At 46.2% G+C, this 71607-nt stretch overlaps 1 protein-coding gene across 2 annotated transcripts; it reads left to right on the top strand.

Annotated features, from left to right (window-relative positions):
- Positions 1-16961: 16961 nt before the first annotated feature.
- Positions 16962-58509, top strand: Stk35 (serine/threonine kinase 35). Of its 2 annotated transcripts, XR_003585280.3 has the most exons (5): positions 16974-17291; positions 17884-18484; positions 31776-32525; positions 54054-56975; positions 58316-58509. XR_003585280.3 is itself a non-coding variant. In XM_027954359.3 (4 exons), exons 1-3 carry the CDS (start codon positions 16986-16988, stop codon positions 32486-32488), a joined length of 1620 nt encoding a protein of 539 aa, XP_027810160.1. In that variant the 5' UTR covers positions 16962-16985; the 3' UTR covers positions 32489-32525; positions 54054-58509. The 2 variants fall into 2 exon arrangements, 1 of the variants encoding a protein (XP_027810160.1); XM_027954359.3 differs by having other exon boundaries at positions 16962-17291; positions 54054-58509.
- The last annotated feature ends 13098 nt before the right edge of the window (positions 58510-71607 follow it).

Below are 71607 nucleotides of genomic sequence, written 5' to 3'. Positions count from 1 at the left end.
TGGTACTGGTACCAAAACAGGCGGATGGACCAATGGTACAGAATAGAGGACAAATCCACAAAATTACAATTACAATGGTACAGAATAGAGGACAATCCACAAAATTACAACTATCTTATATTCAACAAAGGGGCTAAAAGCATGCAATGGAGGAAGGATAGCATCTTCAACAAATGGTGCTGGGAAAACTAGAAATCCATATGCAACAAAATGAAACTGAATCCCTTTCTCTCACCATGCACAAAAGTTAACTCAAAATGGATCAAAGAGCTTGATATCAAATCAGAGACTCTGCGTCTGATAGAAGAAAAAGTTGGCTCCAATCTACATATTGTGGGGTCGGGATCCAAATTCCTTAATAGGACACCCATAGCACAAGAGTTCAAAACAAGAATCAACAAATGGGACTTACTCAAACTAAAAAGTTTTTTCTCAGCAAGAGAAATAATAAGAGAGGTAAATAGGGAGCCTACATCCTGGGAACAAATCTTTACTCCTCACACTTCAGATAGAGCCCTAATATCCAGAGTATACAAAGAACTCAAAAAATTAAACAATAAGAAAACAAATAACCCAATCAACAAATGGGCCAAGGACCTGAACAGACACTTCTCAGAGGAGGACATACAATCAATCAACAAGTACGTGAAAAAATGCTTACCATCTCTAGCAGTCAGAGAAATGCAAATCAAAACCACCCTAAGATACCATCTCACTCCAGTAAGACTGGCAGCCATTATGAAGTCAAACAACAACAAGTGCTGGCGAGGATGTGGGGAAAAGGGTACACTTGTACATTGCTGGTGGGACTGCAAATTGGTACGGCCAATTTGGAAAGCAGTATGGAGATTCCTGGGAAAGCTGGGCATGGAACCACCATTTGACCCAGCTATTGCCCTTCTCGGACATATTCCCTGAAGACCTTAAAAGAGCATACTATAGGGATACTGCTACATCCATGTTCCTAGCAGCAATTCACAATTCACAATAGCTAGACTGTGGAACCAACCTAGATGCCCTTCAATAGATGAATGGATAAAAAAAAAATGTGGCATTTATACACAATGGAGTATTACTCAGCACTAAAAAATGACAAAAATCATGGCATTTGCAGGGAAATGGATGGCATTAGAGCAGATTATGCTAAGTGAAGCTAGCCAATCCCTAAAAAACAAATGCCAAATGTCTTCTTTGATATAAGGAGAGCAACTAAGAACAGAGCAGGGAGGAAGAGCATGAGGAAAAGATAAACATTAAACAGAGACGAGAGGTGGGAGGGAAAGGGAGAGAGAAGGGAAATTGCATGGAAATGGAAGGAGACCCTCATTGTTATACAAAATTACATATAAGAGGATGTGAGGGGAAAGGGAAAAAAAGGGAGAGAAATGAATTACAGTAGATGGAGTAGAGAGAGAAGATGGGAGGAGAGGGGAGGGGAGGGGGGATAGTAGAGGATAGGAAAGGTAGCAGAATACAACAGTCACTAGTATGGCAATATGTAAAAACGTGAGTTCATAACCCACTTGAATCAAATATATGAAATATGATATGTCAAGAGCTTTGTAATGTTTTGAACAACCAATAAAAAAAATTCTCAATAGTAAGAAAATTCAATCCCTGAATTTGTAGAGAAAAAAAGACAATGGGGAGGAGCAAGCAACTAGTTTGTAGTCAGGGCAGGGCACAGACCCAGTCTCAAGTTAGGAAACTGATTCTGACAAACTGCCTCAACCACAGGCTTACCCTTGCATCACTGATCTGTAAAAGGAGATGATAATGGTACTTTTCTTCTGGTTATAGGTTAAATGAGAAGCTATGGGTTGTTATTCAGTATATATTTGAAAATATTTTGCATAGGGAATCATTTTCTCCATTTCAAGGACTCAAGGAAATGATTAAGGGTCATATGTAGATGAGAAGTTACTTAAAGTTTTGGCATTTTCTAAAGTGAATCTAACTTGCGCACTCTGTCTACTTGGAGAATTACAAATAGTTTTTTTTTCTCATTAGACATATTAAAGTGAATTTCCCTGCATTCATAATTCTTTTAAAGCTGTTAGATTTTCAGTGCTAAACATTGGCTCTTCAGTTTTATTTGGTCTTAAAGTTTCTAATGATGTGTTCAGTAAACAATATATGAATAAATATTATTAACTCTTGTTAAAAAAAAAAAAGAGTGTGGGACAGAGAAAACTGTTCCCTTAAGGACCTCTTGTGAGGCTCACCTCTCAAAGGTTTCACTGCCTCCCAACAGCACCACCCTGGAGTTCAAGCCTTTAGCACAATGGACATTATTATAATTTCCACCTTGAATGTGGAAATTATAATAATGTCCATTGTTTGTACTGGCAAGAGACAGGAAACAACCTAAATGTCATCCACATAGGCTGGTTAAATAAATCATGGTACATCCAAAGTGGAATAATGGGCAGTCCTTAAAAATAAATTAGATTTAGCCAGACATGATGGCACATGCCTGTAATCCCAGTGGCTTGGGAGGCTGAGGCAGGAGGATCGCAAGTTCAAAGGCAGCCTCAGTAACTTAGCAAGGCCCTAAGCAACTTAGCAAGACCCTGTTGCAAAATAAAAAATGAAAAGGGCTGGGATGCGCCTCGGTGGTTAAGTGTCCCTGGGTTAAATCCCTCGTACCAAAATTTTAAAAATAAAATAAAATAATTAGCTGTATATGCTCTCATTTAGAATAATCTCTGAGATTTTATATATATACATATTCATCCCTGAGACAATAAAATCCATGATATATATATGTGTGTGTGTGTGTGTATATATATATATATATATATATATATATATATATATATATATATATATAAAATTCCTGAGGTTACATATGCATATATAAATAAATATATATCCTTATAATTATATATGCTGTGAATAGTGTAATATGTAATAGCATCTTACACACACATATATATACCCGCACAGAGAAGACCACTGTTTAAATGGTTTATTTACCATTTAAAATATGTAAATATGTACATACATATGCTTATATATGTAAGATACATCTCTGGAAGGATTTAGAGAAAGAGTTTGCCTCTCGGGACCATAAATGGGATGGAGGTCCAGGTTAAGAAGGAAGTTTACTGTTCACAAGAACCCTTGATTTGTAGGGTTGCCAATTTCTAGGGTGTAAATACTCCCATTGTGGCTGTTCAGGCTGCAAGAATGATGTTGCTGTGCAGAGCTGGAAAGAGATGTGCATCATCAGCTCTCACGAGCAGAGAGGGTCTAGCTCCAGTACTCCATTGAAAGGGACCTTGTACTTCTAAGGACAGCACCACTGACTCTTTCCACTTCATGCCTTAAAGAGTTCTTTTTCAGGGCTGTGGCTGGGGCTCAGTGGTGGAGCACTTGCCTAGCACATGTGAGGCACTGGGTTCGATCCTCAGCACCACATAAAAAAATAAATAAATAAACAAGCCAGGTGTGGTGAGCAGGCCTGTAATCCCAGCGCTGGGGAGGCTGAAGCAGGAGGATCACGAGTTCAAAGCCAGCTTCAGCAATTTAGCAATGCGCGAAGCATCTCAGTGAGACCCTGTCTCTAAATAAAATACAAAATAGGGCTGGAGATGTGGCTCAGTATTCGAATCCCCCTGAGTTCAATTCCTAGTACCTCCTCCAAATAAATAAATAAATAAGCAAATAAAATAAAGGTATTGTGTCCATCTATAACTAAAAAAAAATTTTTTTTAAAGAATTAATTTTCAAGAACAAAACAAGCATGAACAAACACACCTTTTCAGGACTTAAGAGCAGCTTCCAGGAATCTTTATAGATCTCACGCTGGGAGTTCATTCCAGTGTTATTTGTGGTTTTCCAATGAATTTAAAACAGAAACCCCAAAATTAAAATTAAGCGTTTGCTTTTTATATTTGCAAATTGTTTTGCCATTTTTTTTATGAAATATTGCATACAGCTATGCAACCATAAGGCAATAAAAGAATAACAAATTAATCAGAGTTAGAGTTCTGTCAACACGGCCCCTCATTCTTTTTTCTTGGTAGGGGGGGTACTGGGGATTGAAGTCAAGGGCACTCGACCACTGAGCCCCATCTCCAGCCCTATTTAGTATTTCATTTAGAGACAGGGTCTCCTGAGTTGCTTAGGGCCTTGCTTTTGCTGAGGCTGGCTTTAAACTCTTTATCCTTCTGCCTCAGCCTCCCGAGCCCCTGAAATTACAGGTGTGCGCCACCACACAGGGCTTCAGCCTCTCATTCTTAAGGAGGGCCAGCCATCTGAACTAGGGAGGTGGCTGAGAGACTTTTCCAGGGCATTCATCAGAGACATGGAGGGAAAAGAATCAGATAGACTTGGATTTAAGTTATGCCCCAGCTCTGGCACTTGCTAGGGACCCTGGTTAAGTCACTTCCCTTCTAAGTCTCAACTGACTGGCATGTTAAATGGGGAGAGTGCCCAACATGCAGATCTGCCTCAGGCTTGCTGTGTTTAATACATGAGGTTAACATGCGACAGACACCTGCATAGAAGGCAGAGGGTTTGCCCCTCCAAAATGACTTAAGTTCTTACAAAGACTCGCAGCATCTTACATATTCCCTAAAGTCTATTACCTTATTTTAAAAGACGAAGCATTGTTTGGGAAGACCAATAGATGGAAGTCACCTGGAAAAAGTGTTTAAAAAATAAAAGTGAACAACTTTGACACAGATGTTAAGTCATTACCCTGGGGGTTGGCCTTATGACCAAGTGTTATGGAAGTCTTTTGCAAGTTTTATGAAAGAGGATTTTAAAAACAAGTACATTAAGGAAAAAAAAAAAGAGCAACACATTAAATGTTAAGATCATAAATACAGCCGGGTGAGGTGATCCACATCTATAATCCCAGTAGCTCAGGAGGCTGAGGCAGGAGGATCATGAGTTCAAAGCCAGCCTCAGCAAAAGCAAGATGCTAAGCAACTCAGTGAGATCCTGTCTCTAAATGAAATATAAAATAGGGCTGGGGATGTGACTCAGTGGTCCAGTGCTCCTGAGTCCAATCTCTGGTACCAAAAAAAAAAAAAAAGAAGAAGAAGAAGAAGAGAAGGATCATAAACACAAACTTATAGGAGAAATGGAAAGACAATCTTTCCTGAGCTTAAGGACACGTAGGATGAAATATTTTAGTATCAGTGTCATTAAAGTGCAGGATCACAACGTAAACAAGAGGGGAAATTATATGACTTTGAAAGTGATCTGAGTGATGCAGAAACCATCTCCATAGTTAAGATACTGAGATCCCAGGGTCTCAGCAAAAGATTGAAGAAAATTATTTTTGATATTTGACTATTTCATCTATATCTTAAGAATTTATACATTCCACTTGACCCCACCCCATCCCCAATTTTCTTTTTTTTTTTTTTTTGCAATCTTCTTACTGTGAGAAATGGGAGTGTGAAAATACTCTACCTTATATCCAGGTATGACCCATCCAATAACCTGATTTTTAAACCTCTACCAGCACAGATCTCCACAGTGGCCACTACCCCTTTGAACATGTGAGTCAGAGAAGATGTAGAAAACCTCAATTTGGGGACCACCCAATGCAAAGACATGTCTAGTACATGAAAGTACTTTAAATCCCACAGAGCTGTGTCATCTGCAACAGTTGCGTGATTTGTGATAGTTGTTAACAGTATTGTGATGACAACTGTTCTACCACAAGCCAGGCTCTTTGATGGTGCTCTCTGAAGCACTTTCCTGGATTGTAATCCCAGGCCACTCTCTTCCTAGCTGTGTGATCTTAGGCAAGCTGCCTAATCTCTCTGGGGCTCAGTTGTTTCATCTGTAATATGGATACAATAAGAATAATAATACTTCACAGGGTTAATTATTCAATAAATTAGTATATATAAGAAGTGTTTGAAACAGTGCCTTTTCTTTTGCAGTTCTGGGGATTGAACCTGTGGCCTTGAATATGGTAAGGACTTCTTTTTTTATTTTTTGAAATTTTTTTAATCATAGATGAACACAATACCTTTACTTTATTTATTTATTTTTTTTTAAAGAGAGAGTGAGAGACAGAGAGAGAGAGAGAGAGAATTTTTTTTTTTAATATTTATTTTTTAGTTTTCGGAGGACACAACATCTTTGTTTGTATGTGGTGCTGAGGATCGAACCCGGGCCGCATGCATGCCAGGCAAGCGCGCTACCGCTTGAGCCACATCCCCAGCCTATTTATTTATTTTTATGTGGTGCTGAGGATCAGACCCGGTGCTAGACAAACACTCGACCACTGAGCCACAATCCCAGCCCAGCACTTCTTAAATGTTAGTTATTATAATTATTAGCACCAAGGAAAATATTTTTACCATTATGCTTCCATTTTGGCTGGGAATGTAACTCAGTGGTACAGCACATGCTTAGTATGTGTGAAACCCTGTGTTCAAACCCCAGCACTAATAAATAAACAAATAATATATTTTTATTTTTAATTGACACACATTAATTATACATACAAATGGGGTAGAGTGTAATGTTTCAATATATGTATACAATGTGTAATGATCAAATCAGAGTGATTGGCACACAGCCCCTTAGACAATTATCATTTTTTGTGGGGGAGGACATTCAAAATCCTCTCTATACTAGCTATTTTTAAATATTCAATTAATTGTTGTCAACTGTAGTTATCCTACTGTGGTATAGAACATTAGAAGAAATTTTTAACTATTTGTAAGTACATCTGTTCTCCCCACCATACGGTGAGCTTTTATCAGCAGGGAACTTTATCAGCCAGGATCCCCAGTTCACATGCCTAAACCCAGTACTGTAAATGTTTGTTGAACCAATGATAACTTCTGTAGAGAGAGTATAGCATTCAGAGCCTGGCACAGGCCTGGGTTCCATTGGGTGAAAGAAGTGGGTTGGGAGTCTTGTTCAGTGATAGAGCACTTACCTACCATGGGGGAGGCCCTGGGTTCAATCCCCAACCCTAAGAGAGAAGAAAGAAAAAGAGGGAGGGAGGGAGAGAGGGAGGGAGGAAGACATTTTGAATGTTGACACCTCTTAGCTCAGCCACATTTCTCACAGCCAACCAAAATCTAAAGCAAATTTCCAGTGTGACAGAGCTAGACAAGACCCTTGACTGGATTTCATAAGTTCCTCCATGACAGGACCTGAGTTCCATTCATCTCAGTCCTCACTCTGGCAAACCACAGGAGATCAATAAGTACTCAACAAAAAAAAGTGATGAAGAGCATTCTACATTACTTGTTTTCTAACCAAACATTATTGTTTGTTCATACCTATAAAAAGTATGTAAAAATGAATACCCATATTAATTTATACACATACAAAGTTTAGGACACACACAATTATATTGAACATGAAATCACCTAGAGAATTTTCCTTGGCTTCCTGAACACTATTCATCCAGATGTTTTTATATATGCAAAATTTGGCATGTCAAAGGCTGTATCATGTGATAGTTCAAGATCATGAGCTCTGGAATTGAATATACCTGAGTTCAAGTCCAATCTTATCACTTTTTAGTGGTAGGCCCTTGAGAAAAATCACTTAATCTCCCTGTGCCTCAGTTTTTATGAAAAGTAGAGATAATAGTAACACCTATCCTAAAACTTATTGGGATGATGAATTGGTGCATATGAGCCCCCCTTAGTAGGACCCCAAATGCAGAGCTATAACTCAACAAAGGTCAGCAATTATGTATGCATATTTAAATAAAACATGAGATCATACCATAGATCCTCATTTGTATTTACTTTCCTGTGCAACAAACTACTGTGAATATTTGTCCCATGGTACATACAGGGCAATTCCTTCCTTTTGATAACTATATTGTATTTGAAGCTATAACTCTATGTCATTAATCCCTGAACGTTAGCACTTGAATATTTCTAATATTTTATTATTACAAATAGCCACAATAAAAAACCTAGTTGCACATATTTTTTTTGCATACTTGAGTAAGTATTTCTAAGGGATAAATTCCTAGAACTAGAATTGTTGAATCAAAGTGTATGAATTTTTAAGTATTTTAATAAACAGTGAGTTATCAAATTGCCTTCCTAAAAGATTGCGTCGCTGTGCACTTTGATCATCGAGGGTACTTGGGTTGTGTATATTTCAACCAGATGCCCCAATAATTTATTTCAAACGCTGCAGTAGTTGCAGAATTAAGTATTTTCTCCTGCTGATTCTGCCTTATAATTCTTAATCTTTCCCAAAATCCATAAACAACTCCTAAGAACTTAACAACCAATTTTCCAAAGCAAATATTCAGATACATTTTCTGACAATGAATTTTTAAGCTATTCTCTCATGGGAGAGGAAGAAATATTGGAATTTCCTGGTCTTTTCAGCAGCCAACAAGAACATTTGAAATTAGAACAGTCCACTAATTTTTGGAGACAGGGTGGCTGTGTCTGGGACCTTCAATTAATAGACAAGAAGCCTTCTCTGTTGGGTCTACTGGAGACCAGGCCTCTAATTCAGTGTTCCCTACGTGTGATAAGGGTACACCTGATAGAGTCCTCCAGATGCAGGTAGGCGATACCAGGATAAGGGTTGGACCTCCTGGCCAGAAGCTGAACAGCGCCACCAAGCTGACAGTTGGCTTCTATGATGGCCAAAGCCATGCACACTTCTATTTTTTTTTTAATTGATTTTATTTTTTTAAATATATGACAGCGGAATGTATTACAATTCTTATTACACCTATAGAGCACAATTTTTCATATCTTTGTATATAAAGTATGTTCACGCCAATTCATGTCTTTATATATGTACTTTGTTTTTTTTTTGCATTACAATTCTTACTACAATATAACCACAATTTTTTATATCTCTGTTTGTATATAAAGTATGTTGACACCCAATTCGTGTCTTCATACATGTACTTTGGATAAGGATGTCCATCACATTCTACTGCTATTCCCCTGCCCCCTCCCTTCCCCTCCCACCCCTCTGCCCTATCTAGAGTTCATCTATTCCTCCCATGCTCCCCCTCCCTATCCCACCATGATCAGCCTCCTTATATCAGAGAAAACATTCGACATTTGTTTTTTTGGGGATTGGCTAACTTCACTTAGCATTATCTCCTCCAAATGTCATCCATTTACCTGCAAATGCTATGATTTTATTCTCTTTTATTGGGGAGTAAAATTCCATTGTGTATATATATATATGCCATATTTTTTTATACATTCATCTACTGAAGGGCATCTAGGTTGGCTCCACAGTTTAGCTATTGTAAATTGTGCTGCTATAAACATTGATGTAATCCAAGTAATTAATAAATATATATATAAATTAATAAATATGTATTTGTTAATTACTTGGAGATATATATATATATATATATATATATATATATATATATATATATATATAATATTTGAGAGTTAGAGACTACTATAAGTTGGATACTACTTCAGAGCTTGTAACCAAAAGGTCCTTTTCCACCCCCCAGACCCATCCCCGAAGCATAACTTTAATTCTATAATTAACTTTTCATACCTGATTATAGTGTCACTTCTTGATTTTAAAATATTAGTCCTTTCCCATCAACTCACAGCCATAAAAGATAAGGAAACAGTGTTTTTTCTCTCTCTCCCTCTCCCTTCATATCTATTTATCTCTCTCTCTCTCTCTCTCTCTCTCTCTCTACACACACACACACACACACACACACACACATGCACACATACATACTCCACCTCTCCAATTTTCCCCAAATAATTATACCATAATTTTTTGTGAAATCGATGTGCTGTTTTACATTATGACAATGTAATATTATTTCCAGCTGAGCACTGTAGTTTATAATGATTACAATGTTTTTCTTATAAATTGTTTTTGTTCCTGGGCTTTAATAATCACCTCATGTCCTATTTGCTTAGTTTCTTATGTAAACAGCTCCAATCCCTCCCCAGAATTTTTGCCAGGACTCAAATCCTCTGCAATTGCCTTAGCTTCATTATGCTCAGTGTAGGGAAGCATATTGGAAGGCAGTCATTCTCAAAGTGTTGTCCCAGGGACCAGCAAATCAACATCAGCATCACTGGGATTTGCTGGAAATGCAAATTATCCATCCTACCCCAGATGTACTGAATGAGCCAAGGGGCAGTTGGGGGGCCCAAAAGTCTGGCTTCAACCAACTCTGCAGGCAATGCCCAAGTTTGAGAAGCATTGATGGAAGAGTTAAGAGTTTGGATCCTCAAATTCAAGGCTACCAGAGTTCAAGTCCCAGTTATTCCATTCATCTGTGATGTAACAACATCCAAGCCTCGGTCTTCCTGTGCAGAAAACAGAGACACACTCTCTCCCACAGTTATTACCAGCAGCATGGTGTTAGGCGTCATGAGAAGTCCCAGCTTTCTCTTGGAGCCCTGCGAAATCCAGCTCCGCTGTGGGAGGAGAGCTCTCCAAGATGGCTCAAGGCATCCTGCCCAGGGCCTTCTCACTTCCCCTCCACTAGGCACCACCTCCAGCTGGTCCTCAGCCCCTTGTACCCCTCCACCATCTGTGCTTCCTTAGCCCTCGCCCACCCTCAGCTCTGCTGCTAGGTCCTCCATCCCTGTGATGCTCAGTTCATGTCATCACCCCAACGCTCCTGCCTCAGTCCCCCAGCCTCTCAGGATGCCCAGCGGGGTCTCAGCACCGGCCCCCCTAGCTTCAATCTCTTCCACCCTCCTCGGTCGGCCTCACCCATTTCTCCCAGGCCCCACCCTTCTCTCCTGGCCCAGAGCCTGCAGCTTGACCCTGGAACCGGCCCATGGCTGCCTGCCTTTAGGTGTCCACAGCCCTGTTCAGCACGTGGATGGAGGGGGAAGAGGGCAGGGCGGGGTTACCAGCTCCACCTTCTGCCTTCTCACTCTGGGGCAGTCCCCCCAAGTCCTTTAAGAAGGACTGCCTTACACTGTGCTGCTCCTAGACTGAAGATAGGAGCTCAGGCAATAGCAGAGGATTTGGGTTCTGGCCAAGAATCTGGGGAGGGATTGAATGGATTGGAGCTGTTGACATAGGGGGTGGGGAGGGGGAAATTGAACAGGAGGCACTTAACCACTGTGCCACTTCCCTGGCCCTTTTTATTTTTTTATTTTGAGACAGGACCTAGCTAAGTTGCATAGAGTATCATTAAATTGTTGGGGTTGGCCTTGAACTTGCAATCCTCCTACCTCAGCCTCCCCAGCCACTGGGATTATAGGCATGTACCACCAAGCCCAGCACAGGCAGTTCTTAAGATAACAATCAATCTGAGCCTCAGCTGTCTCCTCCTTGAAAGGAGTGGCAATGGTGTCCAGCCACATCACCTCCCATGGTATTTGGTAGATGGTGAGTGCTCAGGAAACACCCAGTCCTTATCAGGGCCCCGCCTCATTTGGGGTCCCCACCACATCCCTCTCTCCTCGCTTCCCACTACTCTTGCCCCACTCAGTTCTAGGCCCACTGGCCTCTGTGCACATTCCTTCCCACTCAGGGCCTTTGCATTTGCTTTTGCCTCTGGCATGGAATGTTCTTAAGTAGATATGAATTTGGCACATTCTTTTACTAAAATCAGATCTCTGCTTAAAGAGTTTTTCCCAATCCTTTTTTTTTTTCTTTTCCTTTCTTTTTTCTTTTGGCACAGGGAATTGAATTACCCAGCCCCTTGTTTTATTTTGAGGCAGGGCCTCACTCAGTTGTGAAGGCTGGCCTCAAACTTGTGATCCTTCTGCCTCAGCCTCCTGAGTTACTGGGATTACAGGCATGGGCCGCCACATCCAGCCTCCAAACCATCCATTCTAAAATTGCACCCTCCCCTTTCCTGGTCATCCCTTTGCCAACTTTATTGTCCTTCATAGACAAATATTATGTGGGATTACATAATTCCAGTACTTTATTTTCTTTGTCAACTCAAACACAATCACTGAGTTTGGTCTTGTTCTTCCCCTTATATCAACTCTACAATTGCCTAGCACATAGGAAGGGTTAAAAATAAAGTTAGTTGAACGAATGACTTCTCTTAAATTCGGTATAGCCACTGTCTAATTCGATTTCAGTGATTCCTTTGGTATAAAGAGCACAGCTAACAGCCTGGCGTTCACAAGGGCCCCTGTATACAGCAAACAGGCCCCCAGCACATGGGGGGCTTCCCTTCTGCATCCCAGGCCCACCAGAAGGGCCTAAAACCTTACTGTTTCTCTTCCTTTTTTTCTTGTATTTCTTCAGTCACTAAATACCAGCTCTAGTCAAGAACTTGACACCATTTTTATGGACAGAGAAAAATGTAAAAGAGAGATTGTTATGAATGGTCAGTCTGCTTCCCTCAGGGAGGGGCTGTGGGGGTGGGGAAGGAAAAGCCTGCAGGCCCAGGCCCCACCCCAGCTGAGTAACCTTTTTAAAAATATTTTCCAGTTGTAGTTGGACACAATACCTTTATTTATTTATCTTTATGTGGTGCTGAGGATTGAACCCAGGGCCTCACACATGCTAGGCAAGTACTCTACCACTGAGCCACAACCCCAGCCCCAGCTGAGTAACTTTTACCCTCAGTTTCTTCATCTTTAAAATGTAAGTACTTCTCAGAATTGTCATGAGAATTCTTTGTTAATCCTTGTGGTGGATAGAAAATTTTCACAGGTGTTGGTTATTAATCATAATGGTGAATATAGGTTACATCTGTAATTCAAGCAAACGTAAAATAAGAAAATAACTCTCCTGGAACTTTATATACAATCTGTCAAAATTCCGGTAGAAAAAGTAACCAGAAAGAAAGATCCTGGGTCTGGTTCAACCTGTGGAATGAGGGGTGGCAGGTACAGGGTAAGGCTTCACAATGCAGCCTGTGCCCTTAGGAACCTCTAAGTAGCTGATCATGGTGTTGCATGCCTGTAATCCCAGTGACTCAGGAGGCTGAGGCAGGAGAATCACAAATTCAAGGCCAGCCTCAGCAATTTAGCAAGCCCTGAGAAACTGAACTTAGTGAGATCTTGTCTCAAAATAAAAAGGGATGGGGATCTAGCTCAGTGGTCAAGCACCCCTGGGGGCAATCCCCAGTATGAAAATAAAACAAGGTAAGACACAAGTGTTCACAGCCGAAGTTTTGTTTTGCTTTTTCACCTTTTAAACAAACTTTATTGTGGTACAACTTCAATCAAATTCCATTACCCAGAAAGTCACTTTGTGCCCCTTAGTCATCAATATCTGCCTGAAAGACAACCACTGATATGATTTCTGCCACCGAAGGCCATTGTCACGACTTTATATCAATAGAAACATAGAATATGTTATCTTTTCCTTTCATTTTAAAAATAACTTTATTGATGTGAAGTTGCAAAATCGAAGTACATAAGCTAAACTTAAGGGTACAATTTGGAGCGTTTTAACACACCCTGGAGACTGTCAACAATTAAGATAACAAAACCTGTCCACTGCCCAACAGCCCAATAGCGCTTCAGGCGCTTTTGTTTTCTATCTTTTCCCCTCCCTCCCCACCCCACCCCTCTACTAAACTGCTTTCTGTCACTATAAATTAATTTGCATTTTCAAGAATTGCTTCTAGGGCTGGGCCGGTTGCATGCACCTGTAATCCCAGCAATTTGGGAGGCTGAGGCAGGAGGATCACAAGTTTGCAGACAGCCTTAGCAGTTTAAGAGATCCTGCCTCAAAATAAAACATAAAATGTCTGGGAGGGGCTGGAGTTGTGGCTCAGTGGAGGAGCACTTGCCCAGCATGTGTGAGGCACTGGGTTCGATTCTCAGCACCACATATAAGTAATTAAATAAATAGAGGTCTGTCAATAACTAATAAAAATTAAAAAAAAAATGTCTGGGAGCTGGGCACAGTGGCACATGCATGTAACGCCACAGGCTTCAGAGGTTGAGACCAGAAGGATCACAAGTTCAAAGCCAGCCTCAGCAAAGGCGAGGCACTAAGCAATTCAGAGAGACCCTGTCTCTAAATAAAATACAAAATAGGGCTGGGGATGTGGCTCAGTGGCCCGAGTGCCCCTGAATTCAATCCCTGGCACCCCCTCACACTCCCCCTCAAAAAGGGCTGGGGGATAGCTCAGTGGTAAAGAACCCCTGGGTTCAATCCTCAGTGCCAAACAAACAAAAAAGATTATATATAGAATCATCCATTAGGTACTCTTTTGCTCTTTTTGTTGAGTATCAATGTTTCATTACTTTTTTTTCCTTTATTGTATGAATATAACCACAATTTGTGCATTCATTTACTGATGAACATGGGAGGGGAGTGCCTTCCAGTTTGGGATTCTTATGCTCTTATGCGGAAAGCTGCTATGAATATTCTTAACCACATCTATTTGTGAATGTTAATTTTTCATTTATCTGGGGTAAATATCAAGACATGGAATTGCTGGACTATAGGGTAAATACACATTGCATTGGGCTGGGGATGTGGCTCAAGCGGTAGCACGCTCGCCTGGCATGCGTGCAGCCCAGGTTCGATCCTCAGCACCACATACAAACAAAGATGTTGTGTCCGCCGAGAACTAAAATAAATAAATATTTAAAAAAAAATACACATTGCATGTTGTAAGAAACTGCCAAACTGTTGTTTTTTTTCCCAACTGGTTTACCATCTTACACTCTCACTAGTTGGCTGAAATTTACCATCAAACTTGTTCCTATCTCAGGGCTTTTACACTTGCTGTTCCCGATTCCTGGAAGAAACTTTCACTAGTTTTAGCATGGCTGGCCTCTTGAAATTTAGGTATCAACTCAAATGTCATTCCAAAGGGATGGTTATAAACTGAATTGTGTCCCCCCCCAATAAAATTTATATGTTGAAATTGCAACCCCTAGTACCTATGAAGTGGTCATATTTGAAAATTAGGTCTTTCAAGAAGTGATTACATTAGAATGAAGCTGTTGGTAAAAACATCAGGGTGAGGCTTCTTTCCTCAGAAAGACCACATGGGGACACAGCAAGAATTCAGCCATTTGTAAGGCAAGGAGGAAGGCTCAGGAGAAACCAGATCTGCCCATGAGTACATAAATGTCATTTAAGCCACACAGTCTATGGTATTTTGTTATGGCAAGCCCTAAAAAGCTTATATAAGGTCTCCTGATTACCATTTCACAACCATTTTAACAAGAACTGTTTCAAGCTTTATTTATTTTTTGGATACAATTTCAAATGTCCACATAAAATTTAAGAATAGCAAAAAACTCTCACATACTTTCAACCAAATAATAAAATTTGTTATATTTTGCCACATTTGCACCTTCTCTTATATATATATGTACATGCACATACATATATACATATATGTTATGTATATAATATGTATTTGTCCAAATGAGAATCATCAATTAATGCTAAAACCAGTAGATGAGAATCTAGTGAAGAACAGAATATTTAGTCTCAAAATATATTCCTCTAAAATACTTAATGTTACAAAGAGAAAATGCAAACTTATGGTGGAGAATCTCGGCAGACATAACTTTAACCAATGATCTAGGCTAATATCACCAATATTGGGACAAGCCAATGTCATGTGCTTCTTGATGTGAGGCACTGAGGACATAACCTTCTTTCAGTAAAATTCCTGTTGAAAAGTGCATATTCTGAATCTACTTGTGAGAAAATATCAGACAAATCCAATTTAGTGACACTCTACAAAACAGCCCGCCAGTACTTTCCAAAAATGTCAAGGTCATGAAAGACAAAGGAAGGCTGAGTAGCTAACTGCCTTGCCAGGATTAAAGCAAAGTAAAAGAGTCCTGACAATGGAATTCAAGTGATCCCAGGAAATAGCTATAAAGGGCATTCTTGCCACAATTAGCAAAACTTAAAATATGAGCCGGTGTATTAAATAAAAGAAGGTTCTGGTTAAAATTCCTGATTTTGATCTTTGTACTGAGATTGTATGATAATGCCTTTGCTCTTAGGAAATACAGAAAAACTATAGAGGGATAAAGGAATATAATGTCAGAAACTCTTGGTTTTAAAGAAAAAGGATGTATTATATACAGGATGCAAATATGGCAGACTATAACAACATTCTTCTGGTTGAAAAGTATATGAGAGTTCTTTACTAGTCTTACAATTTATGAATATATTTGAAATTTTATCAAAAAATAAAAGAGCCTTTCAGTGAACACACTATCAGAAGTGGCTTGTCCACAGCTCTGTCACGCTTATTACTGGCCAATATTACATTGTGCGTTTAATACTTAATTTTTATTGTGCGCAAGACCTATCCTGTTCTAGGTGCTTTAAGGGGATAAGCACTTTGAATCGTCCAACTCTTATAGATGAAAAGCAAAGACAGGAGGTTGATTAACTTGCCCCAAATAACCCAAGTGGTTTGTCTCCTCCAGTGGTGAAGAACTTCCATTAAGGCAGAGACTGTCTCTGACCTTTTCTCCGAGATTTAAAATGGTACATAGCACATTCGGTAAATATCTGAAGGTTTCAACTAACAAATACGGGGCACCTACTAGATAATGGGGTACAAAGCAGTGATCAAAATATTTAAAAACCTGTGCCTAAATGGAGCTGCCATCCAGCACTGTTGGCCCACACCCAATTAACCACCACATTTCATTTGGTGGGAAGGCAGGCCCATTTTATTTTGCTGAGGAGGAAACTGAAGTTCAGGGTGGGGCAATGATTTGCTGGAGATCGCTGGGCTGGTAAGTAGGAGTGACAGTGAGCATTCCAACCCAGTTGGTTCCCAGGCCCGAGGTGGGAATCAATCAAACTAACGAATCCAATCATCCAATCAGTATTTATTAGGCACCAACCGCGGGCGGTTAGTCCTCACGCAGTTCTCGAGAGGAGAGGAGAGGCGGTTGCGGTGCGCAGGCGGCTGCGTAGTCCCGGAGGCCGCCGCGAATCGCCGGAATTTGGCGCGTATTTTTTGTAGGTCGGGTGTTCTCGCCCGTGATTGGGCCCGGGCTTAGCGTCCCCGGGTGCGCTGGGTGGCGACGGCTGCGTCGACCTTGCCAAGACCTGGGCAGCGCAGAACTCGGCTGGCCTCCCGGGGGATGGGCCACCAGGAATCTCCACTGACCCGAGCGGCAGCAGGAGGTGCAGCTTATATAAAGAGGTTATGTAAAGGGCTCAGCTGGCGCGAACACGTGGAGAGGCACGAGAACCTGGAAGCCTGGGCCTCCCCCGCGAGCGCCCCTGCCACCACCGGCGCATCAGTGAGATCTGTCGTACGCCTCACTCGGGCCACCGCCTCCCGCGAAACTAGGTCCCGGAGGCAGCTCCGGCCCGGAACGGACCATCCCCAGGCAAGGGCTCCAGGGGGAAAGCGGGCCGCCCGGAAGTGGAACGGTGCCGGCCAGGTAAGGTCGGGCCCGGGGAGTAAAGGCTAGAGCCAGCTCTGGAGCTACCGCCCGCTGCCTTGGTGACTGGGGCGGGAAACGGGGTCTTCGGTTTGTCGCACTCCGAGAGGCCGAACTTTTAGTCCGTTTCCTTTACCCGGTGCCCTGGGGGACTTGGGTCGATCCTTTGGGCTCTGCTAGGTCTTAATTCAATGGACTGTTTACACCCGGGAGCGCACAAGGCAGGAAGCGGGGAGGGGGATCTCAAAGGAGACCAATCAGGGAAGAATATTTGAACAGTCAGAATCCCTCCTTGAAGGCGCTTTTCATACATCGTGGAGGCTGCTGGTTCTTCTTTTTCCTATTCCTACCCGATAACTTAACGGAGAAAGCGGAAAGTTTTTGCTTTTCTTTCCGGTTCACCCTCTGAGCCACTGCTTGGTGGTTCCGTCTTTCCCGCTTTCCCCTCCCCTCCCCCGTTCAATCCCCGGCGGTGGCTTCTGTCTTAAAGGGGCCGCGGCGGCCGGTGGAGGAGGAGGTGGGACGCTCCGCGGCCTGCGCTCCTTGCCTCCCCGCCTCGTCCTAATCGTTTAACTGATTCTTTCGCCCACAGGTCACAATCCAAGGTCCCGCTCCTCCGCGTCCCGGGGCCGGACGGAGGGATGAGGCAGGGGGGTCCCGGGCAGCACCGTTGCTGCTCCCCCCGCCGCCTGCAGCCATGGAAACGGGGGAGGAGGACGGCGCCCGCAGAGGTACACAAAGCCTGGAGCGGAAAAGGCGAAGCCCAGTGCCGCGGGCGCCCAGCGCGAAGCTGAGGCCGGCGGCGGCGGCCCAGGCCATGGATCCGGTGGCGGCCGAGGTCCCGGGCGAGGCCTACCTGGCGAGGCGGCGGCCCGAGGGCGGCGGCGGGTCTGCGCGGCCGCGCTACAGCCTGCTGGCGGAGATCGGGCGCGGCAGCTACGGCGTGGTTTACGAGGCAGTGGCCGGGCGCAGCGGGGCCCGGGTGGCGGTCAAGAAGATCCGCTGCGATGCCCCCGAGAACGTGGAGCTGGCGCTGGCCGAATTCTGGGCCCTGACCAGCCTCAAGCGGCGCCACCAGAATGTCGTGCAGTTTGAGGAGTGCGTCCTGCAGCGCAACGGGCTAGCCCAGCGCATGAGTCACGGCAACAAGAGCTCGCAGCTCTACCTGCGCCTGGTGGAGACCTCGCTCAAAGGTAGGGACACCCCGGGCCCACGCAGGGCCGGGTCGCCTGCCCTCCCTCCGGAGCGCCCGGCCGCACTGTCCCCAGGCCCCCGAGGCCCTGGTCCTGTCACCCTGGGCTCAGACACACCCTCCTTTCCCAGGCCCAGGCATTGGGAGGCCCTCTTATCCGTACTCTAGATCAGCCTCGGGCCCCTTATGGTAGTTGGCATTTTCATAATAAAAGCTCATTTAAACGCTGACCATTATCTTGGTACTTAGTGTGCCCGTTTTATTTTTTAAATGTCTTCTACCTATAAGAGCTGATGGGGAGGGGTAGGGGTCTTGTTCTGAGTTGTTGGCAGAACTGTGTAGGGAGCGCCCTCACCCTCTAGGGTTTTTTTTTCCTTCTAAAGCAAAAAAGACTCTTTTATCCACCCTCTCTCTAGTTCCTGGTTTCTTGACATCCTCCAGCTCTGTCTCCCAAACTCTTGCATTCCTAGTCTGCGTTTTCCTCAGAGACCCCCGCCAGCCCTTCATCCCAGAGTAGTCAGGAAACCGGCTTGATTTTGTGTCTTATTAGTCTGCATGCCCCAGAAGACTTTAACTCCTATAGGGGGACCTAGAACTGTCAGATACAAGCCACCGGCATCTTTCCCGCCTTTTTGCATTCTTAATCTTTTTCCTAACCTCAGAATCTGACTGGGAAGTAATTTTACTTATAAAGAAAATTAGGCTCTGTGGGACCAAGGAGCTTGTAGCCCTCCGGGAACAAGTAACCAGGATCTGTTCATAGAGGAAAAGGAACAGTGGGCTAGAAAAGTGTGAAGAGACTCACTGAGACTGAAGAATCAAGGGGAAGATTAATCTGTCTCAGGGATGGTCTGAGCACTGAGTGATTTTAGGTAATAATGTTTAAAGTAAATTCTGTCCCATTTCTATAAATAGAGAAATTAAGGCTTAGAGGTGAACTTAATTTGATTAAGGTGGACTATAACTCCTTGTTCTTATGTACCTCTCATACTTATGTGGACCCAGCGTGTCTTTCAAGGTCTTGAGTCCTTTCAAAATGAGTAACACTACTTTTCTACCTAAGAACAAACTTTTAAGAGTAAGTAGGATTTGTGGTGGGGTAGGCTGGTTTCCTAAAGTCTTTTTCTTTTTTTCCTTTGGAGCTTTTGCCCAATTTTACTATAGAATCCCATTAGCCTATGCCAAGAGAATTCCTTGTCCTGTTTTCAAGTTAGTTGTTTTGACAATGGATTGGATGTCAAACCATATCACCCGGGGCCCTTTTCCAAAATAGACTTATTTCTTTATGTCAGTCCCTGCCCCTGAAAAGCCCACCTTTTCCCCAGAGTGAATGCTTTTGTTTTGAAAAGACTCTCGGGACATTTCTTCTTTGCCTGTGATCCAGGAGCTCATCGTGTGTGTGTGTGTGTGTGTGTGTGTGTGTGTGTGTGTTGCTAGGGATTGAACCCAGGGCCTTGTGCACATGAGGCAAGCAGTCTACCAGCTGAGCTCTATCCCCAGCCCAGTCACTTATTTTTAAGTCATCCTTTCTCAGGTGTTTTCACCATGGTTAATGAATGTTCTGGATTTCATACTTCAGGACTGTTGTGAGATGTGGGAATTTTGCGTTGCCAAACACTCCCTTACCTTTATTTCACTGATGCCAATTTTAAAACTTTAACCTCAATTTACAGTCCTTGCTTACTCTCCCAAAATATAAATACTTTGAAATTTACCTTACAGCTAGAGTTTTTAAGAATTCCACAGTGATCAGAAGCAGCAGAGAATAGTAGTTAATACCATGGGCTTTGGGGTTGGACTTAATATTCAGTACTGAACTAGTGCACAGGACATGGGACAAGTTATCTAAAACCCGTGAGGAGCATGCCTTTATCCCTAAGGTCATAGAATTGCTGTGTAAACTGGGAATAGCAATAAGTGCTCCAGATAAGGAGAAATTCAAACTAGAGAAATGAAATATTTTGCTTTAGGTCACATACTTGATATATTCCCTTTTACTTATTTAGAGTCTTCAAAATATTTGATTCTCTACAGTGTTCTGGGCTCAGTGAAGAAAATGTATTTGCTCAGCTTGTGAAAATGACAATGTTTTTATATATTTATTTTTTAGGTGTAGATGGACACTACACAATGCCTTTATTTTTATGTGGTGCTGAGGATCGAACCCGGGTCCCGCCTGTGCTAGGCGGATCGCTCTACCTCTGAGCCACAATCCCAGCCCCTAACAATCTTTATTGTCTGTTAATTTTGCAAGTAAACGGGTGATATTAAAAGTGGAGAACAAAGATCCAAATATCTCCAGGTTAATTTTCCTGACTCAAGCTTCCAAGATTTAGTGGTCATGATCTGATACAGAGTCCAGGGTTTACAGCCTGCCGATCCTGTCTAGTAATGTCAGAACTGGAGGGAATCCTAGAGATAACCTAATTTCTACTCTGTTAAACAGAAAAGTCCTTCACAGCCACCCTCTGCTCCATCTCCTGCAATTTAGAATGATTTTTTTTTTTTTTTCAAAGAGAATTTTTTAATATTTATTTTTCAGTTTTCGGCGGACACAACATCTTTGTTTTTGTATGTGGTGCTGAGGATCGAACCCGGGCCGCACGCATGCCAGGCGAGCGCGCTACCGCTTGAGCCACATCCCCAGCCCTAGAATGATTTTGAAATTAGACCAAAGTATGATAATCTGCCTTGAAGTCTCAGTGGAAGCTGGTGCCCATATTTTTTTTACTGGGCCCCTACAGTGGTATTTGAAGGGATAGTACAACCACTACATCACCCCCAAAATAATCTTGCTAACTTATTGTAAAGTCGGAGGACTGTAGAAGACTTGCATGGTGAGCAAGATCACTGGACGAAATGGCAGGTTAGCTCATTAGCTTTGTAGAGATCATTATAGAATTTAGAGATAATTAGGAGTTAGAGGAGAAGGTGGGCTCGAGAAAAGGGACTCAAGGGCTAAGGATAGGCAGAGACCAAGTGCAGTCTAATTTACTGTTGGGCCAATAGATTGGTTATTTTTCCCCCTTGAGCTGCCAAGTGAATGTACCAAAGGCATGTCTATAGTCTCAAGAAATTACTTGAAGTATAAATAACCCAAAACTAAGAAAGAAGGAAATTTTTTTACAGTGTTCTTGGTCTTCTCCCTATCCTGCTTTGGTAAACTCTGTGCTCACATCTTTCCTTTCTGAGTAAGGACAAACCAAGTTCTACCCAGAAGCACTATGTAAAAACAGAAGCTATAGAGTCAGAAGTCTTATGTCTGATCTGGCCTGAGTTTCACAAGGAAGGAAACTGAAGCTCAGAAAGGAACGGGGCTTGCCAAAAATGAGTTAGTGGCAGCACTGAAACCAGCCTTTTAAAGGGGGACTTTTTAAAACTTTTTAAAACAGTCCTATAAATTACTTGGGTGATGAGTTGGTATCTGTGTCTTTGTTTAGCTTTGAAGTACTTTTCACATAAAAGAGGAGTTAAGGCATCACAATTTGCTTTTATTCCCCTGCTTTCTATTGCTACATGACCCTGTCCTGATTGGACCTAAAACAAAGTTCAAGATCACTACCACTTAGAAGACAGCAGGCAAGCCTGGCTGTCTGTCACAAACTCTGAAACTGTCCTTCTAAATCCTTCTGACAAACAGCTCCCTCCCAGACATAAAGTAAAATCAGGACCAACTCTCAAGACTGATAAAACTAGAAGTTTAAAAGAGCTTATCCCCAACTTTAAAAGATCTATTTCTGCTTCACCAGTTGTTTCATGTGTATGACTCAAGTTTCCTTTAGGTAGCTTGATGTAGGAACTTAGGCCGCTGGGAAGTAGCCTTGCTTGCTTACCAACAGAATGGCTGCTGTGGTCTGGGCTGTGATACTAGAAGAGACTGTGTACAGAACTTGCCCCACGAAGCACTCCCATGCCCAGATGGACAGAATGATGCAGGGTCATGAGTGATGACAGCCTGGAAAACAGGTTCTCTCTCGGAGTTAAGTTTGAGGTGTCGGGGAGCAGGGAACACAAGTAGCTGAGCAAAGAACTAGTGTGGGGGAGGCCAGGGTCTTCAAATGGATGGGGTGCCTGCGAGCTCTTTTACACTATTGAGTGTCTGGGGAAACGTGGGGGCTTAGCAGGGCAGGGCCGCCCCCTTGCCCAGGCTCCTGGAAAGCAGTTCTGAATTCTCTACTGTTGCTTAGGCCTTCAGTTTATAGAGAGTCCCCAGGTAAACTGGGCTGGAAGGTCATCTTTGGCTACCCTGACAGATAAAAGTAGTATTGTAAGTTAATGGGATTTATGGAATGCTGAACTTGGAGTCCAGTTTTAGTCCAGATTTCACCCTGTTAATATGAGCTAAAATTTATGCTGATATATGCCTGGTACTCTGCTTTATACCTGTTAACTTCATTTAGCCTTTAGAACCATATTTTAAAGTCAGCATTCTGATTATCTTTTATAGGTGAAGCAACTGAGGTTAATGAAATGGTCCACTGTGAAACAGCTAGGCAAGTAACCAAGCCAGGATTCCAGCGCAGGCATTCCGACTTGAGTCTGCTTTTTTAACTGCTATGGGCTTGACAGCTGGGGCAAATGGCTTAAATTCTGAGTTGTTCTTTTTTTCTTTATTTTTTTTAATGCCATTTTTAAAATGGGCATAATCATACTTAGGAGCTAATGGTTATTGTTTAATTATTTATTCATCAGTGTTTGGGGCACTGCTGATTTCTGTTGGTCTGTCCATGTGCCTCAGCTGCCAGGGACTCTTATGTGCCTCTGGTCTGTTCTTGAATGTCTTGGGGCAACCGTGGATCCTCTTTTGCTACTGACTGCTTGATTTCTATGTGCATTGGGAATTTTTAGGTACCAGCCCCAGGAGATAGAAATGACTCTTACTTAATTGAGAGTTTTGGTTAATTGGGGTTGCATTGGGTAAGGCTTTTTATAGTGCCAACTCTCAAGGAGAGCCCAGCTTCCTAGTAGAACTCATTTCACCTTGAAGTTAGCCTTTGGTTGTATCCTTCAGACTAGGAACCCTCCTGAGTGACTCAAATTCTGGATCCTGACCTAATTGTCTTTAGTTTACACATTCTGCATGCCTTAGTTACCACACATGGGCTCCTGCTCCTTGCATACTTGACTTAAAGTCAATTAGTGGAAACGCAGGTGGTGGTATTTTATTTATTACAATGAGCTAGACAATCAGAAGGTAAGTGACCATCACTCTTTAAAGGGTCAGCTTGCCAGGAGCTGATATAGGGGGCAGTCGGTATAGGAAATGGGTGATATGAGATGATGGGTACCTTCTCACAGGAGGTTTGTGGCAGAACGAGGTCTATCTGATCCTAATCAAACACCTGTCACCATATACTTTTCAGTTCTGCAAACTCAAGTATAAAGATCCTTATTTCCATTGGCTCTTCTTGTCACTGATTGGTTGTGGGTTGTTCTTGACATGTTTCACAATGGATAGGTAAGAGGGAGTAGCTGTTCGTAGGCCCCCTTGCTGATCCTCAGCCTCACAGTAATGAAAGAAAAGACTTCACCCGATTACTGTGAAGACAAGGGTCGGGTGAGGGTAAATAGAAAGTCGACTTGAGATCCTGTCTCACTGTTCAGCTTCACTTCTACTTTTTTCCTGTTTTTTTCTTAAAGCCTCTCCAGCTCATGATTTTTACTTGGTTAATTTTACCCATTATCGAACACCTATTATGGGCACGCAGTATATTGGGGGAACCCTAGGACTTGGTTTCATTCCTCCATGAGTGCTCAGACTAACGGAGGAGATGGTTATGGTACAGCAGATGTGACTTCACTGAAACCTCTGAGGTGTTGTAGGGAACCAGCTGCTGGAGATGTGGACTAGTGAGGGAAGAGGGATGAATTGTAAAGGTCAGAAATGACCCTTGCAGAAGCCGAGGCTTGGATATGTGGCAAATGGAGAAATTCTTGAGCCAAGACTATTGTGGATTATTCCCACTCTGCTTGGCTGGTAGAGTACACAGTTTAACCAGACCCCCAGTAATGTTCAAGTGATGAAGGCTAGGTCCCCACAGTATTTTTTTTTTTTAAAGAGAATTTTTTTAATATTTTTTAGTTTTTGGCGGACACAACATCTTTATGTGGTGCTGAGGATCAAACCCGGGCCGCACGCATGCCAGGCGAGCGCGCTACCGCTTGAGCCACATCCCCAGCCCTTCCCCACAGTATTTTTATATTCATTTTTTTCATTTAATCCTCTCCTGAGAAATTATTGTTTTTGTAACCTGATGTTACAAATGAGAAAAATCAAGAATCATCAATGTCAAGTAACCTGTCCAGTATGACCCTAGTGAAGGATAGAGCTCTAGATTTGTAAACAGATGTTCTCTCCAGTTTTTCAGTCTTGATATTCCATTGTATGACAAATGTGGTCATATGGGATGACTACCACTGGTGTCCAGAGACCTTAAAATAATTAACACCCAGAAGTTGTCTGCTCTAATGTCTAGGCACTATGCTAGGTGCCCCAGATATCACAAGCCTTACAACAGCCCAGCGGAGGCAGTGTTCTTCCCAGTTTATGGAGAGTGAAACAGAGTCTTAGGATCTTGGGTCATAGTTGGAAAGAAGGGGCCAGAGGAAAACCGTTGATACCAGGCCTGCAGGTTCATTCTTGGCCTCTGTAGGACACTGATTCTTGCCTGGCAACCACTGAAAGCAGATCTATTTAACTAATTTTAGGAAGTAATTTTGGCACACCCCATGGTGTTGACATGGTACCCAGCTGTTTTTATAGTGTCATGGCACAGCCTAAATCATTGAGATTGGGCAGCAGAATTGGTTTCTATACTCATTGTTCTTGGGAAGATGTGATGGGTCCTTGCCTTCAGCTTGTCAGGACTGATCTTGAACTGAATCACTTTAAGATTTTAATCAAAAGCAAGGATTGTCATAACTTACTCAAACTACATCTTTTTCTTAAACATAACTATATAATAGTCTGCCCCTTTTTCCTCTTCATATTAAAACTCGCCTATGATGTGTTATATAACTTTCTCTTTTGACTTTAAGTTTTTGTTGACATATAACATGACCCTTGAAAGCATTCAGCCAAGTGGCAAATACCATAATTAACTGTGACCATTCTTAGATATAGTTGTTTTCGATTACTTTTATTATGCTATATGGATTACTAGTAACGGGTGTCCTTGGTGTTTAGGGTGTCTTCTTGTTGGTGGAGTTTTTTGTTTTGTGTTTTAATTTGGGGGGGTACTTTTGGAATAAATTCCTAGAATGAAATCTTATTTATTTTTGCTACTGTGGATTGAACCGATGGTGTGCTTTATTACTGAGCTACATCCCCAGCCCCTTTTCTTACTTTTGAGATAGGGTCTCATTAAGTGGCCAAGTCTGGCCCCAAACGTGCCTCAGTCTACTGAGTCTCTGGAATCTCAGAGGTGCACAGTGTGTCTGGCTAGAATGATGGCGGGCTGGGTTCCAGGGATTGAACTCGGGGTCACTTGACCACTGAGCCACATCCCCAGCCCTATTTTGTAATTTTTTTTTTTTTTTTTTTTTTTTACAGCAACTAAGGGTCTCACTTAGTTGCTGACTGCCTCATGTTGCTAAGTCTGGCTTTGAACTTGCAATCCTTTTTTTTGCCACAGCCTCCCAAGCTTCTGGGATTGCAGGGGTGCATCAGTGTGCCCGGCTTTAGAAGGGGATTTTTATATCAAATAGATTAAGCATTTTTAATACTTGTGATACATTCTACCAAATTGCTATCATTCCAACACATTTAGGTCAAGATCATAATTGTCCCCTAAAGAGAATCTTCATGTTGCTATTTGGACCATCAACACTAGGGCCTTGATGGACATCAGATTCCTCTGTGCATGCATGAGTCTACCTAGGAGCTTGTGCCAGCAGGGGAATCAGAATGTCCAGGTATGAGATTCTTCTGGGGCACTAAGAGACAATAGTAGAGTACCCTGAAGGTCTACGCTGTGGAAACTAGGTCCTGCCCCTCACCAGTCATGGGACCATAGATGGGCAAGTTGCTTATTTTTTGAGCCTTAGTTTCCTCACCTATAAAGAGGCGTGTAACTCAGAATATATGGGAGTGTAGAGTAGGAAGAGAGGATTGGCCAGAATACTCTTTTTTCCATCAAATGAGATGAATAACTAAATTCTGTTGATCCTAAACCTCCAAATCTCTCTCATAGCCCTTCGCTCCTCCTCTCTTGCCTGCCCTCAGTTCTGGTTGGAGAACCTCCTGACTGCTCACCTATCTTCCATCTCTAGCCCTCATGCCTCCAGAGAGAACTTGTTCCATTGTATCTAAGACAGAGACTCCTCTTCACGTTTGTTACCATCTTTGAAATGAAAAGTTGACTTAGTCCGTGGTATGTCATAATGTTGTCAACAGCCTGGAAGGGCTTAAGTGGCATATCTAAAATTGATGACTTCTTAGACTCAGTGAGCAATATATTTTTCTAAAATAGATTGAGACTTTTGATTCACTTCCTGTTTCTTGGCATCTCCATCTGCCCAACACTGCGTCTCTTCTGACTCTCTGGACTCCTGTGTCCCTAGCTGTGTCCCTTCCTTGGACTTCATCCTGGAAGACAGCTGAAGAGTCTCTTTAGTTGTTCTCAGCCTGCCTTTCTCTCCCTTTCTGTCCCCACTCCTCAGGCAGAACTGGGCCTTGCTGGTTCTTATAGTTGTAGACATCGTGCTTCTCCCAGCCAGCAGCCTTTGTAGGGGCCGAGACTGCATCTTAACTGTCTCTCATCTCGGGCCTGATAAGCCATGTGTGCTCAGGAAATGTTTGAATGGAATAGATGAGAAACTGGACATCCTGCCTCTGGAGGTGCCTTGGGAATTGGCTTATAAACTCCAGGGTGTTTTGTATCTCTTTTTAGGAGGTGCTTGCTTTTCCAAAGCTCACACTGCTGTCCTCATGTGGAGCCTGCTGGCCCAAGTTTCTCAGTAAACAGGCCACTTTTTTTTTTTTTTTTTTTTTTTTTTGCAGGGGGATACTGGGGATTGAACTCAGGGGCACTTGACCACTGAGGTATGTCCCCACCCCTGTTTTGTATTTAATTTAGAAACGGGGTGTCACTGAGTTGCTTAGCAGCTCGCTTTTGCTGAGGCTGGCTTTAAACTTGTGATCTCCTGTCTCAGCCTCCCAAGCTGCTGGGATTATAGGCATATGCCACTGTACCCGGCCACGCAGACCTCATTTTATTGAAAGATTTTACTAATTTATTTGCACCTGCTTTGGTTTGTCTTAGTGTTTTCTCTATCTTCTTACGAACTATGATGTAGAATGTTTTGAAATATAAAATTATTTTGTGGCCACCTGCCATCAGACTTGAGGGAACTATCCCAAAGGTGAGCCTGCCTCTTTAATCAAAGTACATGACTTGGCTCTCTGCAAACTGGGAGACAGCCTTACCTATTAGATGGACTTGGCTGTGGAGGCTCAGATCCTACCCAGCCACTCCCGGTAGTGCTCTTGAGCAGGTACTTAGCCTTTCTCACCCTTTATTTCCCCACCTAGAAAATGTGCAGTACTCGGTGAGATGAGGTGGCTCATGTAATGACATTGTAAAATAGTGTCTGAAACCCAGTGAGTACTCAGGTTCATTTCCTCAAATTCTTGTTACTTACAATGTAACATTCTCAAATGTTTTCTCCCTCTCTAGAAAGGAAGCTCAACTTTTTTTTTTTTTTTGTACTAGGGATTGAACTCAGGGGCACTTGACCACTGAGCCACACCCCCAGCCCTATTTTGTATTTTATTTAGAGTCAGTGCCTCACTGTTGCTGAGGCTGGCTTTGAACTTCTTATCCTCCTGCCTCAGCCTCCTGAGCTGCTGGGATTACAGCATGAGCCACCATGCCCAGCAGAAGCTCAATTTTTAACTCTTAATTCTCCCTCCCCCTCCCCACTGCCCTAGTACTAAGGATTGAACCCAGGGGCACTCTACCATTGAGCTGCCTCCCCAGCCCTTTCTTAAATTTTTAAAAATTTCAGAGACAGAGTCTCACTAAGTTGCCAGGCTGGCCATGCATTATAAGAGTTACCTATTCCAGTTGTCGTCCATCTTGAATCTGGGAAAATAACCGCAGGTAAGGATGCGGACCCACTAGACGCTCTGAGATATCCTGAACTAAAATTTCATTGATCACCTGACCTCCATCAGTCCCTGCTCTGACTGATGGACCACTGCACCATTTTGGTCTTTTGGAATTGGTGTCATTTCAGAATCAGTGTTCAGTAATCCCCGATAGCTTGACAATTTTCTCTTTTCCAGTGCACATTTGGTAAATGACTGTAGGTCCCTCTGGGAGGTTGGAGAACTAAGAAATCTAACCCCCTACCTCAGTTTGCAAAATGAGCTAGCATTTCTCATGGCTGAATATAAGTTGAGCCACAGGTTGTTCCTTTATCTGGTCTAATTTAATAAAAATTAAAATAAACTAGGGCCTTGGCTGGCCAGAGAGAGAGATTCCCTGGTAAGTCAGGCAAGTGTAGAATGGTTTTTGGGCTGTCCTTAAGGTGCACATTCACTTATATCTTAAGGACTTGGTTCTGAAGGCTTGTTTGGTGGCTGTAGTTAGCAATTCTGGCATACATTTGACAGAGATGGGGGTCTTTTTAGGTACAGGGGTCATCCCAAATAAAAGCAGCCTGAACTAGTTAGCACATAGATCTCAGTTGTTTACACCCCACCCCCCAAGAAATATGTTGGAATTATTCACTTCTGGTCTTCTACCTAACATGTGAGAACTTTATTTTGTGGCTTACAACCCTGAGATTATTGAAATCATGACTTCCAAGGCCCTGGTTGGGGTGGGTGGCAAGGAGGAGGTTAGTAATGGTCAGTGAGTGATTCCTTCAAAGTGTCTTTATCCTCTGCAAAATGTATTTCATATGATCTGTGACTTTATTCGTGTCAATTGTGCACTATAGGTGAATTCTCAGTTTGATCGATGAGAAGACAGAGCCACCAAAAAAGACTTGACACTCAGGTTCAGAGACCAGGTTTCTAGCCATTTTCTTTCTTTCTTCTTCTTCTTTTTTTTTTTTTTAAAGAGAGAGGAGAGAGAATTTTTTAATATTTATTTTTCAGTTTTCGGTGGACACAACATCTTTATTCTTATGTGGTGCTGAGGATCGAACCCAGCGCCCGGCGCATGCCAGGCAAGCGCGCTACCGCTTGAGCCACATCCCCAGCCCCTCTAGCCATTTTCTTTACCTCACTTTTCCCTTAAACTAAAAGTCCACCTAGCGAGCCAGTGGGTAGAGTTGGGGTCTGCACCCAGACGTGCTTCACCACAGAAATGCACCACGTGTGGGGTGCCGTCACCCTGGCTTGCTTCACCATAGAAATGCACCACGCGAGGGGTGCCGTCTGTGTCCCCTGCTTCCCTCTGGTCATAAGTAGCCAGGAGGCCCAGGCAGGCAGTCTGCCTGAAATGAGGGCTGGAATTCTAACATCTTTCGTTCTTCTGGTGGGCAGCTGTGGGGCTCCAGCTTCTGAAATAAACCCAAGGCCCTTGCGTGTTCAGAGTAATTCTGTCTCTGGGACAAGTAGCTGGGCTCCCAGGTTTTCCATTCTGTCATGGATGCCATTTCGGCTCCTGAATGTCCAACGTTTCCCTTCCCTACACGCAGCCCTTCCTTCAGCATCTCTTGAGGTTGGCTCACTCCTTAGAGCAGGGCCCTCAGTCCAGGGGTCCCATCTGCCCCACCTACACACTAACTTCAGGCATTTTTTTGAGCCCCCCCCCCACTTTTCGTTCCCCAGATTCTTGTAACCTAGACCGACATTATGGTCTGTTTGGTAGACTTGTTTTCTTTTTTCCCCATCAGTTGCCATAGTTACCAACTTTGTATATAAAATAATCATCATTCCCCACCCTTCATTCCCCCACCAGAAGTTTCACTGTTTTCTGATGTGGCCTTTGCAAAAGGAATCTGATGACTTTTTAATCTTCTCCTTTCTGGCTGTACCACCAGGAAACCATACTCTTCTTTTGCTTTCTTTCTCCAGAGTCTAGATGGATTGGGGCTTCAGGTCCAAACACTGCTTCATTTTGCAGTGTTTTTAGGTAGAGAGCCTCAGCCTGCTTGCCAGTGACCTAGAAAGAGGATTATGAGAGGGGAAACAACTGATATTTAAAAAAAAGGAAGCCATCTGCCCTAGACTGGCACTACCTGTATTACTTTATGAGTAATATAAACAAATAAATTATATAATTGTAGGGAAAGTGAGGTATGTTAGGGTCAAAACCTAAAGCTTTTGTCAAATAACCAAGGTTCAACCTGGAACTCCAGACCTCTGGCCTTGGTAGGCCACGTGCCTTGGTAGGCCACGTGCCTTGGTTATGTCTGGTAATGTTGGGGCTGTCTGGGGTGGCGTGAAAAGCAGCCTCTGGCAGAGGAGGTGCAGCTCCCGTCATTGGGAGGATGGCTACATCATACTGGGACTTGTTTACCCCCCTCCTGTGGTTCATTTCTGTGTCCATTGTCTGTGCCCTCTCAGCATAGTTACCTTCTTACTTCCTCTTCTGATCCACTGTCTGACCTTTAAAGGGTAATTGGGGTCCTGTCCCTTCTGACTCCTTCACCTCTGGCAAGGCCTGCCCTCTCTCCATTGTTGATGGGGTTGACCTTCTGCTGACTCACAGCTTCCAGTGGTTGCTGTCCTGGGTACCTGCCTCCTTGAAACTCAGCTTTGAAGAGCCAGGCACGTGTTGCCTTCCTGATTTGTACTAGGTGTACGGGGCTAGCAGAAGACACTGCTGGGCTGGAAGGGGCTTCTGAAATATTGTGCCATTCTCCCTACAACAATAGAGTCCTCACACAAAGAAGGGAGGGGCATTTGCCTGGTGTGGAGTAACAGTGATGATAGAAGCAGGGAATGAACGCTCTGTAGCCTGCTCCAGTGCTTTACCTTGTCTCCTCTTCCCAGCAGCCCTGGGAGGTATGAATGCATGATGCTCCCTGTTCAGAAAGAGTGAAGGAAAAAATGGCTTCCCAGTCAACCATGTAGCAGTGAACCTGACTGAGCTCCTACCCAGGCCTCCACACCCCAGGTGCTTGACACCTGTCCCTGCTCCCTGTGCCATCCCTAGACTTGCCCTGTGTGGGTAGAAACACTCCTCAATGTCTAGAGTTGGCTTGGTGCCAACAGTTGGAGAATTGGAGGAGCTATTTGTCACACTGTCTCTTAACTTTAACGTAGTGCATTCTTTGGTTCCAAAGTGATGTGAACATGTCCATCTCACACTCTTTCCTGTCCTTTGGTTTAGGAGAGAGGATCTTGGGCTGTGCCGAGGAGCCCTGCTATCTCTGGTTTGTCATGGAGTTCTGTGAAGGTGGAGACCTGAATCAATACGTTCTGTCTCGGAGGCCGGACCCAGCCACCAACAAAAGCTTCATGCTACAGCTCACGAGCGCCATTGCCTTCCTGCACAAAAACCACATCGTGCACAGGGACCTAAAACCAGACAACATCCTCATCACAGAGCGCTCTGGCACCCCCATCCTCAAGGTGGCGGACTTTGGACTGAGCAAGGTCTGTGCTGGGCTGGCACCTCGAGGCAAAGAGGGCAATCAAGACAACAAAAATGTGAATGTGAATAAATACTGGCTGTCCTCAGCCTGTGGCTCAGACTTCTACATGGCCCCTGAAGTCTGGGAGGGACACTACACGGCCAAGGCGGACATCTTTGCCCTAGGCATTATCATCTGGGCAATGATAGAAAGAATCACTTTCATTGACTCTGAGACCAAGAAGGAGCTCCTGGGGACCTACATTAAACAGGGCACTGAGATCGTCCCTGTCGGTGAGGCGCTGCTAGAAAACCCAAAGATGGAGTTGCACATCCCCCAGAAACGTAGGACTTCCATGTCTGAGGGGATCAAGCAGCTCTTGAAAGATATGTTAGCTGCTAACCCACAGGACCGGCCTGATGCCTTTGAACTTGAAACCAGAATGGACCAGGTCACATGTGCTGCTTAAAATTCAGGGCTGAACATCTTGGGTGTTTTTAAACTAGGTGAGTGCTCTCTTGTCATCCTGGGCCCTGGGTGGGCTCTGGAGAATTGGGGGGAGAAATGAAGGGTTGGTGAGAAGTAAGGGCTTGTTATCTCCCCGCAAGTCTTGATGAAGAGATAGGTAGGATTGTTGGAGACGAATTGGGAAGCATAGGGAAGTCTCTTGAGGACGTTGTGGGGTTGAATTTTATATGTTCTTCAGGAACACCCCATCAAGTAATAAATGCAAAAGAGCTATAATACTTCAGGAAATAAGCATGGCCTAATCCTAACCCTCCAGTTCACACATCCAGTTCTCCAGTGTTTAGATCTGATTGTGGTCACAGGTTACCTAACTGCTCTTCTCACTGGTCTTCTAACCAGTGAAGACTAATTGATCTTCTGCTCTTTGCACTCCATGCTGGTCTGAGCATCTCATCATCATACTTGAAATATGTGGTTTTCAGTGATCTTATGACAGTACATTATATAGACCATAATTTAACCATTCTCCGACTTTAGATAAAAAATAGTGTCTCCATTTTAGACACTGTAAAGAACATAGTAATGAATAGTCTCTTTATTTTCATACCAGGGACTGAGCCCAGGGTCTCCCTACACTGAGCCACATCCCCAGCCGTTTTTATTTAGAGACAGGGTCTCACTGAGTTGCTTAGAACCCTGCTTATTTGCTGAGTCTGGCTTTGAACTCGAGATCCTCCTGGCTTCTCCTAATCACTGGGATTATAGGCGTTCACCCTGCTGGAAGTCCCTTTCTTGTTCAGCAGAATTACTGTGGGTTCATTTGTTGATGCTGTGCTGGCTCTGGAGTAACATGATAAGCAAAATCAAACTTTCCTACCTTCATACAACTTTAAGTAAGGAGCAAAGCATTGATCAGTATTTGTCATAGTTGTTGGTAGTGAATGCAGGAAGCATTAAGGGCAGTTGACCTCTAAGAGGCAAGAATAGGGAATCGGGGGTAGCAGGGAGGATCCCAGGTGGAAGGATCAGTTTCTGCAAAGGACCTGGTGCCAGAGAGATCCTGGCACATGAGAGAGACAAGAATAATTTTGGTTAGTGAGGAAGAACAGGGACCTGCCAGGAGAGGGAACCTGTGACGGAGGTTAACAGGTAGAAAGTCCAAAGTTGTGTGCCCAGACTAGAGTCTTGAGGAGCTGGCAGGGGAAGTAGATCAGAAATTGACCTCTATGAGGGGGACATATTCATGTGCCATTTCACTTCACTTTGACAACCGTGCAAGGGGTTAAGTGGTTATCTAAGATCCTACTAAGTTTACAGCAGGGACGTGCTACTCGAGCAGCCCCACTTTCTCCCCCTTTAAAGTCAGTGTGGAAATAAGCTGTCCCGGACGAGCTTGGCGATGAGGTGATGGGGGCTAGTGCTAGTCCCAGTGGGTCACAAGGAAGGAGCCTCCGAACCACTCAGCCCAGGCCTCCATCAGCCGAGTCAGTCCTACTCTCTTCTTTCCTGTCCTCTTCCACCTGATTTCTAGGTGGAATTGGTTTGAACTAAAAGGAACTGGTTAACATCAGTGAATATATTTCTGAGCAAGTACCTAGGTTTAATGCTTCCATCCTCAGAGTGCCAGGCTAATTTGTCTGTGGCTCATCGAGTGAGAGGGTTGCATTCCCGAAGTGAGGCCCATGGTCATGCTATATTGGAGACCGGGGGCTTGCCAGCCAGTGTTTGAACTGCATTTCATGCTGTCACTTCCCAGGTCCATCTCGGTTTTTTTTTCTGCTTTTGAAAGCCCTCTTAGAATTCTTAGTTTGCCCTTGTATAGGAGGAACACTGTCACTGGAAGTGGGACCTAAATTTGGGTTAGGATTGTGAGGTTGTCACAGCTAATTGAGATCAGTGTTCCCCTTTGGTTATCCACACTTGGGACTCAAGCTGCTTTACAGGGCAAAGGCAAAGTTTTCGCTCCTATTTAGGAGTGATTTCCTCATCAAGAAAGAAAGGTAACCTTGAGAAGAGGGGAAAAGGTTCAGAACTTGTTTACAGGTGAGTATCCCAGGCCAGCCATTTGGTCAGTTCATTTTGAGGTTCTTTTTTTTTTTTTTTAAAGTTTTCGGTGGACATAACATCTTTATTTTTATGTGGTGCTGAGGATCGAACCCCAGCTCCCCGCACATGCCAGGCGAGCGCGCTACCACTTGAGCCATCCCCAGCCCCACTTTGAGGTTCTCACAGCTAATTAGTACTATACTGGTGGTGCCAGTTTCACTGGCCTGACTTTCCCTTTGCTAGCTGGGCACTTAGAACTGTGGGCTACGCCTAAGTCTGTGTGACTAGAGCTGAACTATGGTGCTAGAAGCTTCCCATTCGTTGACCCATAGATGAACTGGATCTGGCTGGTTAGAGAATCAGGCTTGAGCTGAAAACATTGAATTCAGGGCCCCACCTGAAAAACTGATTTTATTCACTCTGTGTATTTATTAGGAAACTATCGCCAGATATCATTTCAAGCACAGACAGTACTTTGGTGTACAGAATACATTTTTACAGTTGAGTTTATATTTTGCTGAGAAAACATGCAGTAAATACAGGTCATCTGAAGAAGGCACCAGTGGAGGAGGGAAAGAGAATGTTGGGAGGTGGGTGGAATGTCAAGGTGAGTCTCCTTGAGACAGTGACCTTTGAGCAAAGGTTGGGAGTTGAAGGAGGGAATTGGATTTCTTGAGCATCCCAGACAGAAAGACTACAGCCAGTATAAAGACCTGGCAGCCAGATGGTAGCCAAGAAGCAAGGATTGGAAAAGAAGATGCAGAGGTAGCTAGGAGTCAAACAGCGGAGGCCTTGAAGGCCATGATAGACATTTTTGCTTTTGGTGTGGGTGAAATGGAAAGCTGTTGGGGTGTGTTGCTGTATGATGCCTCATCTTTTGAAAAAGAGTATTTCGCTGTGCTAAAAATAAGCCATGGGGGGAGCAAGTGAGAGGATGAAAGGAGAGTCCCCTGCAGTCCAGGTAAGAGATGATGACAGCCTGCAACAGTGGAGGCCAGGAGGGGATGATTGGATTTGGGGTCTATTTTGAAGTCAGAACTAACAAGATTTCCTGTGATTGGATATGAGGTCTGAGAGAAGGAATTAAGGATGGCTCCAAGGTTTAGGCCTAAGTAGTTAGAAGGATAGAGTTGCCATCAAGGGAATTGGGGAGACATTGGGGAAATGGGTTTGGATGGAGAAAGTTGGGTTTAGTCCTCCGCAGCTTGGCACACCATTTTAGAATTCAAGTACTGACATAGAGTAGGGAGTTGGCCAACTCTGGAGTTCGGGAGAGGAGTCCAGAGGACTACTCTAAATAGTGGCCATTGGTTAAAACCAATGGCAAACAGGAAGCCATTGGTGATCTTGGTCAGTTTTGGTGGAATAATTCTGACCCCTAACTAGAGTACATTTGAGCAGGCATGAGAGGGTTTGGAGATAGAAAATTGATCAGTTACTCTCAAAGTTTAGGGAGTAGGCTCCAGGGAACTTTTGTTTGGAATTACGAGTGGATATTTGTTAAAAATTAAGACTGAGAAATGTTATTAAATGTCACCCTTGAATGAATAAATAACATCATAGCTAATATTTTATGAAAAACATTTTCAGAAACATTTAGTAAGTAGTAAGATACTTTTGTGTGTTCGCAATTCTCTTTAATGTCTGCCTTAGTAGTCAGCTGGAGGGCTGGGGATATGAGCTCAGTTGGTAGAGTGCCACCTGCCTTGCAAGCACAGGGCCCTGGGTTCAATCCGCAGCACCACACACACACACATACAAAAAAAAAAACTAGATTCACATTGGCTTCTACAATATAATTGTAGTGTGACATATTGCTTCTCATGCAACTTCTGGACAACCTCATTGTACACCTAGGAGACCAAGTGAACAAAGCCAGAAATGTCCTGTTATCATTTTTAAAGGCTCAGCTGCACAGACAAACCAGAGAACCATTAATAAAGATGGCTTTTTCTGAGGAATTTTGCTATGAATAGGAGCCAGGAGGTGGGTGGTAGCTAGAAAACTAGAAATAAGGAGACTATGCAAGGTCCCCAAAGAAGGGACAGAACTTGTCTGTCCTGATTTCCTAGCCAACTTTCCTGTTGGACTTGTCACAGTTCAAACTAGCTGCATATATTAAGGACACTTGACCCCAGTATTGACATGAAGAACACCTCAGCAGCCTAAGATTGCAGATTTCAGAGTGACATTTTAGTCATGGATAAATGATTATAGCTTTTCACAAAAAGGATTGAAAACTTGCGTTTTCCTTGAAAGGATTGGGTTGACTTGGGACAGTATAGGATTGAGTCCTATTTCTGTGGTTTACTGACTGTGTAGCCTCAGGCAAGTTCTTTTACCTCTCTGGGTCTTGGTTTTATCATCCCTAAAATAGAATTGGTCATGTTTATCTTATGGAGATTGTTGGAGTCACAAGAGTTGTGACAGAATTGTCTATAAAACGTGTAGGTTAAGTGCTATGCAGTAGGTTTCTGGATAAGCACTGTGGCCTGAGGTGGAAACACTCCATTCCCCTCTGAAGGCCCTGATGTTTAGTAGCCTTGCTTCTGGGGATTACTTTTCTTTTAGGACAAAGCTGTATTCAGGGCCACCTTGTCCAATTACTTGTTCCAAAATATTGTATCTATTTTTAACTACTATGTAATGATAGGTCCTATCTCTCCCTTTTGGATGACATTTAATAATTCCTAATGGATCTCACCAGCCAGCCACAAGCCTTACCCCAATCCGGAAGCCAGCCAAACTGATCTTCCAGGTGCCACCGCCCGCATGTTACTAGGGAGGATGTTGTGGGATGAGGGACACTGCGTTCATGGCCAAGTCTGCTGTCCAGTATACAAACCTCCCGTTACTAAGGCCTTTTGAATCCAAGCCCTCAATGACGTCTATTTGGAGTAGGCAGCTAAGAGCTGCCGAAGGAAATCAGATGTTCATGTGACCTGAGGGGTCATAGAAAATATTCTTTGCTTCATGTGTGATCTTGGTATTTGTCTAGCATTACAGGAAGAAATCGAGCATAATATCTTGTCATAGGTCACATAACTACGAAGAGGCAAAGCCTAGACTGGAACCCAAGTCTGAGTCCTTGGCTGAATTTGAGTCCCTCATTGAATTCCTAAATCATGTATAAATTTTAAATGTTTCGTGATTGAATTCATAAAGAGTTGAGCATCAACTAGACTGAATTCCCTGCACACCCAGCTCCGGATATTCTGAGATGAGTGACAGAGATGTGAGGCACTGGCACTTAGTAGGTTTCCTGCAGGAGGTAGTTTCTTCTACTTAGAAGGTTCAATCTGTTGCTAAGCCACCAGGTAGCCTGAAGGAACGCATCAGCCAGCAAGCTTCCAGGAAAGGTGTAGCTACAAGGAGCCTCGGTCAGTGAGTGTAGGCCCCAGAAGCTAATCCCAGCTTAGTCTTGAATTGCCTGGGGGGAAGGGTGGCAGGAGGGACATGCCACCCTGTGCCCTAAAGTAGATTATTAGACCCTTAAGAACAGTGGCTTTATTTAAAGTAGAGAGATCCTTTGGAGGTCAGGGGGTTACATATCTGTTGATTATCAGTTCTCTGATCCAGGCCTATATAGAACTTCTGAGCCTTTATTCCCTGATCTCTTTTGAGGCCCTGTCTCTACAGTGGAGGTCACAGCTTTACCTGACCCTGTCTCACTAGCACTTCACACAGCTGTGCCAGGGGAGAGGGACTGAGCCAAGACAGTGTTTGGTTTTCTCTTCTCCCAGGAAGTTGAAGCTCATCCTGCAACTGTGAAGACCTTGGTGAAGGCTGGTCCCTTGGGGTCTTGTTTTTACTGGTGTTTTACAGAGACGGATCCCTGGGGTTGTGTCTAGTAGTGTTTGGAGTCTCGCTCTCCAGGTGGGAGGGCTGGTGTGTCCGTAGGCCCAGGCAGCTCTCCCGGGGCTGCTGATGCTGTCTCTTGATGGTTGCTGCTGCATCAACAGGAAGAAGCTGAGCTGTCAGTTATGTAATGGGGCTGCTGGCCCCTGGGGATCATCTGTCCCTTGAAGCTCTGCAGGACATGAAAGCATCTGGGAGGGGACAGGCCTGCCCCTGGGCTGTTGACAGCAAAGCCCAGATGCTGCTCACATTCTCTCTCTCCCTGGCATCCTTGGCTCCACACCGCCGAGACTGCATCCCTGTGGGCAAGGCAGAGGGCATGGAATCATCCAACTATGAGCAGAGTTGCCTGGAGGTTCAGGGCGCCTTCATCTCCCACTTCCTCTCACCCCAGGGACCCAGAGACACTCCCCACTGACAATAATCACTTCTGGTTACCAAAGCCTGCTTCAAGGGTCCCTTGACTCGTGGGGGCAGTAGCCCTGATTTTTTTTTTTTTTTTAAAATCTACCGCACTCGTTAAACTCAGCACTGTACTCTTGTTATCGCCTACCATCTGCCTAACTGTTCTGTTATTTGCTCTCATTCTGCAGATATGGAAGCCAAGAGTCACTTTCTTAGGGTTTCGAGAGTCAGGATTTGATGCTAGGTATATCTGACTAGAGATTCCATTCTTCCTTTTTGCCTCCAGCAGTCTCTTGGAGAGCACTTGTGATGGGTTTGTACAGAGGCAGATGGTGAACCCACTGACAGCCCTGTAGGCCTAGTGCACAGGCTGCTGTGGGTGTCCTCTATAGTCTGACAGCTGATGATAGCCAGGCACACTGCAAGACCACCAGCCATTCCTTCAGGGGAGGTGAGCCTGCAAATGAAGCCCCAGACATTGGCGGGGGATGCAGAGCTGGGACAGTGAGGCACCCACACAGCCAAGGTTCCGGCAGCAGAGAAGGGAGAAACCACACAGGCAGACAGAGGTCAAAAATGACCAATAGGTACCAAAGCACACTCCCAGCTCTGGAGGAAAGCATGAGGCATTCAGGGAACGATGACAGTATAGGACCTCCTGCCACTCAGTCATGAGGAAGGGGCTCATGAGCAGAAGCCATCCTAGTTGTCTCTGGTCCTCAGGCAGAAGCCTTTTCCAAGGAAGAGGTTTTAGTATCGGAGAATTGACCCCAGAGGAACTTAACCACATCACCAGCACTTTATATTTTTTTTATTTTGAGACAGGGCCTTACTGAGGCTGGCTTTGAACTTGCTATCCTGCCTCAGCCCCCAGAGCTGCTGGGGTTATAGCCATGTGCCACCACGTCCTGCTCAAGGAAGAGCTTTTAAGGTTGATGGGGAACCAAAGCAAGGTGGCAGGAGTTGCTGTGTTTCTCGCTGACAGACCTTCAGCCCCCTCATTGAATCTTGACTAAAACAAGGGAGGACATCAGCTTGCTGCTGTGATAGATGGGCCTGCCTGCAGCCCCAGGGTGAAAAATTCTGGGGCCAGGTCAACAGAGGGAAGCCTTTGGAGGAGGTAGGATTTAGGGCTGGATTCTGAAGGAGGCTTGCTGGTGCCTTGGAATTGCCAGGTGAGATGTGAGGAGGTCATGTTTCAGGGTGCATCCTGTGGCTTTGTTCGGCTGCAGGAAGAGGTGGCTGTTCTGAGTGTAGAGATGGGCTGTGGGCCCAGGCTTGGGGAAGAATGTCCAGGTTTCTGTCTCCCTAAACTAGGGCAGAACACAAGCTCCTAGCCCCTGTTTTCATTTCCACTAGTGAGTCCTCTGGTATTATGAAATCAGAGGAAATGGAGACCTGCTCCAGCATTTCTGGGGCTCAGAGGTATGGCAGGCCTTAAAACTGCCAACCAAGTTTAAAATAAATCAATACCATAAAATACTGCAATGAATTTCTCAACTTTAAAGGAATTTCACTTTCAGTGAGAGGTGCCAGGGGAAAGCTATAACTCAGCCTGCATCATACACAGGTCAGAAAGCATTCGGTATTTTGTTTCTTTGTTAAAGAAAGTGATGTCTGGGGACTTGGGAGGAATGGATTAGAGCCACCCGGGCACCCCATAGTGTACAATGAGGAAGATGGAAATGCTCCTATTTTCCCAGTCTGCAACAACTGGTCTCACCATGCGGCCAGAGCAGTTGTTTTCAGAATTCAGAGGCTTGGTGCTATACCAGCTTTGGTGTATCATGTTGGATTTTAACATTGATGATCTCTTCTTAATGGGAGAATGACCAAGTCGATGCAAGCCAGCTGACTCATTCTGCATCTCCTTCCATCCTTGGGAAAGGGACACCCTTGACAACTACATACAACACCCTCCCCCTCCCTTCTTGTTTTCAGACATGCCTAAGACATGCCCTTCTAGAACACTGAAGTCTGGGGCAAATCTGAGGCATGGGGTAGGAGTATTAGTGCTGTCAGATTTTGGCAGACTGCATGGGCATTACCAGCACAGCCCAGCCCCTTGTACCAGAACTGGAAGTCACAAGTAAAGAGTCATTTGTTGTTAGTAACCAGATTGCCTGCTTGGATCTGGTGAATATTTGAAGGGAACCTTTGGTTTGCATGGGGTAGCAGAAGTACGTTTGAGTCTACCACACCCCAAACAAACAGCAGGGTGACTTTTACCTTTAATAAAACTTGTTCTGGGGCTGAAGCCAAGTGCCTAAACTGAAATCCAGATTTCACCACAGATACAATCCAGAGGTCCTCCTCCCTTCTCTACCTGGAGCATCTAAGGGCCTGGGCACCAGCTTGGCGTGGCACAGAAAGGCTTCAGGGAGTACTCAGCTCCTGCCTCCTCTTGAGTGTATCCTGTAGCAGTGCCACAGCTGTTGCTAGAATCCAGTTTCCCATCTCCTAGAATGAAGTTGATGCCCTAGGCAGACTAAATCGGAGTCTTGTGCAGCCTTGACCCTGGGTGAAACGGAGCTGAGGTTGGAAGGATTGCTTCTGATTCGCTGGTGCCAGGAACCCCGGGTGTCCTAAATAAGGGGTTTTCTATTGAATAGGTTGAGATTCTGCCCCATTATTTGGACAGCTTCAAGCCATTTCATACTTCTCACTTGATTCCACTCCCCAACAGTGTCTACAGAAAACGCCATACCAGTGGTTCTCAAACTCTCGTCCACAGACCAGCAGTATCACCTGGAAACTTGTTCAAAGACCTGTTTCATGCAGCCCATCTGGGGAGGGGCCCGTGTCTAGCCCTTCAGGCATTGGTGATGCTTGCACAGTGGGATCAATGCCTCTGCAAAATAGCAAAGGCAGTGGGCCACCTCTTGTGGTGCAGACCCTTGCTCTCACCTTTTGCTTTGAAAAGCCTGGAGCTAGGCCTAAGAGGGCTGCAAAGTTCTGACCCTGACTTCTGTAGTTTTGTATGTTGGTCTCTAGTTACCTAGCCCTGTGACTCTGGCGTGGTCACTCCTACTCTCTGATCTTGGTTTCCTAATTGAGAGAACCAGGCTAACAAGGACCACTCTTAACCTTCTTCCTCCAGCTCTGGCATGTTCCTCGTTCAGGGGTGTTCATGATTCTAGGACCTGGGACAGTTTTCTTTTGTTCAGCATGCCTACCCACCCTGCCAGCCCCCTCTCTGTGAATTTGCCTTTAGGCTGAGGCAAGGCCCTGTGGCCTCCTCTTGGGAGGAGGAGGAGGAAGAAATAATTTCTCCATGGGCTTCCCCAGCTCTGGGAAAGTGAACTTCCAAGCCATGGTAATGAGGAACCTCTTAAGGTGATCAAAGGGCAAGTACCAGCAGGATAATAAGAGGATCTCTGGGAGTCTGCTGAGAGGAAGGGAATCACCCCTAGGGAAAGGAACACATGGAATGGTGAAGCACTGATGCGATGCACAGGTAGGACCTAGGATTAGACATGGCTTTGAATCCTGGCTTGATTCACGAATTGAGCACCTGCCACATCAGGCTTGGGTTGAGGAGATAAGGTTGTCCCTGACCTCTGTCCACTTAAACCCTAGGCAATCTCGAGGGCTTTGGAGGCCTCATTTGTAAACCAAAGTTTCTGACCCACCAAGCTGTTGCTAGCATGAGGATTAAATGGCACCCCAATGTGGAGCAGAGGAATCCCAGGCACATGACGGATGCTGAATCCTGTCCTGTGATGCCAGTTCTTGTCCCAGCTGGAAGTGGAGACAGACGTAGCATCTCGAAATGTGTGCTCGTTCATTGCCTCCCCTGTTCCCCTTGCTAATAAAAGGAAAAACACCAGAGAGGGTCCATTATTCTGTTCTTTTTGGGGGGCGGGGGGGGGGACCAGGGATTGAACTCTGGGGAACTGAGGCACTCAACCACTGAGCCACATCCCCAGCCCTATTTTGTATTTTTATTTAGAGACAGGGTCTCTCTTAGTTGCACAGCACCTCGCTTTTGCTGAGGCAAAAACTGGCTTTGAACTTGCTCTCCTCCTTCCTCAGCTTTCCAAGCCGCCAGGATTATAGGCACGCGCCCCCGGCCCCATTCATTCTTTATTGATTGCTACATACCATGCACTATGGTAGGTGCTCGTAATGCATTGGTGAGGAAAACAGACATGGTCCCCACTCTGGAGGCACATAGTCTCCTTAGTTGGAGAGAAATGTCCTAAAGGAGTACTGCTTGGGAATGGATGAAGGAAATAGCAAAAATAGGGGACTAGCCCAAAGAAAGTTTCTTTGAGATGGTGCCAATGAAGCAGACCGGAGGATGACACCTCTGCTAAGCAGAGGGAGAGGAACACAGGAGCCTGATAGGCCAAGCTTTGAGGTCACTGTAAGTGATTGAGCAGCAGTTTGCACCGCAGACATGTGGGTGGAGGACATCCCTGGCTGCTGTGCGGTGTGTAGAGCTGGAGGGAGGCCAGGTAGTGATGGCAGAGGGCAGTGAGGTCAAAGTGTGTCTGGGGGGTTCCTAAGGGACTGTCAGACTCACCAAGTGAGGGATGGGTAGGGTAGCTCAAAGATTACTGTGGTCTCTGGCTCTCACTGGCTGTGGGGACAGAACTATAAGAGCTCCTGACCACTGCAGAAGAGGTATTTGGGGAGTATGGAGGGTGATAGCACAGGACACCAATGAAGTCCTCCTTGCTCCTGCAGGTGTCTGTGCTGGGGTGTGATCAGCAGGGTCTCAGAGGGTGGTTGAATCTCGAATTTGGTGCTGAATGGAGGGCACCTTCTCAGCATGATGTGGCCTCCGGGACCCCGAGGCTTCCTTCCCGGCCTTTATTTGGTGGCTACGTGTAGTGTTTTGTTCTTTCACTTGTAATCCAAGTGAAGGTGACTGTCTGGCTCTGTGTTTTTATTTGCATATGCACTCTGCTGTGATCAAGAATCAAGAACATGGCATTTTGGTTTTGTATTGTTTTGATTTTTTAGAGCCCCAAAACCTGAGCAGGGTCTTGTCCCAGCGAAAGCCTGGTAGTTCTGCCACGGGAGCCAGCGTCTGGCTCTCTTTAGTTTTTGAATAGTTATATAACAGCAGGACCATGATTGCTAGCTGTAAAATTGATTTTGAGAGTTACTTTAATTTGCATTTGGGAAATACTTTCTATTTTGGGTTAAGGAAAGGAGTGCAAGGGGGGAGGTGGAGGGGGAAGGTCTCTGGGTAGCTGCCTTCAGGATGCTAAGTGCAATTCTAGGGCTGAAGGGTGGCCCTGTAACCTTAAGTGACATCTAGCTGGTGGGGAAGGTGTTCCAAGGTCACTCCTTCAGCTCTTCTTCCACTCCAGTTCCATTCCATGGAACCCAGGAACCCCTGGGTGTTTTCAAATGAATACTGAGCCCTTGGTGCTTACTGGTGGTCCTGCGTCCACTGTTCCTGTTTCTGCACAAGACCTGCGCAGACTGCAGTCATCGTGAGGCATGAGAGGAGGGGTGAGGGCACGACAACCTTAACTTGCTGAGCATGTGCTATTGTTCAGACCTCTGCTCTGCTTATCTTGTTAAACCCTCACCTGTGTCCCGGGTGTCTCAGCCCCCATACTCCCGTTCCAGGGAGAGGAAGTGCTACATGGCCATTGAGGGTCAGCTCAGGGGATAGAGGTCAAGCCCAGGCTCTTTTCCATTGAGCTTCCAAAGAGAGACTATCTGGCCAGCACTGTCTCTCAGGACCACTAGGAGCCAGGAGGAGGGCATGCTTGCAAGTGAGGACGACGTGTGGGCTGAGATGTTTCACTGTAGGTGACCTTGAAGAAAGGAGAACAGGCATGGGAGGCTAGCAAGGAAGTGGTGCGGGTGCAGGCAGAGCAGTGGGAATGTTGGAGAGTGGATCCCAGGGTGGGTTGTGCAGGGCTGTATTTTAGGACGGTGAATGAGTAACAGAGGGGAGATCACACCTGGCAGAACACATCTCCAGAAGGTGTGAGACTGCACAGCCACCTTGCAGAACTTAAAGTTCTTCCTTCAACTTCAACTGGATAGGATGATCTGAGCACCATGTTCCCATGGTGGTATCAGGGTGTAGGGGACTTGCTGTTGAACCTGATGGACCGCAAGCCTAGGTTTACACAGCCGCTCTGCCCCTTACTGGCTGGGTTAGTCGGGCAAGACATCTGTCTTCTCAGGGCCACCATTCCCTGTCAGAAGTGCGGGCTGTGCGCACTGTGTATTTTGTCTCCGGCTCCAGCTCACACACAGAAACTTGGTAACGGTGGCTCCATGCGGCAGCCTCACCTTGCTATTTTGTTTTTTGCCAAATCCTCTTAAGCTAATCAAGTGTTTTCGCTTTGTTTCTTCTCCCTAACAATTTGTGGTACCCTTTTTTCCCCAGGAGAGCCCCAAACCCCTTAGCACGTGCCTGCTGAGTTCCCCGTGGCTTGCTGGGCTTCGGCTTATTGCTGTAACCAGAAGTCCATATGGTCTCCTCTTGTCTGGACCACTCTGTGGTCACAACCTTGTTTGAATTTTTCCTTTTATAACCACAAATTGTCCTGTCCCCATATGGAAAAGTGACCTCTCCTCTAGCTAATAACGGGGACTTAGGCATCTTCCTCATGGCATGGGCCCTTAGGGTAGCTCCCAGGATCCCTGCCTTCCCTAGGGCCCTTTCTCTGCTAATCAAGGCCACCGCAGCTGAACCCAGCTCCATGGGGACCCGGGGAGACCGTCACAGTTTTTATTTCAACCCCCCACTTAATAAGTTGAGGAGGGGAATCATTAGGGTATCCACATCACTAACTGCCAATTACCAGGGCTGCTTCTAGGGACAAAAAGTTCTCTGCTGGTCTTGAGTTCCACCCAGGACCTGTTTACCAGCTGAGGTGCTTAAGGGAAACCTGGGCCCCAGTGCCTTAGTGCCTCTGGTTTCTCAAGGCCAGAAAGACCAGGTTTCGGTGGGTCTGGGTTCTCAGACCCAGAAGGGATGACTGGTGCTACTGCTATTACCACGGACACCTCCAAATCTGGAATCTTCGTCTTGCCCAGTGATGACTCTTGTGCATTTGGTGAACTTGGTAATACCAGCATTTCTGACAGTACGCTCCGGGGAATCAGACTTGAAGTCATGATATCAGCGGTGGTGATGACATGGTCTAATGATGTGACTAAGTCTCCTTGCCTGAGAGCTTCCACAGTAACCACTCACGGTCAGTTGGTATAGACCTGTTCAATCCCCAGACTGAACTTCCTCGCCCACTGAGTTAAAGCAGACGTCTGCAGCGCCCTGTCCTGGCTCTCGGGCCTGCTGGAGCCCCTCAGCCCCGCCCTGCTGTGCGTTGGGCCTACCAGTCCTGCTGCCGGAGAGTGTGTCCTTGCTGTAGGTGGACAACTGATGGGGCACAGAGCCACCTTCTCTCCATGGCGTCCATCCCTTTTAAGTGGGGATGACACGTAGGTTGCTTGAGACCTCTGGGAGAGGGACCTCACTGCCTCGCTGCCTCCTGCTAAATGCTCATTGGCCTGGAGCCGTGGGGAGCCCTCGTCACACCCACGGGCTGTGTCCTGGTTAGTTTTGCCTCCTAGAACAGCAGCCTACAGAGGTTCTCCTGCTTCCTGTTTCATGGACCCATCTCTGAATCTGAATAGCGGGATATTTTACCAGAAAAATGAATGGTGACATTTCATGATTCTTTAGAGAGTTGTAGAACCTCTGCCACATCCCTGACTGGTCCCAAGTCCTTCATTGGACACCTGAAGAAATGAAGTTTCCAGAGAAGCAGAGCAAGCCGAGGTTGGAAGCCAGGTCCCCTGGCCATCGGGCCTTCATCATTTTCTTGCTTGTTACCTTAGTATCTTTAAATATGTTGCTACTTAGGAGCCCAAGACTCAGGTCGTGCCTGGGCTGTTACAGTCTGCCTCTCAGAGGCTCCATAGAGCCAACCCCCGTCTCCAGTCCTAACTTGCTTTCATGAACTAAGTCCCTGTGGCTGACTTAGGGGACATGGTTAGAGGCCATCTATTCACACCTGAATTTCAAGGGCCTGCTCCGCATAAACTGTATTTGCAGATGGTTAGATCTTCTTCTCCCTTGAGGGAAGGCCTCCTTTGAAAGCTGGTGGGAAGGGGATTGGAGAGCTGGAATCCAAACAGTAGGCTCCTGTGATCCCCAGCAGCCCATGTCTCCCACCATCCCAAGGTGTGAGAGCACAGCAGCATGGTGAGAAATAGCATGGCCTTCAGGGTCAGACCCAATCCTGGCTCTGTCCCCTACCAGCTACCTGTGCATGGAGAGGTGGCCCAGCCTTCTGAGGTGAGGGTGAGTATGCCTCCCTGCACCTGCTGCTTGGATGTTCAGTGGGAGTGTGTGCAGAGCACTTGGTAATGAAGTGGGAACTCCACCAGAGCAGGAATTTTTAACCATATTCTTGTTGAAATGGTCTCATTGAATGAATGATCCTGTGAAGCTCATAAATTAATTTTGTATTCTGGCCGTTTCTATTCTATCACTCACTCAGTATCTGGGCTCCCTCTAAACACCTAACACTGCTTGGTAACCTGAGAGGCCTGGGAGAAGCAGCAGACTGTCCATCCTTAAGAAAGCTTGTCATTTAAGGGGATGGTAAGATCAGAGTACACACATGGTGAGTGGGGTCGCAGGTGTACATGCCTGATCTCTAGAGAACAGAGAAGAGGTATGTGGAGGGACGAGGAAGGGTGAGGGGGAAGTGACCAGATCAACGCAGAAAGGATGCTCTCACCTGAAGAGAAAACGGACATGAGACCAGGTCATCCGTCTAGGATTTTTGTCTGCACAAATGATTATTTGTGAGGATTTTGTGGATTTTCCTTTGGTGCTTATTAGATATAGTTTAAAGTGATCATCATAACTTATTAAGTGCTCTTTGCCACACTGCCTATTAATTTGCTATTACTGGTCTTCACACCCGAGACTTGAAGGCCTTGACTAGGTGGAGGTCGGAGCTGGTCATGGGGAGAGAGCTTTTGGATCTTCCTACTGCAGGGCCCACGCCCTGGACAGAACAACTCTTTGCCATTCGGTAAATTATACCAAGTGATCCTCCCCCCACGTGTGGGACACGCTCCTGGATATCTGCCTTGGTCTTCCAGGTTGTCACGGACTCCTGTGAAGCTGCTGCCATGTGTGATCTTATACTTACTGGAGTCTTATTCCCCTTTTCTGTTACACCTTGCCCCTTAGAAGTAGTCCTTAAGACTGAGAATGGCACTCACTGTCTACCCTTGGTCTTCAGACCCTGACCACAGGACACACGTGTGCTATGCTGAGGGCTGCGTGCAGCACAGTCATCCCGGGTCTTGCCCTACTTGAAGCACCACAGTTGCTAGCTCCAGGGCATGGCAGGAAGCTCCACTCCGACTGATTGGAAGAGACAGGGGTGCTGGGCCCACTGAACCCTTAGGGCTTGTGTGTTGATGTCTGAGTAGGAGAAGCCAGATGCTTTGGTGTACTAACCAACTGAAGTATGATTCAGTTGGAGTTCATCTGGGACCCTGACTGATTATCTTCCCTCTGTTCACCTCAGATGCCTGTTTGCTTCACATCATGATATGCTGAGAATTAATAACACAAGCCTCAGCTTACTCATCTGCAAAATGGGGATAATTCTTAATGTGAACTTTTGTCTAAACAAAGAAGGCACAATTTATAAAGCCTCATGGGGTGTCTATATTTTATTTAGAAGTGGAGTCTCACTGAGTTGCTGAGGCTGGATTTGAACTCACAATCCTCCTGCCTCAGCCTCCCAAGCTGCAAGGATTGCAGGTGTGCGCCACCACACTGGGCTATAGAAATGAAATTTTTTATATAGATAAAAGGAAATGTGTAGAGTAGAAAGAATCTGGGCTTGCAGGGGTATCACAGATGCTCGAGGTCCCTGTCTGACCAGCAGGTAGAATTCCGTGGTGCTCCGTGGTGCTCCGTGCCACTCTGAAGCTTGTGGGGGCAGGGGGGCTAGTCTTCTAACACTTTCAGCAAATAGGTCCTGATAAACAGCCAGGTTGTATTTCAGCTTTCTGGCAGAGGATGCCGAGAATACTTCTCCTCCCACCTGCTGTCCCTGGACCCATTATGACAATGTGTGGCCTAGGTCCACATCCTTCCGAGCGGGGATCAGAGGGCTGCTCTCCCCACCACCTCCACTTCTTTATTCTCATCTCCGTGGTGAGAACATAGGACAGAAATATCCTGAATTAAGCCTGGACTCGATATTAAGTTGTAGGTAGTCCAGTCTGTGGCATCCTAAGAACCAAAATGACCATCAGCACAGATGGAGGCAAGGTCGTTTGAGAGCCACTCTGCCAGGTGCCTTGACTCCTCACTTCTTGCAGCAGACCCCAAAGGACAAGTAGCACCATTTGCGTTCTCTAGTAGGGAAAGGAAGCTTGGATCATGGAAGTGGCTAGTGAGTGGCAAGGCTTGGACTTGAACCCTCAAGTGCCCGCCATGAAACCTGTGCTCCTTCCCTGATAGAGCCCTGGAAAGCCTTCCACCCACACACCCTATACTGGGGGCTGAACCCAGGGCACCTTACCACTGGGACATCCCCAGCTCTTTTTTTTTTTTTTTTAATATTTTTATTTTTTTAGTTCTCGGCGGACACAACATCTTTGTTTGTATGTGGTGCTGAGGATCGAACCCGGGCCGCACGCATGCCAGGCGAGCGCGCTACCTCTTGAGCCACATCCCCAGGCCCATCCCCAGCTCTTATTTGAGACATGGTTTCACTAAGTTGGCAAACCTGCCATCCTCCTGCCTCAACCTCTTGAGTCTCTGGGATTATAGGCTTCCAGAGATTTTTAAATCCTGTGGTTACCAGACTTAACACATTTCATAAGGCAGCATGATTTAGAACCAGGATGGGGAAAGGGAATCAGTTTTTTGAATCACTTCTACTTACCTTTCATCTTCATCTGTTCAAAGAAATGGCACTTCAACATCAACAAAGCAGGAAGGCCATATTCTGAGAGGAGGGAATGATCCTTGATTCACCAGGATGCACTGTGCCTGCAGGTTGAGCAATAGGGGCAGGAGAAGGACATGAGCCCCTTCTGTCCTCATCTTCGTGTCACCGCTTGCCTGAGTTCCTCCCAGCTTCTGTGCTCCAAGCTGTTAATGGCCTTAATGAAAGCCTTTTGGCCCCCAGACTCCTTAGGCAAACCAGACAGCTGCTTAGCTGGCAGAGAACTTGCTGGAAAACTTCTCACTGTCTGGTTGGCAGCACATCCCCCCTCGTGCCCTGGGCACCAGACCTGTACAGAGGCACCTAATCAAGCCTTCCAAGAGCCCTTTTCTAAGTAATTCTATTTATAAATGCAGGGATTAAATGGGTTTTAAACTCCACTCACGCTCTTGTCTCTCTAGGAAGGGATTTTCTGTTAGAGTCACACATTAAAAGCAGAGGCTTTGGAGTGAGACCAACCCGAGTTGAAACCCTGTCTCTACCACCTTTATTAACTGCAGCCTTTCTCTGAACTTCAGTTTCTTCAGCTCTTTTAAGACTGGGGTGACAACAGCTCCCGCCTCATAGGGTTGCTGGGGTGAAATGAGGCAGGAGAAGTAACCTCTTGGTCCCTTTTGGGACACAGTGATCAGAAAGCAGTGTAGGAGGGTTTAGGTTTGCCTTGCTAAGTTGTTACCTGTAAAGTACTCGGAATTTGCAGGCGCATATTAAATGCTCAATAAATGTTTGTTGCATGGTATTTTTAGATAAATAAGAAGGCAGGATGTGTTGGGACCTTAGTCAAAAGGCTGAAATAAGAAGGATGAGGATCTGCCCACAAACCTTCCAGATTACCTTCTGCGCTAAGAGATCTCAGCTGCAAACTGTTAGAGCCGGTGACTGCTGCTCAAAGCACATGGCTAGGCTGGTCCTGGTGGGAAGGCTTTGGGCCACAGAGCTGCAGAAGTTCTGATTAAGTGCTGGGCCTACTGCTCGACCGCTCTGGGATGTGGGCCGTGTTGTTCCATATTTTTGGGCCTGTTCCTTTGGTCAGACTGGCCAAATTCATCTCACAGTAATCGCAAAGTAAAGTATAGATGTCACTCACAGACTTGTCACATCACCATTTTGAACTGTGCTTAGCAGGTGGGCTTCGTGTACCTGGAGGGGGCTCTAGGTCAGCAGCAGGAGCTCCACTGGGTGGGACAAACCAAGCTCTGGTTGAGGCTGGCAGCCTGTCAGGCTGTGTCTGGGGCAGCCAAGGAGGTGAGATGTGGCATCTGCCAGGATGAAGGGTGACCTGTGAGTGGTGCCAGAGGTGCCCAGGAGGGCCACTGCTTTAACCCAGCATCATGTGACTCACACCTTCCCTCAGGCTATGGAAAGGGCCATCCCACCTTCCATGCCCCACACTCCCTGGGAAAGGTGTGTCCTCTTTGATGGGACACACAAGCGAAAGCCAAAGTCCTTTCCACAGGGGAGAGGCAGACCCAGACCTAGGCTGTCCAGGGGGCCTCCTGACAGGAGGGCAGAGCCTTGGGAAGTGTCAACCTGGCTTCCCAGCTAGGGACCTGTGATCACAGCCGCATTACCAGCTGCCACATCAGGCACTCTTGCGGGGTGCTGTGTGGTGGGCCCAGCCATGTGCAGCCACTCTGTCCCACTGGCTTGTTGTGTAAAGCGGCCTCTGGCCTCTGAGTCTCCCCGCTGCCTCACCAGCACTGCTTTCCAGCTGTCATGTGCCACCTTTCTGCTGACAGTACCTTCCTTAGAGGACGCTGTCCTCAGCTCAGGTCTCACCTGGGGAGGGGAAAGGGAGGTTGAAAGATCCCAAAGAGTATCTTAGCAGATCACAGGTGACTGTACAATTTCGTGAGCTTCTCATGAAATTGTGAGGACTTCTCACAGGTCCTCATGCCTGGTTGGCGAGGGTGTCCCCATCTTCTGGCCCCCCTGCCTCAGTTGCGGAGAGCGCAGCAGGGAGCTGGGACTGGAGGTGCTGCTGAGCAGGGGGTGCATGGTTAGGAGGGTTCATCTTCCGCCGTGGAAAGCTGGGATCAAGACCCACAAGTGGGCTCTTGTTGACAGTAATTAGCTGCAGGGGAGCAGGAGCAGCAGAGTGGGGGGCTGGCCCTGAGGAGTCTGTTTTCTTTCCAGATTTCACACTTTCCCAGTGCATCTCGGCCACCCCAGTCCAAAGCAGATGCTGGGTCACCCCTTTCTGGGGCAGTGGAGCAGAAATTATCCATCTAACCTCTCACATGACAGGTGTGGAGAATTCTCCACTGCCCACTGTGTGGAGGAGCCCAGACAAGAGACTGTGAACAGTCCAAAGTGAGACTGTGATGTGTGTTTCACATTGGAAATCGGAGGCTGGGGAGAAAGTCTCAGTGTAGTTCTTGCCAGGTTTTCCTGCTGTCAGCTGGTGCTGGGGGTGGGGTCTGTTTAGTCATAGTGCATTAGTCTCTTTTCTCTTGCTAATGACCCATTACTACAGACTGGGTAAGTTCTAAAGAAAAGAGATTTATTTGGGCTCATGGTTCTGGTCTCAAATCAAAGGCCCACATCTGGTGATGGCCCTTCTTGCTGACAGTTTCAGGCAGCACAGGGCATCCTGTGTCAAGGGAGGGAACAGGCCTATCCCTCTGACAAAGCCACCAGGATCCAATCATGGGGGTTCCACCCTAATGGCCTTATCTAAAGTTAATCACATCTCAGGGCCACACCCACTAAACCCGGTAGTCGGTTGCTGATTATGTTTTCACTCCCTCATTACCTCACAGTGGGGTCTCCAGCATGAGCTAGGGACACACCATATTCATACTTCCTGCCATACTTAGTAACTTACTGTTTTCCACTTAACCCAGAAGTAGGCTCTGGCATAATCAAAACGCCATACAACTATCTCATTTCCTCTGCAATATATCAAGTTGATGGATCATTTGCTTAATCATCCCTTATTTTTGGACTTTTTTGAGTTATTGCCTCATAAGTTATAGCAGCAAATCTCTCTCCACCAAGTCCTCTCCTTATTTAGTGTTATCTGAAGCTGGATTTCCAGGAGCAGAACTGGAGGGTATGGGGCTAAGCACGTCTCAAGCTTTGAAAGTATGTGTGGCCACGAGCCTTCCAGAAGACTCTCCCATGTTGGCTAGTGGGTGGGGCATGGTGGAGGTGTCCCTGCTTGGTGCCCACACCTAGCCTGCAGCACTGTGGATGACTGAACAAACCATGGCCTGTTGAAGTCTATCACATTGAGATTCCCTGGCTGAGGACAGTTGGCTGGGAAGGGGTGGCTTATCAAATTTCAGAACCTGCGGTGGGGAGGGTACTGTACAGTTAATACTACGCTCAGCTCAAAAAAAGCGCCCCCAGTTTTCAAAGGAAGAGACCAAGGCTGATAGGTAGTAAATTATTCAGTATTATCCTATGCCCACTCTCTCTCTGAGGGCAAGAAGGCCACCTCTGAGGTGGCAGGCCATGTTATCAGATTGCACAGGCAGACAGGTTAAGGTAGAGATGGCGCAGGGCTGGGAGGGCAGGCCTCAGTCCACAGAGCCTCTGGGGGATCACAAGCACGCAGGAAAGAAGGCACTTGGAAGAACCTGGATGACTACGGGTGCAGGACGGCGTTGCTGCCCTGGGGCCCACACTGTCTAGGACAAGGCCATACTTGATCACGTGGCTTGGTCTGGGGCAGGCCCAAAACTCATCTCTTTGTAGGCCTTTTCTGTTCTAGGTTCCTCTAGATTTAAGTCCCTGAAGGGTAGGCTTCTTGTCTTACTCCTGAGGCCTGGCCAAGGTGGTTTCCAGATAACACCAATACTAACAGTTTTACCTCTAAAATAAGTTTTACAAGTTTTACCTCTAAAATAAGGTAGCTCAAGCTTGAGGGGGTGCTGTGATGCCCACGCCCACAGTTAGCCCTGGAGGGGAGGAAGGGCTGAGCAGAACCAGGGCTGGTGAGGCCTGTGGGGTGTCTCCTAACAGCACAAGGAAGCTAGGGTGGGAACAAGGCCTTGGGACCCATGATCAGATCTGTAGCTGCCCCAGCATGCCTGGGTCCCTGCTTCCAGGATCAGTCAGTTTTTTTTCTAACCTAAAAAACGGGGGCTCCTCAGTTTTCTTTCCTGAAAAATAAGAATGTGTGTCCACGGCAGGGTGGTTTTAGCGACACTGGAGTTACTCCATAGAAAGTATGTAGAAATCGGGCCTCATCACATCATTAAGCTTAGTGTAGTCGGTCGGGTTGGATGCTGGTGCTGAGCCTGGTGATCCCATGCCCACTCCCTGCCTTCTGTCTTCCAGGTCGATCCTTTGGGACCCATAGTCTCATCGTGTCTCCGACAGGACGGCAGAGGGTACAGGTGATGGCTTGGCTGGTTGGCGATCTCCCGACAGCGACAGCTGGATCTCCGGCAATGTGAAGCTTTTGTTTGGGTTTCCCCCTCCTTTTAGTTTTTATTTCCCCCCTCCCCCCTTTTTTAATTTAAACCATCAAGACTTTGGAAGAGCAGAGAGCTATGCTGTGGACAGGCACCATTTCTTTAAAGAAATTCAGTGTGGACAAGGCATATGTATAAATTTCACTGTTCGTTTTTGTAAGGGTTTAGGGAACGATTTTGGTTTTGTCCTTCATTTTACCTCTGTCTCTCTCTTTTACACATCTCCCAGTTCTGCTCATACAGCATCTCACTTCTTGGAGAAGACCCTTCTCCCCGGAGAGCATTTTGGGTTTCTCCTGGAATGGGACGTGAAGACTCAAGGAGGCCATGGGCCACCTCCCTACCAGATGCAGAAACTGCCGGATTCCTTGGTGGGCTGGTCCTGGCCCTTGGCCCTCGATGGGACAGAGGCGAAGAACCACCTGGAAAAGGGCGACTAGGGCGTGGCCAGGAGGACTCCAGAAAGGAGGCCTAAACTCTGGGTTTGGTTCTCTTTAAGCTCTTGGGAGCCCCAGGCCACACCAGGATTCTCAGTGCTGGAAATCTGTTCCCTCTTGTGTCCTTTACAACTGGGAGTCCCCAGGGAGGAGGTAGCATGTGACCATCCCCATTTGCTGCAGATGACTGGCCACCCGACCCCAGCCCCACAAGCCCACCTCTCTGTTAGGAAACTGTTGTGCCAAACCTCTGCCCAGGACACACTGGGTCTTCCGTGGGCACCTGTCACTGCTGAGGTCACCCCTCCCTGCTGCCTCCTGATCGTCGTCTTCCCAGGTGTGCTGCAAGTTTCTAGGCCATCACAGAGACTGCCGGAGGCCACCAGCCAGTCGTGACCATTGCCATGATAACAGGGCACCCTGAACTGGCCACCACCTTCGTGCGGTGAAGGGTATGCCCTGTGTGCCGGGGTCCACGGTGTCACACCAGGACACATGTCAAGAACCATCTCCCTCTCCCCCAGGGACTTTGCTAGTGCCCGCCCTCAACACAAGTGCGTCCGATGGGAAGAGAATGGAGCTGCCCTGGGCAGGAAGGTGTCTGGCAGAACAGGGGAGAACCCGTGCCTGCCAGGTGCCGGTGTGGGGGCTTGTTACCCTAAAGCACCCCTGGCTGTGACCCCTCGACGCTGCCATCACTGTCTGGGTGGCCCTCTGCTCCTGGCAGTGCTCTTGCATCCTCCCTCTTGGGCTGCTTCTCCAACCTGGCCCTTCTCCCTGGGCGGCCCTCTGTCTGGCCCTCACATCCATAGCAGCCAGATGGGATTGGGCCTCTGGAAAGAGGAAGGAGTCATTCCTATTTGTCGGGTGTTTTGTTTTTGTACCTAAACCAGCAGAGGAGTGATGGGGAGGCACCTGGAGGGCGTTGTAGTTGGTGTGAGACCAAGGGGGACTTCCCCCAAAGCAGCAGTCCTCTGGCCCTGGGGGTGTGGGAGACCAGCACAGCATGGAGCCCCTCAGCACCAGAGTTCTTCCTCCCCTTGGCCGGTGGTTAGCTGCTGCCAGCAGGATCCCACAGGCGCAGGGCCCATGGTGGTCACCTGTCTCCTCTCCTGACTTCTCAGGCAGCCTCCTGGGCACACTCTGCACTGCAGCTGGAGGGTCGGGGCATCAGGGTTCCTTAATTGAGTGCATGTCCCTTCTCTGCCCACCCCCCCCCAACCAGTCTTCCCTGGGGGTCAGCTCTGCCTACATGAGCAAATGGGAAAAGCAAGTCTCCAACCCGGCACCCTGGCTGTGGTCATTCTGAAACCCCCCATGCGGGCTTGAGCCTGGGATGCCTACTTTTTGCCCGCCATTCTCTCCTGTTTCTCCCAGTCTCAGCTCTGTGTTCTTAGGGCCATAGCACGTCCTCTTGGTGTCATAGTCTTCCCCTGTAGGCCTCAGGGAGGCAGCTCGGCAGGGGGATCTGCTTCCTTACCTTTCCTCCGGGACTCCCAGCCAGCGCCAGCTTGGTGGTAGGACCTCCCTCCTCAGCTCCAACTAGGGCCAGCTCTTTATCCCCAAGTGCCTGTCCTTCCCGCCCCACCTCCCTTCCCCTACTGCTCCATTTTGTCCACCACGGGTACACGGCCAGGTGGTGGGCAGCCTTGGGTCAGCCCCGGGGCCCATGCAGTCTCTCAGGGCCACCCCCTCAGGGATTGGCCCCCTCTTCTATCTCCCCTCTTCCTCCTCCTCCCCAGGCCTCTGTGGGGCCTCATCTCAGCACCTCCAGGTTTTTTAGGCCTGTCCCAGTTCTAGGAGTTTCCACACCTAAGGCAGCACTCAGTCATCCTCTTCTCCTTGGGTCTGTGGAAAGGGTGGCTTGTTGGAGACATCTTGGCCCTGGCCCTCGTGGGTCTGAGCTCGGATTTCCCTTAGTGTGAGGCAGCCAGGACAGATCACAGTGCCTTAATCTCTTGCCTCCCCCACCAGCCCAGTGAAAGTATGGCTTCCCTCCCCGTCTGTCCATCTGTCACTTGCACTCACATTCCCTCCTACCCACAGACAGCCCCGGGGGAAGGAGACCCTCTGCACTCCCACGCCCCCTTCCCAGGGCTGCAGCCAGGCACAGGTCTCCCCACCCACCTCCAGGCCACTCCCGAGCAGCTTTAGCCCAGGACTGAAAACTGCTGCAGACAGGTGCACCTTCAGCCTCCACCTCCCCAGCAGGTGTCCTGCCCCTTACCTCTAGCCAGGAGGACACGGCAGTCTGCTGCTTCCAGGCTGATTCCACCTGACCCCTTTCTGGACACCGGGACTAAGGTTGCCAGCCTTAGCCTCATCTCATCCCAGGGGCATTGGGACAGGTAATGGGAACTCCTTCCTCCCACCCTGATGGGCTCTGCCCGCCTGGCTGCCTTTCTGAGGGAGTGTATCAAATGTTTACCTAAGAAATACCCTGTTTACAGCTGGAGGAGAAATGTGTCCACAGTGGGTGGAGATTTAACTCTCTGGAAAAGGCCTGGCCTCCTTTGTGGCACTGCCAGTGGTGGCCCCAGAGCGGATGCAAGCAGAGATGCCTGGGTGGGGGGAAGGCCCCTCACTGCCCCTGCTCCTCACCTGTGGTGCTAAGACCACTCCCGCTCCCCCATGGCCTCGCCCCAAACATTCCCGCCTCCCTGCCCCTTCCTCCGAGAGCCTGGGCTCCTTACATATCACTTGTCTCCTACCCTAGAAAACCAGTGTTTGGAGCAATAAGATGATTATTTTTGCTTGAATCTTTTTCTAAGAAAAGGAAAAGAGCTGGCATTGTGGGAATCTAGATGCTGTTGGCTGTTTACCTCTTTAGAAGACAAAAGGACGGTGTCTGGACTTTAGCCTTGGGGTATCTTTGGACGCTTGGAAGAGCAGGAGTCAGGCTGCCATCCCCAAAGGAGGGGACCCTAACTCTGCCCTTGCCTTGCCATAAGGCCCCTTCCAGCCCTGCCCACCAAGTGTGCCTCCCACCATTCACCCTGCCCTTGTGCTCCCCCACCACCACCACCACACACATCTGGAGGCACTGGCGGTTCTACTCTGGATGGGTCTCCCTCCCCTTGATTAGTTCTCCCTCAGGCCTGTCTGGCACACAAGACAGCTGCTGGCAGGCAGCCTCAGAACAGCCAAGCTTCTTTATCAGCTCTCCAGACCAACGGGGTTTGGAGGCCGAAGCCCGGGATACTGCCTCTTCCTCCCTCCCACACTGAGCTGGAGCACAGTGTGGTCCTGCCCTGCCCCTGGCTCTGAGGGCAGGGGGCTCCTGTCCTAGATATGCTCTTGAAGGGAGACCAGTCCCAGTGCACTGTAGTACTGGCCACTGTTAGCATCCACCACCGTCACCAAGAGAAATCCACTGCCATTGGCTGCCCAGGGAACCCTAGGATTGCAGAGGCTATCAAAGGGAGCCCCCCACCCTAGACACTTTCTAGGAGAGACCATGGGAGGAAGGGAGCTTATTTGGGGATGCTTTAAGTCGTCTTGTGCCCTAGCTTTAAAGAAGTCTTGTACCCCAGGGGCTTCTTCCCATCAGCAGGGCAGGCAGGATGTACAATAAGTTTTTCAAATTTGGGACAGTGTTGGGCGTGAGGGAGGTTTAAAGCCAGGCACAAAGTTAGTTTTAAATACTAGTTAATAAATCTATTTTTCTTTATTTTCTTTTTTTGCACAGAAGCTGGTAATCTAGGACCTACGTGTGAACAACTTTATATGAATATTTTTTGTACTTGGTTTACTTGGGTTGGTATGATACATTATATTTAAGTTCCTTGAACACTGTGGATCCCCCTAATGTGTATGAATGACTGAGGCTTTGTAAATTAAGGGACGTTTGTGTGAATAAAGTTATTTGATGGGGTCAAAGAAGCCATATGTGATTTGAAAATGAGCATTTCATGGTTTCGTTGTCACCTGTTTGGGAGGGTGGTGAAGCCAGCATATCACAGCACCACTGTCCTGTTTGATGGTGGCATAAGGAAAGGATGCTCACCACTCAGTATTCCCATGCTTGACAAAACTGCCAGTGGCCCTCCGTGGCTCTTCCCGTTCCACACCTGGAAAACACACCTAGGAGGGCAGGAGCCTGTCTGAAGTCCTGCCTCCTCTCCTTGGGGGAGGGGCCCTGAATGGGGACCTAGACCTAAGAGAACCTCAGTGGCCTCCAGAATGCTCTGCAGCCCTCTCGGCCCCAGCCCTGCAGGTCTGTGCAAGTCCTAGCCCTGAAGAATTTTAAAGTAGAAAAAAGGTCACCGCTGCTGGGCTGGGGATAGTGTTCTAGAAAAGCGTGGGCTCTATCGAGGGCCAAACTGACAGGGTGAGCAAACCAGGCCACAGTGGTTGGGTTGGGGATGGGGGAAGGAGCACATGGCCCATCTCCTTTAGCCTGGTCCAACAAAAGCCACATTCCATGAGGAATGGAGTCTGGAATTGGCTCAAAACCTTCTGATCCCTCCCCCCTGCTGCCTGGGTGGTGGGATGTGTGCCCCCTCTGCTGATGAGAAAGCCCAGAGAAATCAGGCCACTGGATGAGTGGGGGGGACCGGGAAGAACAGGGATTTGTGCCACTTCCAGTTGGGACTGGTAACAGCCGTGCTGAACCTATTTGCTGGGGTATCGAGGAGGCGGTGGTGGCTACCTTTGGAGCAGTAGAAGACTAACCAAACGCTGGGTGCAGCAGGCAGGCCCTCAGCACATGCACCTAGTTTCTAGTTTCCCAAAGAAGCAAGGTTGGGGACTCCTGAGACCTGGAGAATGCTAGGCCTGACATTCTGGCATCATGCAGCCTTGGTGAAGCTTACCTGTCGTAAGGGTTGATGGTTAATGTGGAGCCCACCATTCAGGGCCTTTCTGAAGACCTGTAGACCGTGGAAAAATAAAACCACCAGAGGCCGAGTCAGAACTATGGGATGTGAGCTGAAGGGAAAGATGGGACAGGCTTGCCACCTGACCTGGAAGTCCACGGACCACACTCCAGGACCAGGGTTTGGGCTCCAGTGGCTGCTGGGGATGAAGCTTCCTGAAAAGGATTCTCTGTCCATATCATGGACAGTAACCTGGGCGTTGAAGAGGACAACCCACACGTTTTGGGTTTTTATTGAGAGGTTTATTGAGCTAATTCACCCTCTCAAAAGTGTACAGTTCTGTGGGATTTAGTATACTGAGGGAGTTGTGTCACCATTACCACTAATTCCAGAACATTCTTTATCTCCTCAAAAAGAACCCAGTACCCATGAGCACTCACTTCCCAGGTGTCACACGGGCAGCCCCTGGCAAGCTTGCATGGATCTACTTTGTCTTTGTCTTTGGATTTGCCTGGGCATTGCATATAAATGGGATTACACAACATGCATCCTGATTATCAATATTTCATTAATGGTATTCCATGGTGTGGATATACCACAGTTTATCAATTCGTCAGTTAATGGGTGTTTGGATTGTTTCCACTCTGGCTAAAGAATATATTTTTGGCCAAACTTTTTCAAAAAGGCTGCACACTTATAAATTCCACCAGTAGTGTATTTTTTGCTGTACCCTCTTCCACATTTTTTATTGGTGCATCCCATCTTTCTTATGATAGGTGATCTACCAGATGTAAATGGTCGTAGGTCGTAGATGTCCATCTATCCTCTGTCCTATTCATGGTGAATAAGAGACATGCTTTAACTTGAGTCAGTCATTTAATGGTTCAGCCTGGCCCCCTGCTTAGTGGAGATAAAGTAACGCAGACTGGTTCTGCTGTCTGAGGCACGCCATCTTTCTGGCTTCGTTTTCTCTTCCACAAAGCAGTGAGTATCCACTTTGAATGATGGTTGGCAGGATTGAGGGTGTTCGTGGAAGATGCATGGTGGGCACCCCTTCAGTGTCCCAAGCCCCGTGGATTAGGGCAGAGTTCAGAAGTGAAGAGGTGGGGAGGAGCTCAGAGTGTGTTGTTTGGGCAGGGGTGACATGGAACCTAACATAACCGTAGGAGGATCTGCCGAGGGCCATGATCTACAAGGCTGAGAGGTGTCACTGTGACCCTGGAAGGAAGGATCTAGAATATCAAACTAGGCCAGTTTTCATGTCAGTGGAAGGAGTTTGACCTCTGTGTCCTCACTAATCACCCCCGCCCCACTCCCAGGGATCCTGGCTTCAGACCCTGGATTAGTGGTTCGAGAAATACCCGCCCCCAGCCACCTGCTGGCTGCCAGCAAGGAGCTCCTAGTCTAGAGGAGGGACTCAGAAGAAAGAGGCATCATCATCGTGACAGGCCTGGTCTGAGGGAGAGGGAGGCTCCAAGGGCCTGGGCAACCCTGGAGGCAGAGGGGAGACTTCCTGGAGGAAGCAAGGTCTGAGGGGCCACACTCAGGCCACCCTGCTGCGGCCCTGAGCCCTGCTCCTCCAGGGCCTGCTGTAGCACCCAGCTGTCACGGCCCAGTGTTCTAAGGCCCACTGGGCACATTCCCTCAGCCTTTCCTGCCTTTCCAGCATCTTGAGGGCAGCTTCTGAGTCTCCCAGAAGGTCTTTACCTCATGACACCCCAGCTCAAGGATCCAACCGAGGTCCCATGGCACCGAGACCCCCTCAATTCAGTGTCCACACAGATGTCCTTTGAAATCAGTAAAACGTTGGTGCCAAGGCTCCAGAACACTAGGGACTTCCATTGCCCCCAAGGCACCTCCCAGCCCCTCGTCTGGCCTGTGGTCCTTCCCCACCCTGCTTACTCACCAGACCCACTTGCCCCCGCTCCCCTCAGGCTCTGCCCCCAGCCAACCTGGCTTTCTTGCTGTCTCTCAGCACAGGGGACTTTTCCAGCCTGGGGCCCTCTCATTGGCTGCTCCCTGCATTGGTCCTTCATTGCTTCCTTGCTCATCACCCCCTTAAAGGAATACGCCCTACCATCTCTACTTCTTTAGCATGCTCTATTTTTCTTTATAGCACTTAATCACTAGCAGGAAAGTTTTATATATGTACATATGTATAATGCATATGCAGATGTATACACATATAAATAAAATCTCTAGATAGTTCTTTAAGCAGAGCCTGACATGGCACACAGGAGACATTGTGGCACATTTGTTAAGTAGATGGACAAGAACACGTTCTATCAGAGCATGCTATTTCACTGCAGTGGAACGGGTTTTGGGGGGCCTGCAGGGTAGGGGGCAGCGCCCGGGTAGGAACCTGGAGCTCCTGAACCCTGGCCCAGCCACTGGTGGGCCTGCAACTTCTCTCCATTCCTGAGACTTAGTCATAGGCTACTTCATTCCTGCCAATCCCTGAGAAGTAGGAACGAAACCAGCTACTTGAGAAGGAACACGCCAAGTGTGAGCAATAATATTTCGGGGGCTTGATTTCTTTCATCTGGATCAAGGATCAGCCAGGGCAAAAAAGTCAACATGTCAGGCTTTGCAGATCCCGGGGCCAACTGCAGTTCGTCAGCTCTGCCATCATGATGTACAAGTAGGGAATATGTCAGCAGCTGAGTGTGGCTGTGTACCAGTAGAGCTGTAGTCATGGGTACTGAAATGTGGATCTCACATACTTTTCACCAGAGTGTTACAAAGTCGTGTTCTTTTTCAATTATTCAAAACCACATGACCTATGTAAAACCACGCGCCTCCAGTGGTCTAGGCTTGCCCCTAGGGAGCCCGTGGCAGATAGCATGGTGCGTGGCATAGGGGTCCAGCTCAGGTCCAGAGGGGTGAAGGTGAGGCCATGTGCGTGATGGCGATGGCAAGATCCAGGCCCTAAGGTTCTGCTCATCTCTAGATGGTTCCTTGGCCTGTGAGGGAGCTAAATATGGGGAAGTGGATGTCACCAACCATCCCACACAGTCATGAATCCAGAAACAACAACGTGGGAGAAGCAACTGGAAGAGGAGTCAGGATGCCGGATCCAGACCCATCCCTCCTGACAGCTGTGCAAGAGGCAGCAGCTTCCCTCCTCCCTGGTCTAATGGGCTTCTGGAATCAAACAGAGGGTTTGGTTTGCCACTTTTGACCTCTTAGTCTTATGACTTTGGGCCTGTCGCTCTCTGAACCTCAGTTTCCTCACTTACATAATGGCCATGATACCAGCACCTGCCTCAGAGATTTTTCTGAGAATTAATGAGATAGTGCATAGAGAATACAAAACAAAGTACCTGACCAGCAGTTAATTATCCATAAATGGCATCTATTGATAGTATTTTTAAAGAAGAAAAACATTTTATAACATGTTCCTCAAATAGTCAAAGGGGAATGCTGTGTGTTTCATTTCCCTCCCGAAGTCCCTGTGCATGCTCTAGACCCTGAGCAGTGCTGTAGTAAGAGCTGCTGGTCAAGCTTTCTCAGATCACTGACGCTTCCACATGGAGCACCTGCTAGCGCTGCCTGATTGACATTGCAGAGAAACGCTTCAGAGCCCACTTGCTGGGCCAGCTTTGCAGCTTTACAACCCTGATTCCCTCTGAAGGCGTGTTGGCTGCCCCATCCTGTTTCACAGGGGCTAAAGTCACTTCCTTCTTGCAAAAGCCTTCAAAAATTACCTCAGCTTGGTCAACTGGTTCCCTGAGGGCAGACCAGAAGATGAGGAATTTAATAACAGGAGATGAGGCCCAGGCAACTTGAATGTGGTAAGAACACTGAACAGTCGCCCCAGCCAGCAGACCAAGGGCATTGCCCAAACCCGGGCATTCCTGGTTCCCATGTTGACTGGGCCCAGCCGCCCTCCAGCTAGTGTTTACCCAGAGCCCAACACCGGCAGGGAGCCTTATGCCAGGAGGCACCTGTAGATCAGCGATTCTGTACACAGACTCTACCATGAGTTTGCCCAGGTTCAAAGCAAGTGGCTCTACTACTTTAGGACTCAGTTTCCTCATTTATAAAATGAAGATAGTAACTCTACCTATGTCTGTGAGGATTAAGTATTGCTGCACAAACTGGAGAGCACAAACAGCAGCAAGTAGCTTTCATCACCCAGGCCACCTCCTGGTCCAGGATGGCTGCTGGAGCTTCAGACATTTCATCCTAATCCCAAGTAACATGAAAAAGAGAGGGATGAAGGAGACTTTCCCTCTCTGTTTAAGGAAACTTCCCTGAAGATAGACAGACAGACAGACAGACACACACACACACGCACACACACACACCACTGCCACTTACATTTCTTGGCTAGAACTTAGTCACTTGGCCACAGCTGGTGCCAAAGAGGTGGGGAAGCAAAGGGGACAATGGTTTTGTTACTGAGGCTGAGGGGAGATATTGTGACTAGCTGCTCTGGCGTATCGAGTATGCCTCTGGCTTATTCTAATAAAGGTTCAGTATTACCATTATTAATAATAGCTCTGCAGATCTAGTTTCAAAAAATAAAGATAAAAATAAGGAAGTAAAAAAAAAAAAAAAGATATAACTAAATCAGCTCTTTCTTGTAGCCAGATAGGATCCAGGGTGTCTTTATCAGAGTCGGGACAATGTCTAGGTTACAGTCCCAGTTCCGCCATTTCCTGTGTGCTCTTGGGAAGTTTACCTAACCTCTCTAGACTTGTCTTTATCTCTGAGATGGAGAAGATAATAAGAATACCACCACAGGATCATCCTGAGGGCTAAGTAAATAGAACTAACTAACGGGCTCTCAACACTGGAGTGGGGGAAGTTTCGATCCCTTCCATGGACGCAGAGAGCTTCTAGATGTACACTGTTTTCTTCCTTCCTCACCTGAGCATTCACTGAGCACCTCAGTGTGGGGCACCAGGGTTGAAAGATGAAATATACACAGACCCGTGTTCCCTAATTGTACGAACGTCTCTTGAGCCTGTCCTGTGTGCCAAGCTCTGACCACAGGACAACAGAGTCAGGTGCAGAGTCATGTGGGGGGCGTAGAGAACAGATCCGAGATCTCTGATTTCAGGGAAGGTGGACCCAATGTACAGAGACGTGGGGCCTGGTCCCAGCTCTGTGGGTGGGATCAGTCTGTACATTTTTGTCCCATGATTGTGGACAGGCAGCGAAGCCAGGCCTGAAAATTGGGTTGGGAGAGGAGGCCACCCAAGGCTAGCATAGAAAAGAGGTTCTGTATTTTCCTGGGTCATCAAATGAACAGTAATCTGGAAACAAAAGCCACGGTGCCTGCCAACTACACCCGCCGCCTGCACCCCGGGACCAAGCCAGTTCTCTGCTCTCTGGGTCCCCAAACTTGCCTCCTAGGACTGTTTCTTTGAGACTTTCCTATCTACCCCCTTCAGCCAGCTTTGGAAAGCATTTAGAATAGCAACCCTGCCCATCTGGGTCAACTATTAATTTATTTAATCTTAGTTCCAAGTGCTTCTTCAATATGCACTCCATGGTGAGTCACCAAATGGCTTTAAGCATTTCTTCTGTAAGTGAGAATGATTTTAAGTTCTCACTGGAGGACATACACTGATAGGACATTGCAGGAGGGAAACCAGGGGTCTGCAGTAGATTCTTACCCTAGCCACGGGCCAGAACGTGATCTATCTGCATCCTTGCAGGCTCAGCCCAGAAGTATCCTTTATACAACCCTCTTTTTGGAGGGAAGAGAATACGAGGGATTGAACTCAGGGGCATTTGACCACTGAGCCACATCTCTAGCCCTGTTTTGAATTTTATTTAGAGATAGGCTCTCACTGAGTTGCTTAGAACCTTGCTTTTGCTGAGGCTGGCTTTGAACTCATGATCCTCCTGCCTCAGCCTTCCAAGCCACTGGGATTATAGGCATGGGCCTTCACATACAACCTTCTTGAAACCAAAGTTCCTGTGTGGCCCACACATAGCTGCCCATGGACTAGAGAATCCCATGCACTGGTAGCACTTCTTCACGTAGGCTCAGGTCAGCTCTGGCTGAACTAAATCACCCAACTTCTCTAACACCCATGGACTAAACTACACTTTTTCCAAAAAGGTCCAAACCTCTTCTAAGTGTGTTCTTACTTGGGCACTTATGAAAAAATTAAAACCAACATTCCAACATCATATGTAATGATAAAAACTGAATACTCTCCTTTAACATCAGGAATAAAACAGGATGTCCACTCTTGCCCTTCAATATTGGACTAGGGTTTCTAGCCAGTGCAGTCAGGCAAGAAATAAAATTAAAGAAATAAAAGGTGTGAGATTACAAAGAAGTAAAATTGCCTTTATTTGCAGAAGACATGATCCTCTATGTAGAAAATACCATGAAATCTACAAAAAAGCTACAAGAATTAAGTTTGGCAAGGTTGCTGGATACAAGATCAATGCACGACAATCAATTGTATGTCCCTATGCTCGCAATGACAAATCAGGAATTGAAATATTAGAAAAAATAATACCATTTATAATATTATCAACATATATGAACTACTTATGGATAAATCTGGCAAAAGATACAAAAGATGTGCACAGTGAAGATTATAAAACACTCTGAGAGAAATTGAAGAAAACCTAAATAAAGGGGAAATGTAAGTCAATCCTCATTATTTATGGATTCCGTATTCATGACTCTGCCCACCCACTACAATTTCCTTGTGTGGTAACAGTGAATATCCTGTCCTGCAGGGCAGCAAAAAAAAAAATGAGTAGTAGCCTGGTACATACATTTCCAGCTAATGCCAACAAGGCCACTCCCTGACTTCTTATTTTATCTCGCATGCTATAAACAAATGTCCTTTTCAGTCTATTTAATGCCACATTTTTCATATTTGTGCTTTTTTGATGGTGATTTAAAATGGTCCCCAAGCTACTTGTATGTGCAAGGAGGTCGCAATGAGCCTTAGAGAGAAAATGCATGTTTTAGATCAGCTTTGCTCAAGCATAAGTTATGATACTGACGTTCATGAATTCAGGCTGAATGAATCCACGCAGGTATTACATAAGGGACCTTCAAACAGAGACACATGTAAATCAAAGAATGTATATTAAATAGTTCATGAGAATGTTGTGACCAGAAGCTTGTAGAAACCTGACCCTGTTTCCCCCTAAAAACAATGGTTCAGTATTTGCTAACTCAGTGTTCACAGAGACTCTGTAGAACTTAATTCCAGCAAATAATGAGAATCAACTGTCCTGTGTTCATGGGTCAGAAACTCAATATTGTTCAGATGGTAATTCCTCTCAAATTGCTGGAGGGTTCCAATCCTATACCAATCAAAATTTCCTGGGGCATTCTGTAGAAATTGACAAACTGATTTTAAAGTTCTCATGGAAATAAAAAGGACTTAAAATGGCCAAAATCACTCTGAAAAGAAAAGTAAGGAAACACAGTACCTATTTCAAAAAGCATTATGAAGCAACATTAATCAGAACAGTATGGTATTGGCATAAAGATAGATGTAAAGATCAGTAGAACAGAATAAAGCATCCAAAAATAGACTCACACACGTTTGGATGACTGATTTTTTTTTTCTGGGTACCAGGGATTGAACTCAGGGCACTCGGTCACTGAGCCACATCCCCAGCCCTATTTTGTATTTTACTTAGGTCCCACCTCGGTGTTGCTGAGGCTGGCTTTGAACTCGTGATCCTCCTGCCTCAGCCTCCCGAGCCACTGAGATTATAGGCATGCGCCACCACGCCTGGCTTGGACAACTGATTTTTGACAAGGTTACAAAAGCAATCCAGTGGGGGTAGTGTGGCCTTTTTAATGAATGGTACTGGAACAACCAGATGACAATAAAAAATGAAAAAAATTTAACACTTCAATCTATCCCTCACGTTATATGCAAAAGTTAAATCAAAATAGACTGTATAGGCCTCACTGTAAAACCTCATACGATAAAACTTCTAGAAGAAAAAAATTTTTTTTTGAGAAAAAGGAAAAAGAAGGTTTATTACTTTGCTAGCAAAGGAGAAACATAAGGGATACCTGTCCCAAAGGCTGTGATTCTGCTCTTCAGCAGGAACAGGGGGCCTTTAAAGAAGTGATTCAGAGAAAACGAGATTAAGGAGGAGAGACCAGGAAGGAGAAGACCAGGGAAAAGAAGGTCAGGGAGGAGAAGGTCAGGGAGGAGAAGGTCAGGGAGGAGAAGGTTGAGGAAAAGAAAAACGTAAATTTAAAAGCCACAAGGGATGTAGTCAAAGCATCAAGTGAACCCTGTTACCTCCCCACTGTCGATTTCTACATTCCATTTCTGTGGAAAGTGGGCGACGAATTTCCCCAGAAGATGGGGGAAGTAACCCAGAGTCCTTGTCCTCTGTCAGGTGGGGCGTGGACAGTTAAGGGCATTCAGCAGCAGAGCAGTCAGAGGGCCACAGCAGCAGATGGCAGGTGACTGGGCAAGGCATACGTAGGGCAGGGATCATGCGAGAGGACACCGTTGTCACGACTTTCCTGAGTTCGATTTCCTTTTTCTCAAAGTAGAGCAACTGATGGAGCAACCTGTGCAGTTCAGGGAGAGAAGGTGGGAGTTCCCCGAAGCAAAAAGAGCTTGGGAAGCTGCTGGGACACTCCCTGGGTCCCTGCCTTTACTCACAGGAACAGCTCCTCTGAGGCACACTCACAGGTCTCCTGATTTCTCCAGTGGTCGGCTCTCAACAAACTCACCAGCCACCTTGTATCCTCAGCATGGAAGTGGGGGTTCCTTGGAGAGCCAGACCTGCCCAAGAAAGCTGGAGTGGGGGCTGCGCTCAGGCCCCATTGGGGTGACAGATTTGTTGCCGAAAGCTTGGTCCTTGTCGCTGATGCCAATCCAATAACGAGGACACTGTTTTGAGAAAAAGGAAAAAGAAGGTTTATTGCTTTGCTAGCAAAGGAGAAACACAGGGGACTCCTGTCCCAGAGGCTGTGATTCTCTTCTAGAAGAAAATATGGCGGAAAATCTTTGGGGCCAGAGGTTAAGCAAATGTCTCTTTGTTATCACACTAAAAGCATCATTCATAAAAAAATCAAGTAGATAAGCAGAACCACATCAAAATTTGAAACTTCTGCATCTCAAGAGACTTCAAGAATGGGAAGACAAAACACCGACAGGAAAATATATCTTTACAAAGCATATAGTAAATAAAGAATTGGTATCCAGAATATAAAGAATGCTCAAAGTTGAATGATAAAAAATAAGCCTTCCAAAATTGGCAAAAGATTTGAATAGACTTGTTACCTGAGAACATAAACACATGGCAAATAGTGTGAAAAAGATGCTCAGCATCATTTTCTGTTAAAAAATAAATTTAAAATGTTTTAAATTTAAAAATTAAATTAAAAGCTCAATAAAGTACTAGTACATACCTAATAGGGTGGCTAAAATAAAAAAGACTGACGATGGCAATACTGGGAACAATATGGAGGAACTAGAATTCTTATACTCTGTTTACAGGAATGAAAACTAGTATTACCATTTTGGAAATAACTTGTTAATTTTTTAAAAAAAATTAGTCCAGATAGACAGGCATGGTGGCACAGGACTATAATTCCAGCAACTCAGGAGGCTGAGGCAGGAGGATTGCAAATTTGAGGCCAGCCTCAGCAACTTAGCAAGACCCTGTGTCAAAATAAAAAATAGGAAGGACTAGGGCTGTAGCTCAGTGATAGAGCACCCCTGGGTGTCATCCCCAGTACAGCCCCCAGCCCAACAAATTAATCCAGCTATTCCATTTCTAGGTCTTTATCCAAGAGAAAAGGGAACCTGTAGCCATACAAAGACTGGCACAAATGTTCAAAGTAGCTTTATTTGTAATAGCCCCAAACTGGAGATAACCCAAATGTCCATCAGCAAATCAATCAACACATGGATAAACACATTGTGGTATATCCACACAATGGAATGCCACTCACTCAGCAAAATAAGGAAAAAAAAAATAAAAACCTATTGACACACACAATTACATGGAATAATCCCTAATTATGCTGAGTGCATGGAAATTGGACAAAAAAATTATTAACTTGTATGATTCTATTTCTATAAAACTCTAGAAAAAGTAATCTACAGTAACAAAAAGCAGGCCACTGGTTGCTTGAGGGCCATGGATGGCTGGAGGGAGCATTTCAAGGATGAACAAGGAGACTTTGGGGGGAGGTGGATATGCTCTTGAATATAGTGATGGCTTCCTGGGTCAAAATTTATCTCCCATGTCAAATGTATTAAGTTCCACACTTCAAATACGTGCAATTTGTTATATATCCACTATGCCTTAATACAATGTTAAAAAAAGACAGAAAGAAAGAAGGAACATAAGTCAACTTGAAAGGACTTCCCCAGGCCACACTTGGAATGATTTGAACATCAAAAAAATAATAGTGAGCCAGGCATCTATAATGCCAGAGACTCGGAAGACTGAGGCAGGAGGATTGCAAGATCAAGGCCAGCCTCAGCAACTTAATGAGGCCCTAAGCAACTTAGCAAAACCCTATCTCAAAATAAAAAATAAAAAGGGCTCAGGGTGCAGCTCAATCGTAAAGCAGCCCTGGGTGCAATCATCAGTACTAAAAAAAGAAATAAAAACTAAAAAAACAGTGATTTTAAAATATTTTTAACACATGAAATAATAATAAGTTTTAAAAGCCATAGTATGTGGTAATACTGCAAAAAAGTGAGGAGGAGAAAGAGAAGGAAAAACTTTACCGAAGTATATAGAAAGAATAATAGAATTAGGAAAACCTCTATTTTGCAGCCTCCAGTAATTGATTCAAGCAAGCTATCGACAGCTGTTGAAATCACGGAGTGGAAATTCACATCTCAGCTATCATAATCCATCACAGAGGGAAATCATTATTTTCAAAAAGAATCAACTTTACAACGGAAGCACTTTTACTCAAATCATCCCATTCAGTGTCACGGATGACAGGGTGACTTGGCACATGGCCACCTTACATAATGCAGTGGGGAACATGCAGCCTCACCTCTTTGGGTTTACTGCCCAAAATATTTAGCCAGAACCTAGTCACAAGGAAGCAATTAGTTACGCCCAGATTGAGAGACATTCTACACGACAACAGGGCTGTCTTTTTTTTAAAAAATGTCAGTGTCAGGAGGAAAAAAAAAAAAAAAAAGGCAGGGAAAAGATGCAGTGTCACCAAGTCATTCTGGATGCAGTGCAGAAGGAACATTGACAACCAGATGCAGAGTCTGACCCTTGATGGAAACAGCTGCAAAGCACTGGAACCGGGCTACACGGTGGTCGGGTGGCAGCCTTCAGGGTTTTGATTTGGTCTTTGATGTTTTGGTTGGATAGGAGAATGCCCCTTGTTTGGATGGACACATGCTGTATTTTGGGGTGGAGTGAGAGAGACAGAAGGGAAATCAATGTGACAGAATGCTAACAATTAGGGAGCCCAGGCGAAAGTATATGTGTATTCATTGTATGATTCTTTTTGGTGCTGGAAATTGAACTCAGGGACACTCAACCACTGAGCCACCTCCCCGGCCCTATTTTTTATTTTATTTAGAGACAGGGTCTCACTGAGTTGCTTACTGCCTTGCTAAGTTGCTGAGGCTGACTTAGAACTTATGATCCTCCTGTCTCAGCCTCCGAGCCTCTGGGATTACAGGTGTGCACCCCCGCACCCGGCTTCATTGTATGATTCTTTTTTTTGGTGGGGGGCAGGATTTAACCCAGTGGTGCTTTACTGCTGAGCTACATCCACAGCTCAGTTTTTGTATTTATTTTATTTTGAAACAGGGCCTCCCTAAGTTACTGAGGCTGGCCCCGAATTTTCGATCCTCCTGTCTCTGCCTCCGGAGTTGGTGGAATTACAGGTGTGCGCCACCACACCTGGGCAATCCTTTTTTTCTTCTTCTTTTTTTTTTTTTTTTTTGCAATGCTTTGGATAGAGCCCATGGCCTCATACATGCCAGGCAAATGCTGTACCCCTAAACCACATCCCCAGCCCTGTATGTTTTCTTTTAACTTCTCTGTCAGTATGAAAATATTCAAATGAAAAGCTGGAGGGGGACAAGAAGAGGTGGCTGTCTCAGAGGGGTCTTTCCAGCTCCCAGAGTCTGCTTAGGCTCCTGCCTATAGCCACCAGGCAGTACTGGGCCTTCCCCAACCTGTAAGCATCTTCCTCACAGCC

Source organism: Marmota flaviventris, chromosome 2 (genome assembly GCF_047511675.1).
Source record: "Marmota flaviventris isolate mMarFla1 chromosome 2, mMarFla1.hap1, whole genome shotgun sequence".
Classification (NCBI taxonomy): Eukaryota; Metazoa; Chordata; class Mammalia; order Rodentia; family Sciuridae; genus Marmota; species Marmota flaviventris.
This window is presented reverse-complemented; position numbering and strand designations above follow the sequence as displayed.

Bases quoted from the DNA above. Each gene is read 5' to 3' on its own strand.
- Stk35 (XM_027954359.3), top strand. From the start codon at position 16,986: ATGGGCCACCAGGAATCTCCACTGACCCGAGCGGCAGCAGGAGGTGCA. The intron at 17,292-17,883 runs GTAAGGTCGGGC...TTTCGCCCACAG, and splicing joins AGTGGAACGGTGCCGGCCAG to GTCACAATCCAAGGTCCCGC. The intron at 18,485-31,775 runs GTAGGGACACCC...CCTTTGGTTTAG, and splicing joins GGTGGAGACCTCGCTCAAAG to GAGAGAGGATCTTGGGCTGT.